The 67,705-nt window shown below is 30.0% G+C and overlaps 1 protein-coding gene across 1 annotated transcript; it reads right to left on the bottom strand.

Moving 5' to 3' along the window:
- Nucleotides 1-24,893: 24,893 nt before the first annotated feature.
- LOC107451779 (putative G protein-coupled receptor AH9.1) lies at nt 24,894-31,056 on the bottom strand. Its single transcript, XM_071186665.2, has 2 exons — nt 31,001-31,056; nt 24,894-26,990 (listed from the first exon to the last, which is right to left on the bottom strand). The coding sequence occupies exon 2, from the start codon at nt 26,978-26,980 to the stop codon at nt 25,883-25,885; it is 1,098 nt and encodes a 365-aa protein (XP_071042766.2). The 5' UTR covers nt 26,981-26,990; nt 31,001-31,056; the 3' UTR covers nt 24,894-25,882.
- Nucleotides 31,057-67,705: the final 36,649 nt, after the last annotated feature.

A 67,705-nucleotide genomic window follows, 5' to 3' on the forward strand; every position in this document is an offset into this window, starting at 1 on the left:
ACTAATAATTTTATGTTTAATAAATTTATAAAACATGTGCAAGGTTTTACTTTTAAAATTTATGTACTCACGGTAAAAAGGGTTATAATTTTATAAGTGTCTAGTTAATAAATATTTTTTATTTTTGATGCGAGCTTTAAAGTTATTTACTTAATTTATAACATTTCAGAATCCTTTGCAAAAAATTACTTTTTGTCGCATTTCAGACACTTTTTTGCAATAAACATTTTAAGAAAACTTAATATATTTTCCTAGTTTATCTGATGACTTGAGCGCATATTTTGACTTAAAATTTTATAAACTATCATTTTGACATTCTGTTTATTCAAGGAAAATCATGCCATAAGTTTACGGCATTATATTTGCACGAATAAACATTTATAGCAATCGTCATATGCACAAATTTCTCATCAAAACTCGAAATTGGACTTTACGAACAAACATTGTTAGACAGTTTCAATGTGCGATAAAGCAGATATTTGGAAGTTTTGTTGCATTTTCAGTTATGCATATACATGAAATATAAGCTTTATCTCATAAATCAAATTCAACTGAGAAAATGAGTTAAAATCCCGAAAATATTTCATATTGCATGACTCAAATTGGAAAACGTTTTCTCGTATATCATCTATTTTCAAATAATTTTAAATTTTGATTTAATTATAGATAAACATAGGATAAAATGTCACATATTTTATATTACATTTGAAAAACTCTAGGCATAAAAGGCAGTTTAAGGATTATGAAAAGTTCTAATATTTTGACTGGCAATGATATCAAAAATATTAATTTATTGTAGGAAAGTATTTGAAAATAAATACCGTTTCATAGGGAATGCGGAGATTTATTTCATATTCTCAGAGCACAGTTATTAAAAAGGCATCTAATAAAGAATCCTATCAAACACATTGAGAAAAAAAAAATTTTATATATATATATATATATATATATATATATATATATATATATATATATATATATATATATATATATATATATATATATATATATATATATATATATATATATATATATATATATATATATATATATATATATATATATATATATATATATATATATATATATATTTATATATATATATAACTTACATTGATTTAAAATTGATTAAGTTTAATATCAATTTATTCAAATAAATTAAAATTGATTTTAATAAAAGGAAATTATCTAAAAAAAGGAAAGTAATTAAATCAAAAAACAAAGATTCATTAATTATTGTTATTACTTTTAAACGAGAAAAAGACTGCATTTCTCTGACATCTATGAATTTATTGAATAATTTATGAATTTAAAACAAGTGACATGATGAAAAATCAAGAATCTGTAATTAATTTATAATAAAAAACTTTTGTAATGTAACTTTTTTGCATTGCAAAATTTTTTTCTATATATCTTACGTTTTATTCGTAATATATTAACATATAGTGGTGACTATTTGCCATCTTAAATTTTTCTGACTGCAAAAAACATACGACACACTGACATTAAGAATAAATTAATATTATCGATGATACTACTATCGGCAAGATGGAGTATCATGTACCGGTATTTAAATAAAAATCTAACATTGTCCTGTACGCTAAACGTGTATCGTGAAATTTTCTTTTATATAGCTTACGCTTGTAGCATATTATATTAACTTACAATGGGGGATATATTCACCAATTTGAATTTTTCAAACTACAGAAACTAACTTACACACACTTATATCAATAGTTAGATAATATTGTAAATTATCATAGTATCAAGAAGTCAAAGCATCAATTATCTGTATTTTGATAAGAATTTGAAATTCGTTTGCTTGTATCAATGATCATTATGTAAGAATCAAATATTCATAGAAGTAGGAATTTAAAACAGGGTAATTTAAATATTGATTATCCACCAATTATTCAATCGTAATTTAAATTAAAATCAAAAGGAGTATGATATTTCTATACAAAAACTGAATGCTTTTTTATTATTAAAATAAAAAATCTTGTCTCATTATATAGTTATCGAAGGACACCAAAAACTAAGCATTTCTGTTATTTCAGTTTAATTACTCGCTTATTGTTCAAAATTTCGTGAATGCAACATAGTCTTACGATTTCGAAATAATTTATAAAGAAATTAGTTAAAGTTAATGGGACTTAGAATCTTAACCTTTCTTATTATAATGCACCTTTGTTTTGATTTGAATTGCTTTTTTTCGACTAATCATTTGGGAATTTATTCTTTTAAATAGCTCGAGTATTCTATAATTCTAATTACTTTATTCGCGTAAAATGCATTGTTTTCCTTTAGATTAAACTAATTGATATGGCCTGTTCTAGTAAAACATAATTGCTGTACTGAATCCAAATCATTATGATAGTAAATTATACATTGTCTCCTGCTTCTAAATTTCTTTATTATATTTTTCCTTATAGCGTTAGATAAAAAGAATTGGCTGTAATTAAAGTAAATAATAAAACAATATTTTTCGTATTCTCATTAGTGTCACAGGGTACTTAAATTACATGCGCAATAAATATTTAATCCAATTTTGTTAAATTGCAAATAACAGTTTATGTTTATTTCATTTATTTATTTATATTCATTTTAATTTTATTTAGTTATTTATTTTAATTGATGCAAGACGTTGACTAAAAAGGCTCAATGTTTTCGGTTTTCATAGATACTGATCCTTTAAGAAATAAATCCAATTATTTGGTTCTGTTCAAAACCAAATAGTTGGAACGTACATACGTAAATTAGAATGCATATGAATAGCCTATTATTACACATTTATTTTGTTTTTTAACATAATGCAACGTAAGATTTACTCTTCAGTTTTGTATTTTCTTACTAAACGTGTGGTTAATAATAAGAACTATAATTTTTAAAACCAGAATTTCCAGTATACCATTACCATATGAAAGGAAAAAATTACCAAATAAATGTTTTAAATACTATGTATTTTTTATTTATTGCCAGAATTGTTTTTTTTATTTTTTATCAGAAACGTTATATTGTACGGTACTTTTACCATAAATGTTTTAACCATGTAACTGCGAACCCTCTAGTGTGGTTGTTAGAGAATTTTTTTCTCGAATCTTATATAGGCAACCTCAAGATTATTAGTCATAGGTCAAATTTAGCGGTCACCACCAGTGACTAAGTTTTGCAAATGGTGATTAAAAAATTTTATCCAATTAACCCTGATCCCCACATTTTTTTGTTGAAAATTCAACCCATTTATTTCTTGTTTGATTTTTACACTGTATTTTTGTAATTAAAAATAAAACACTAACGTTTGAAAAAATATATTATTTCGACCGAATTTTATATTTGCATTTAAATTTTTGAAGTAGGAGGAATAATTCCTAAAACTTATGCCCGTTAAGCTCACGCCACTATAAACCCCGCAAAGTCAGCTCGTAAATATTTCCCGTAAAATATACGACCACTGACCATAAGTTACCGCTATACTGGCAAATGACGGCCTTGTCGTTTATTAAAACGTTGACGTTGATATATTATGAAGGGTCTAAATCAATTTTTTTAAAACAATTTTCAATTTTACCATAACTATTTCTGTATTCATTTACTCTGGTAAAGGTCTAAACTTTAAGGAGATATTATTAAAAAATTGAATCGGTTATCATAGGTCTGTGAATTGATTTTGTTTCTACTATACTTGAGGTATCTTATTTAGAGAAATTTACAATTTTATCTAGTGTAGGAGATTGAAGTTAGTGATCTTGAAAGTTGTATAAAATGACAGTTTCGTGCTACATTAAGGTAAATTTTAAGGTCTCGCCAAATATACACCAGACATAAGTTCATATTTTAAGTATACATATTCGTATTTATTTACAGAAATATATACCTTTGTGATTCACTATCAGTACTAGCAAATTTAAAAAGCCGAAGTCTAAGAAAATAACCTTTTTCGGAAGATTTTGTAATGGCTGTTGATCACCAATAAGGTATAAATACTTTCAGTGGACCTTTCTATCAAAGTTCCACTGAAAATATTTATACCTTATTGGTTAGTGTGAAAATAGGCAGACTTAAATTAGCAATCGGCGTGCTATCACGACCCGTTAATCGACGTGTGACCTCTTAAGAACAATAATAGTATAATTCAATTTTGTAAAATTTGGGAAATGACGTCAGATTTAAATTATCCCTTTCACAAGTATCGAAATATCCTTTTGTCAGACAACACTTTAAAAAAACGCATAAAATAAATTTATTTTTAAGAAAAATATTCAAATCATCATTTTTTTTTACTATAGAAGAAAATTATTTCACAGTTATAACACTAAAAGAAAAAGACATTTTCCTTTTGTTTTTATTTTGTTTAGCATATTTTAATTAGCTTTTTAATTTTAGAAACCCATTTCATTCAAAGAAAAATAAAACTTTTTTTTTCTCATTTTTGTTCTTAAAAAAATTAATCAGGTTAAAACTTAACATTATTTACCGTAGATAATCAATAATCAGAACTAGTTTTTAATTAGTTTTTGCGTCAATGCTTCATATTAAAAATAATTTTCTTAAATTAAATTGAATTTTTTTAAAAAAAATTATAAAATTCGGTTTAAGAGAATGAAGAATATTCAAAACATATATTATCAGATATATTATTCAGAACACATAATATTTCCAAAATTAAACAGTTTTTCTTTTTTTAAGAAGTTATTTCAAACAAGTCTTAGGGGAAATTAATTGCACATAAGAATTCCAGATAAAATTACGGTAAAAAGTTTTGGTAACGCTGATGAAGATGCATGACTATCTAAATATTGTACAATTTACCGTGTTTATGGCCCAAACCCAAACCCCAAAAATAACCTGATGGTTTCTACTGAAGCGCTTTGGTAATGATTTTGGTGAAATTATCAATAAAATATAGTTTTATAAATATAATTTTGAGAACAAGAATTTACGGAAAACTATTACTTCATAACCGAAAAAACCATCAGATGAATGATTTCAATAACGTATATTTTGTATTTCTAACCAGAAATATGTTTTTTTACTAGAAATGTAGTTACCATACAGTACGGAAATTTTACCAGAATTTTTTTCTTAGTGCGCACCGAGTGTAGTATTCGTAAAATCCATTTATATCGTCAAATTTTATACACAATATTTGTTTTAATTTATTAAGTGTTCCAGAGATTTTACAGTAAATATTACATTAAAAATTTAGTATTTTTTGTAAAAATTTTAAAGTTATTTTTTTTACTAAATGTGGGGTAATAAAAACTATGGTTTTAAAAGCCAGAATTTTCCAAAAACCGTTACCATCCAAAGCGTTAAATTACCAGATGATTGTCTTCAATACCGTATATTTTGTATTTTTAACCCGAAATATGTTGTTGTTTTTTTTAACTAGAAAAGTCATTACCATACATTATGATAATTTTACCAGAATTTGTTTCCTAGTACACACTGAGTGTATCATCCATGATATCCATTTATATGGTAAAATTTTATACTTAATTTTGCAAAAATATTTATTTAATTAAGCGTTTCAGTGATTTTATAGTAATAATTACTGTAAAAATTGAGTATTTTTTATATCCCTAAAATCGTACTATAAAAATGAATTTTACCTCAAAAATTACCGGCACTCTGTTTGACAGTACTTTTTACGGTATTTTATCTGAAATATTTTACAGTGAACGCTATATATAATAATATATATATAGCTCTTTACTTCAAATTTAATTAAAATAAATGAAGTAATCGTTTGCGTGGTTCTTTAGGTTCTTTGAGAATACGCGTTAGGTTCTTTAAGGAACAAAGCTTTTACTCTAAAAGTTTTGCAGAGATAACTCTTTAATAAGAATTAAAATTAATATTACTATTTAAACAAAGATGTTTTCAAACAGAAAAAAAATAATAAGGCCTAAAATTTAGTGATGGAGTTTTTATTTTAAAGATTTATCTACCAGATATTCATGTATCTTTAATGTCCGATACATATGAGATAATATCAAATGTACTAAAAAAGTGGTAACTATTAATTAAACGAAGAAATCATACACAAATTTAAACCTTCCCTAAAAAAATTTCATTTTTTAGAAAGATTTTGATTCTTGGCCACCAAATTGGTCTCATTTAATGATTAGAGTGGTCGAAAATTTGTGTTATATAATTAATTACACTTATTATGAGTGTTAAATAAAGTGAGATGATTTCGGGGTTTAATCATTACAAAACGCCTTTAACATAAAATATATTTAATAACAAGCACGGATGATGGTAATGATACAGAGGCATGGAGGAAACTGATTACAATTAATGATATGATTTCACATTGCTGTGCAGAGCGCCATCTGTTTAGTTTCTGAATTTATTATTATTTACATTGAGATATTATTAACACTTCCCTCCGATGAACTCTTAGTTCATAACAAATTAATCATTTCAAAATATTAATAAAAAAAGTAATATAGTCTTTCCTTTTTACTATATGAGCCATTCTTAATTATATAAAGATTATAATTTAATAATATTAATCGAACTCATAAAATAATATGTTTCATCAGCATTAATCCAAATCTTTAACAAGTTATTGCTTTATAAACCAAATTATTGAAATTTAAATAAATATCAATTGATAAATTACATTACCATATCATGAATAATAAATCAAACAATTTTCACAACACAAATTCTTTCACAATGAGTTTCGTACTATCCTGAATTATTTTAAAGACAATAAATCTTGTTTGGCACACAATTATAAAATTTATTCGTTACTATTCGACCAATTTTATTCATATTTTGTATTTTGTCATTTAAAATCATATTCTTTAAAATGATGTAAAAAATTGTATACCCTACGACTCGAAATCTTTTCGACTAATATTAAATAAAATAATAAAAAATTATATTAAAAGTTATTTTTTACACCTAATTATCTTTAGATAAATGAATTTTATGATTGCTTGCAAAATTTTTCAACACGAAATTATCATTAATGCATGAATGGCGCAGCACAATCAAAGCTCCAATTTTTATTTTAATGGTTTCGAAAGTATGCTATAGTTTTGTGTTCACGGTTTTTTAACCATGCCAGTTCTATTCAGTTTCATGTTACTAACCTTTATGATTAATCAGATGACAGACTGCTGCCTATAATTTTACTATTATTTCAGAATAAAAATTATAACAGTGTACACTCATGAAAATACAATGTAAACATGAAGAAATATGTTACAAAAATACAGCGAAGCAAACAAACGTATGATCTTTAAAAATAAAGTAGTAGTTTCCGAAAAAAATTTTAAAACGGTTCTTAATAAAAAAAATTCTTATACATTCACAATATTTCTATACTATTTCTTTTTAAAATGTGTATAATATAATAAAAAATTAAAGCATGATTTCTTTACTTTTGCTTTGCTGTGGGATTTTGTATAATACTTTGATCTTACGCAGTCAACAAAAACACTTAAGTCTGGTGGCTTCAAAAACGCATAAATTGTCGTTTAAACTGTTTATAAACTTTATTAGTTATTTTTAGAAAAAATATCAGTATTATTTATCAATAAATTCCATTTTAAGTGAAGAGGTGTAGAAAAACTTTACTTCCAAACGCATATCTATTTCTTTTAACGTAGTATTCAAAATTGTTTTCATTTTTCAAAGGCTTTTATAAATTCTAAACAGTGGCGAAGGAAAATCTCAGGATTTTATGACTTTTTTTAAATGAAGAGTTTCCAAACTATCCAAAACTAATTCACTTTTATGACCTATTTTACGAGCATTTTTTAAAGAAAAAAGCGTATCTCTAGCTGATGTATAACGAGGCAATAAATGATGATCTAGGTTCAAATGACTACGTTGAACTTTAGCATACGCTCAATAATATAACTAATATAAAAATGTTTGCAAATTCAAAAAAAAATGTGTTAAGTTATGTATGTGAGCAAAAACTTGTTAATTAGGGTTAAGCTAGGAGAATTTGAGCAAAATTGAACAAAATAATTTTTAAAAAATGTAGTAATTAGATTTTTGCTATGCATGGCATGGATAATGTTGATTATGTTTTACGCATTTTCATTGTTATTTTGTCATTCTGCTTTAACTTAATACAACAGTTTTAATAAAATCAAGAAAGATTTTATTTATCATGATTTTGGGGATTTCTTCCGCTTTAATTTAATACAGCAGTTTTAATAAAATTAAGAAAAAAAAATTTTGTTCCGATTTTTTTATGATTTTGCTTTTTTAAGGGAATTTCACGAACATTTAGCATTAATAATAACCAAATAATTCTGACAGAAAAAAATTTGCATTTTTTGAAGAAAAAAATAATTTATTGAATGAAGAAGAGTATATTCCTTTGATCGTTTTCTTCGTAACTTATTTCACTTTATTTTATAACCATCGATGAACGACTGACCCAATTTTTGAATTTATGACTACTAATATTCAACTCCTTTGCCTTGCAACTTTGAAACCTATCCAGAAGACAAGAGTACTCCTGGATCAAGTATTGGGAGAAATGTGTCTTCGTGAAGAACTTTTTTTGATGGAACTAACCCGCGTTTACATTACGCTGAGTAGAAGACCACGAGAACTACCCATAGTTAGCCTAATGACAAAGAGACTCTAACCCATGATCCGTCTACCACTAAGGACATTGACGTCAGCAATGTGGTCGGTGTAAGCGGAATCGTATCCGGGCGGATTCGCATTCAGGCCATCGCCGGGATTCGAATCCGGTTCACGTCATTGGAACGCTCTATCATCTGAGCCATCGCTGCTCGAATCTTAGCAACATTTTAAAAAAGAAAGAAATACACGCTAATAAGTCAATTATGGTAAACCAAACCACCTATCACCACAATACAACATACCGCTCAACCTTTATCGCCTCAAACGTGAAAATGTTCAAATGGTTCAGCCTCAAATGGTACTCAAGTTTGAATATCTTTTTTAATGAATGAGTTAGATCATTTATATATTTTTATGAAACGCATAAAAAATTTTATGCATTTTAATTGTAAGTACATCGTTTTTAAAACGCGAGAAAAGAATGAATGCATTAATAAGGGTGTATTTTATTAAATATGTAACACTTTAAAAGATTTTCCATTTATAAAATAATAGATAACTAATACTTTCTTGTGAAACAGATGAAGAATGATGATTTTTTCCTCTGGTTTCTGATTAATAGATAAAAAAATTGCTTATTATTCTTACAGAAGTTCTTGACACCTGTGAAGATCTATTATAGATGGTTTTCCAATCGTTCAATCATATCAATAAGCTTGTCCCTCTGATTAAGTTTTTTTAGGTGTTAACAGAAATACCTTTTCTTGATAAAAATAAGCATTCAGTTTAATTTGATATATAACGGCTAATAAAAAGAAATATACTTTTGGAGTTCAGTAATACATGAATTCGTAATACAGAAAAATATTGAAAAATCAGAAATATATTTTCAATATTTTTCTATAAAACTTCTTTAATCAACGTTTTTCGCAAAATATCTTATTAAGACTTAGCAATAAATATTGGTCAGAACATGTTTTAGAATATATTTAAGCCTGTTCTTAAACATGTCGCTGTTTAATTTCAAAAGAAATAAAAAACAATTTCAAATTCAATTGAGCAAATTTTTTCAAGTTTGAATCTTTTGCAAAGGTCTTTCAATGATATGGTAAATTGCATTTTGAATCAAATTTAGGATAGTTACAAATAATTTGGATAAAAATAAGAACTAAATATTTTTTGCGATACATCACTGAGTAATATAATCACTAATTATTATTCTAATTAGGTTACAAAAATTTATCGAAAAATTTAAAATACTCCTTCCAGAATGAATCTGCTTCAGCACATACAGACAAAGACAAGCAAATGGTCCAAAGCACAGTTTTTCTGGTGCTCCTTCAGCAAAGAGTAGCCCGTTTTTTCACCAGGTTTTACCCGAGTAGATATTTTCTTGACGTTCATCTTGCACTGCGGTGTAATACCTATTCAAATTGGGTGCTGAAAAATTATAAAAATTGTTGAAATGATTGCTTCAATTCAAATTAATACTGAACCGAATATTCTGGTTCACTTTAAAAAGTGTAGTAAACTTGTAGCACCAATAATTGATAAAAACTTGCATCAATCTGAGTTGAGCTCCATAAATTTGGACAATAATTAGTATATTTAAACGATTTTACTGAATTATAAGAAATGTTAGTAGGGAGAATTTTAAACGCATAACAAATACTTTTAGACTAAAATTAAAAGTTTAAAGGCAAATAATTATGCAATTTTGAGAGAGTGACTCTACAGCACCGAAGATGACGGTTTGTTTGCAGGAGGTTTATTGACAAAATATGAGTTCTTCGTCTCGCACGTATTTGACCATCTAGTCGTAGCCTATTTAATACTTAACATACCGGTTGAAAAACCGGTTTTTGTATGTTGAATTGCATTGTATTATAAAAGTATCATAATGCAATGTTTTATGTTCAGTAGTCATATGTTTAGTGTTAATTCCAAGTAAGTTCCAATCCTCTTAACTGATTAATGAAAATCTTGATTGTGGTCAATTGTTTGACAAGAAATTTTAATCTTCTTGTTGGATTGATTTCACAAACTACTCATATACGATGCTATGAAATGCAGATATACTTTTAGTTGTATCAAGATATTTATGCTCTTGCAAGATTTATATAAATCTGTCAATTGCATGAAATAATTTTATAATATATAACTTCTTCTCACATCGGTTTTGCTTGAATTAATAATAATATCACGCTTAAGCTGTGTGTATGTTTGTTTAAAAAACTGTTTTTACTTTGAGGAATGTTGTATAAATGCTTCTTATTGCTTAATTCATGTTTTAGATTGTATCGTAAAAGTAACTTTAAATAATCTCTGTTTTTACCATTTGTGATTTTAATCGTTGCTTATGAAGAATTTAAATAATTAATTTTTAATAATTTATATTTTAATTTATAACTTCTAACACCAAAGTTATTTAGCTCAGTTTTTTCGCAAACAAAAGAAGAGAAAAAGGGAATTAATCGATTGCATGATTTGGAATAATTACCTAGTTCATGACTTGACTATTCGATTACCACAAAACGTTTATATATGTGCGAGTTATATATTAACATTCAGCTCTTTTTTATAATGAGTTTTTGCAATTTCGATATTTTGTACAAATATAGTTTTAAATTTTAATTTCTTCAACTATTACGTTATAATACAAAATATGCATGTTACTTAAGCACGCTTTACTCTAATTGTGACTACAGGATAAAAATAAATAATTAAGTTAACATTTACTTTTAATAACAATACATTCTTGAGATTAAGTGAAAATTTTAAATGAGTATAAGTCGAAGAAGAAAATATCCAAAACCAAATCCACATATAGCCTGTAAATTAATATCAAATAAAGCCTAGCATATAAAATAAAGCCTAGAAATAAATAAAAATAAAGCCTGTCTCGAAATTTTAAAAATGCTCAAAATTAATATAAAATATTGTCCCCGTGATAACTGCACATTTCTTTAAATATTTAAAATATATGTTTTCAAATTCCATTTTTTTTTTCGATTTTACCATTTTAAGTGATAATAGTAATAGCAAAATAAATAAGAAATTATTTTGTTACGCTAAAATAATGTTTGAAAAAAGCTAAATATATACTTTTTAGTGGGTTTTTTCTTTTGAATTTAAGTGGAACAGACTACGCTTTCTCACACTAAATCATTCCTTTAAAAACCAATCTTGAGATCAAAAGTCTGGAATACAATTGTGCAGATTTCTAAAGAAAGACTCCGTTGTCATAGCGACGGCAATTTCTCATATTTACACAAGCGGAAAAATCAACTCGAAACTCTAAGTTTCTCTTTCAGAAAAAGAAATAACTGATCATTTTAATTTAAAAGAAGATTTGTTTTGGCTCAAATTTCTAAACCTTTTAAATCCGAACTTTTCAATTTTTGTAACTATACAAAATAGTGCTTTCTTTTAAGCAATAAAATAATAAACTTATTCTGAAATTTATTATTTTTGCTACTTTTTTTTAAAAAATACTTATTTTATATTGAAAAGCATCTTTAAATGGCATAACAATAATGGAAAATTTAAATCTATATTTCATGCCATTAAAGTAGTAGACATGTTTTTTTTAATTAATTTTAAAAAAGAAATACTTATAAAGACTTTTATTGTATTCAACCCCGTCTTTAAAAATTGTATTATTTGAAGATTTGTGAATAATCTAGATTGAAATAATTTATCTATTTTTTTTCTTTCTAATTTGAAAGCATTTCGCACAATTTTTTGAATAATTCCTGATGAAATTTATTCAACATGCCTTTCTAAACATACCGCTTTTTCATTTAGTAAACAATGTAAATATTAATTTTTTCTAAAGTGATTCCTTTAAAAATAATTTGAAATAATCTAAGCATAATAATGCTCAGATTTTTTACAATATTTATTTTACAATCTTTATTATATTTACAATTTTATTAGATTTTTTAGAACAATCTTTTAATAAGATTGTGCTGAAATCTTAAATCGGTATTACCCAAATATGTGATCTACCTGTGTAATTAACGTTTATTTTTTATTTTTTATAGTTAACATCTTTTAGTTTTAAGGATAAGTACACCTGCCCATTACAACTTGAAAGGTTAAGTGCTACTTCTTGGTAAACAATTGCGTGGCACACCCTATACTGATCCTATTTAAGATCAACCGCTATGATCCGGCATACCAATAATCATCTAGAAGAAGGCGACCTCCCTTCAAGATGGTTATGGCATGTCCTAAACTGTTGTTTATAAAAGTAAGTGTTATTTCTCGGTATATGATACACTTTATCATAGTATACAATAGTAGCGCCACCTATTGATTTCTAAAGTAACTATGCCAAAGGATTGCATATTGGGCCAATATAAAAAAAAAAGTCTCTTAACGTACATCAAAGTTTTCACTGTGTGTTTTTTTATTTAGTTTTTTATTTATTTATTTATTTTTTTATACAGAATAGCAGTTTCAATTTTAACTGTAACTGAATATCCTCGACAAATATGCGTCTGTTTTGCTTTTTTCAATTGAAAGCAAATATTATCATGACAAAGTGTCTTTTGATCTGTATTTCGAATCTGATGGTGATGCATGTTTAAATGGAAAAAATTATTATCTTTCCTTCGAAATTTTGCTTTTTACAACTGAAACAATGGAAATGAACAGGGTTCGCTTGGCCGGTAGGGCGTTGGGCTTAGAGGTCATGAGTTCGATTCCCGCAGTCAAAACTCCCGTATGCGAAATGGTGACTGGTGCACTTTAAATTTCTCAGAATCAGAAAGTCCTCCAAGTTCGGGATCAGAATGCCTCTGGAAGTACTGCAGTGGAGATTGATCGTGCTCTGGTTCTGGTCAAAATTGCGATCTCCGGATATACAAACCGGTCCTCCCTGAAAAACGGACTGTGATAAGTGTGTGACAGAAGTCGAATTCTTCTTGGTCAGATTGCACCAATGGAAAGCAAAAAGTAACACACCCCTCAGTCTTAAAATATGCTTGGTAGTATTGACATGTAGCATATAGTTTTTCTACGGTAAGAACTCCCAACGCCACAAAGTCTGAGGCCCTCTGCTGCTATGGAATAGCGTATTTGAGAAAGGATAGCTTCTCTTCACTCTAGGGATAACACAATAGACCGAAGAAAAAGATTACCTTTCTCTCGCCAAACCGAGCCAAAACCTGCTCTAAACAGTGACAGCACACCCCTACTTGAAATACACTGGTTATCATAAATTAAGGAAAAATCACAAAAATAGCGATAACTCTTTCAAAAGTAAGCCAAACCGTGCAAAATTTGCATATGTTGTCCACTAAGAGTAGCTGAGTAAAATTGCAATATGCAAATTAGTGGCGCTGCACTCGGCTTACGTCATCTGCCTGGAGCATAAAAGTCCAAGTTTGAGAGAAAGCACACAAATTTTACTGTGATTGCGACATTGAAAATCTGAGATAGCCAATTCGTAATAATGACCTCTAGGCATCATTTGCCTGAAGAACTACGATGGAGAGCCATCGGGAGACTAGAGGCAGGGCAGAGTCAATCAGAAGTGGCCAGATGGCTAAATGTGAGTCCATCTGTGGTTCATAGACTTTGGAGGCAATTTCAAACCACAGATTCGGCATCTAGGAGGTTCAGTCAAGGACGGCCAACTGTTACGACCAGTGCCGATGACCGATATTTGACATTAAGTGCACGCAGGAATAGAACCGCTACTCCGACACATCTTAGATCCTCTCTTGCTGCAGCCACCGGAAGGTTGGTGTCAACGTCAACTGTGCGCAGAAGGCTCCACGAAGGTGGTCTGTATGCGAGACGACCAGCCATTTGCGTGCCGCTCACATCACGCCATAGGAGAGACCGTTTGCAGTGGGCCCGACAACATGTCCACTGGACGTCAGATCAATGGAGGCCTGTTCTCTTTACGGATGAGTCCAGGTTTAGTCTAGAAAGTGACAGTAGACGTTATTTGATATGGAGAGAACCTGGGACCCGTTATCATCCATCAAACATCCGTGAAAGAGATGCATACGGAAGAGGCAGTGTCTGTGTTTGGGGAGGCATATCCTTAGGAGGGCGCACATACCTCCATGTCTTTCCAAGGGGAACCGTGAATGCTCAGGTTTATCGAGACAACATCCTTGATGCTTATGTGCACCCATATGCCGGGGCAATTGGTGATTGCTTCCTGTTACAGGACGATAATGCAAGACCACACAGAGCTCGCATTGTTGATGATTATCTTCAACAGGAAACAATTACTCGCATGGAGTGGCCAGCTCGATCCCCGGACTTGAATCCTATCGAGCACGTTTGGGATGCTCTAGGGAGGCGTGTATCTGCCATCAATCCGCCCCCTCAGACCCTTGCCACGCTTGCAACTGCTTTACAAGAGCAATGGCTCTCACTTCCTATTGAACTGATAGACCGCATAATTGAAAGCATCACACATCGCTGTTTGTGCTGTATTGCTTCTAGAGGCAATCATATTCCATATTAAAGGTACTTTTTCTATTGCAAACCGATACTTCCAATTTGTTTATTTTATACATGTGCTAATTTCTATACTACTATTAATGTCTGATAATTTCTTTTTATGTTGTTTAATACCTTACTATGTGTTGTATATTGTGGGTAAGTTTCATAAAATTCCATGTGTAATTTCTTGAGTTATCGCGATTTTTGTGAATTTTCCTTAATTTATGATAACCAGTGTAGTTATACCTCGTTACCATAGTTACTGCCATGGGTCCAGGCAAATGACTTGGGGAGTTCTTTCTTCAAAAAAACTATAAAACAGCAACATCAGAAGGAAAATAATTTGTTTTCTACGAGTACGGTGTTTAACTGACTGAAAGCTCAATCTCGCGTCTCAACCGAAACTCTTTATATAATATACTTCCTTTATTTATTTGGGAATAGCTTAATGAGCTAATCATAGCTAAATCATCAAATTTCTACTTTTTTTAAAATCGTTTTCAAACCTTTTTTAATTTTTTAAGACTTCAAAATGTTTTAAAATGTTTTTTTATAAGTTCGTCAATACATTTTGTGCAACCAAAATAATTCTTTCTCGAGATCTATCGGGAAAATTTTTCGAAAGCATACTCAGAATGATCTAGTTGTAATTTTTTTTTCAAAATTGATTTTTTTTATTCATCTGTTATAATATTAAATATATCCACAGTTGAATTAAACACATTACATGTGCTTTAAGAGCATGTTTGATCTCCTTAATTTAAAATATATTATTAAAATTAAAAAAGTTCTAATTCTTATAACTTATTTTTTTCAAGATTTAAGGTAAATTATTTTTTTTACCCATCTGATATAAATTAAATATATATGCATTGAAACAAAGCCAATTACCATGCATGTTCTATAATAGCATGCATGAGATCCTTAATTTTAAAAAAATTTCTTTAAAATGAAAAATAAAAAGTTCTAATTTCATGACAATTTCTTAAAGATTTAAGGTGAATGACCAGCAAGAGATAATTTTTCAAAGAACTCATGCGATTCCTTCTTTAATGATTAAACTTTTCGGACAACTTTTCAAGACAGTTAATTAATGGCTGAAGTTGATTCCATTTGTAAGAAAACTTTTTGGGAATTAAACCGTAACAATGAGATTGATAGATTACTTTAGGAAGCTTTGCGGTAAATCTTTTTAATGCTTTTTCAAACACATTTTTCTTGTATTACACTTACAGCATCTATCTACATATATATATATCTATCTATATATATATATATATATATATATATATATATATATATATATATATATATATATATATATATATATATATATATATATATTACCAATGTAATGTGCAAATTATTTATATATTCTGCACATTATTCAAAATGCACTGGACAAAGTGCATTTTGATATATATATATATATATATATTTGCAATATATATATATATATATATATATATATATATATATATATATATATATATATATATATATATATATATATATATATATAAAAGTTCAAAATGAAGAATAAAACAAAGAGAATTTAAAGACATATGAAACAAAGGGGGAAATAATAAGTAATAATTAAAAAAATAACAAGCAACAGTTTAAAAAAAAATATATATTTATATATATATATATATATATATATATATATATACCGGAAACCGGCTGAAACCGGTTTGCATTTGCTTACGTTCATGTATCAATTGGGTAACACTGCAATGCAATACGTTGAAAATAACTACAGAAAGGAAGTATATAAAAAATGTCCTGAATAAAAATCCAATACATGCATGTTTAAATATAAAAGCATTGCATATAAACTCGTGCAAAACATGTAATTATTAAAAAACTAAGTGCGTCTAATAATTTGGTCAAATTATTGTAGTACACTAATATAACATCTGATCTAATAAATATTCTATATTTACGTAATATATAATCTAATTTATCCAGTTGTCAAATTTATATTACGTATCGTCTAATTTTACCAATTGATACCATAACGTAAACAAGTGCAAACCGGTTTCAGTCACGTAAAAACAATAAACATGCATGGTATCATCGGATAGTTGAGATTTTGCGTAGAACCTCACAGTGCGTCTAATAATTTGGCAAAGGACAGTAATTAAGAGTACAAACAAAGGAAAAGCATTGTTAGAAACGAATTCTAAATTAGGTCAGCATATAATAAACTCATTATCGAACATTTTGCTCAAAATCATGTTTTTACGCTAATCAGATAAGTTACATTAAAATATAAAGAGATAAAATGTATATCCGAAAGGGAGTTATAAAATTAAATTATTAAATTGAGAAATAATTAGTAGAAAGTTCATTCTCAAAACTTTAATTAGCATTCTCATAATTACAAGAAAAATAAAAGTCATAATTATAGAATTTGCTCAAAAATTCCTTTCGTATCGATAAACTAATTCTTTTCTGAATAAATATTCCCTTAAGAATATCGCATTAAAACTCTTAGTAAAGTATCACAACATAAAGTCATTAATAAAGGTTATTACTTTAAATATTCAAAACTGAAGTCCCAGCACTAAGATTATTAGAATAGTAATTTCGAATAGTTATACTGATATAAATATGGTCATCATTTTGCTTTTGTTTCTTTCAGTGGGATATTTTTAAAATTGAATTTATTAAAAATATTATTTAGAATGACTTTTTGACCTAAGGGAACATTTCCTAACTGATGATGACTATTTTAATTTAGATGTTAATTAACTTGAAACTGAAACAAAGAAATTATAATTTTAATTAACTCAATTTTAACAATTTGAGCTTTAAATTTTAACGGAAGAATTGAAGTACATAAAACTGTAATATCGGTATTTGAACAATATTATGGTGAAAATTCAGTGCAATCTTAAAGTGTTGTTGTTGAATTGAACTGTGTTTCGGTTTCAAGAAGTTTTACCATAGTTTAGTAAAGTATTGTTTTACATAATAATATGGTTCAGTTTGTTGCCATATTATTACAAGGTTACCACCTTAAAGATATTATTCAGGGAGACCAAATGTTCTTGGAGAATATTTTCCAATTGGTTATAACAATGGACAATTGCGGTCAATTTTGTTTTAAGTCTTAATGCATTCAGAATCCCTAAAAACTATCAGAAAATCTTTCATTACTTTTCTAAAAGCGCTAATTATTTAATTACTTTTTAGAAAAAACTGCTTTCTTTCACTTCTATCTGAAACAGGGAATCACGTGATTATTCACGAACTGACGTCACCCGTGCCAACCTGCCGTTCGCTTACGATTGCTGCGCTATGAAAGCCATTACTTTTTTGCTCTCGTTTAAATTTTTATAATTAAATCCAACTATTTCAGATGGCAATTAACTTCGTGAGAGCTAAGATATGTATAATAAATTGTACTCTAATGAAGCTTAATAAATATGTGGGCTTAATATAAAGTACCTTTATAATATTTTAAATTTCAATGGTACCCACTGAAGCATTATTAATTGTTGGCGAAATTTTCCAGTTCTGAATAGCAAAATTTTTTAATTCAGTAAAAACAGATGTTAGGATGGATTATAGATGTATGATATTAATTATTAAAATAATGCTTTATAAATAGAAAATAATTTTGTTCTTTCATTTTTTAACCATATTAATCTTAATTTTGAAGAGCATTACAAATTCATTTCAAAGATTTATCTTCATAAGTAAAAGAAAAATGTTAAGTAAAAGAAAAATGCCGAATAATTTTTAATAAAGAATAATTTTAAAGTTCAAAAATGTAGGAAAGCTTAAGTTATTAATATTTTTATGCGTTTATTCTAGCCTGATTTTAATGCAGGGAATTATAGGATGCAGGGAAGCATAGCATTAGTCTTTTTGGAAAAAATTACGATCAGAACATTTTTTTTAATTCATTCTTTCAAAATAATTTTTTTAGGTTAAAAGAAGAAGAAAAGAAATTAATATATCCAAGTTGATTTTATTCACGTTATTTTAATTAAGGTTAATCTATGTTATGAGAGTAGTGAAATCAAGAGCATGCATTTATTTAGTTTCACGCGATAAAAGCAGAATTTAAATTTTTAAAATACATATAAAAATAATTTTTCGGCATAACTAATTCTTATTTACTCGAAGAATAAAAATGACGATATTAACATTACTGTCGATTTAAATATTTAATAAATAAATAAAAAAATTGCATTGAAATTTCTTTTCATTTTGCATATTTTTTCCATTTTTTTCACAAAGATTTCAATTCTTTCACTTTATATTTCCAACATAAAACAAATACCGGTACGTAGCCATGCAGAACATAAGCAAACTACTTAAGCATCGAAGTTGCCAGGTAAACAAGGCGAAAATATACTACGGTAACTGTAAAATACATTAGCAAATAATAAATCTGAGTTAAGTAAAATATGTAAACGAGAGAGAAATATATTTCACCATATTCGATGTGTAATATGACGCTGTATTTAATTTCACTTCAATTAACATTTTAACTTATATGGGAAAGTGAAGCTCAACGTTAACACTCAATTTTCCTTACAAACGATCAGCATGGGCCGGGATAGCCTGGTTGGTAGGACACTTGGACCATGTCCAAGAGGTCGTGGATTCGATCCTCGCCGACCAAAAATTCCCCGTGTAGTAAATGGTGACTGATGCACGTTAAATCTCTCGAGTCTCAAAGTCCTCCATGTTTCCCTAACAAAACATACCTAAGTGGGTACTGATCAAGGAGTTTCGTTTTCTTCTGGATTGGTTCAAAATTACAAGGCTACAGAGTTGAACCTCAGTAGTCGTAGGCCCGAAATCGGGCCAGCTGTTCCACTACGGCTATAAAAAATAAAATAAAAATAATCAGCTTTGAACCGTGATTGCTCAAGCGATAAAGTGTTCGCCTTCCAATAAGATGAACCGGATTGAATCCCAGCAATAGCTGCTCGACGCGAATTCCGAATCCGGATTGTGCTGGCCATAGTGCTGACGTAAAATGACCCCAGTGGTAGACGGATCATGCGTTAGACTCCCCTGGCAGTCAGGCTAACCGTGGAAGGTTTTTCCTCTCTATGTAACGCAAATGCGGGTTTGTTTAATCAAAAAGTCACCCACGAAGGCACAGTTCTCTCAATACTTGATCCAGGATTACCTTGTCTTTTGGATTGGATTCAAAATTGCAAGGCTACGGGGTTCAACATTAGTAGTCGTAAACCGAAAAAATTGGGATTGGAAAAAACGTTTTTTTTTTTTTTCTTTTTCTTTTTTTTTTTTCTTTTTTTTTTTTTTTGAATAATTTACACTGATTTTGTGTGAAAGTTAGTGACGCCATCAAGAGAAAAATAAAATTGAGTTTTGCTGAGAGTTGTTTAACAACCAGTTGCGGGATTAAAAACAAATGTGAGAAGTTTAGTAAAATATCATCACCCAAAGGATTTCTTGCAGTTTCTTTAGCTCTGATTTAGTCGTACAGAAAATCATTCGAAAAGATAGATTTGTTAGGGTCTTGCTTTAAGCTAGAAGTTGTTAATAGCTTATTATAATTGTTAATAGATATCAAGAAGTTTGGTAAATTATCATTTTCTTGCAAAGATTTTCTTGACAAAGAATTTCTTGCAAGCTAGAAGCCGTTAATAGCTTCCTGATATTTAAATAAATGTCATTTTTTTATATTAGCCGGATCTTCAATTCAACACTCGGTACAGTTGAAACAGAGAGGAGTTGAAAAATTATTATAAATAACACTTTCAAGCTTCAACCTCCAATTAAACCTGTTTTGAAGTTTATTACATTTACATTCCTGCACTGTACTTTTTTTTTTAATCTCAATGCCGTTTTCATTTTCCTTCATTCAAATAATAATTTGAACCTTCCAGTGTGCCAACTTTTTAGCGTTTTTGATAAGGGTTCTAAAAATGCATATTAAGTGTGGTTTTTGCAGGACACCATGTATATCAATAAATAATGATGCAACATACACTATAATTATAAAAACACTATATATACTATACAATAAACATAGAAACAAACCCTTGTTATGTTTGCTTTCAATTTCATTAATGGCTCTCATTTATTTGATATTTATGGTAAACATTTTATAATTTCTTAATCTGTGAAATTCACTCAAAACAGGTTTTAAAAAACTGAAAATTCTTTTTAAAATTTCGAAAATTTATCTATATGTTTACCTAAACTAAAATATTGTTTTCTTCATTTCTCTTGCGTTAGAAAATACAGGAGTGGGAAATAAGAAGATGGATTATTTCTCAATATTTCTGACACTTCTTTTTAAGATTGTTCGTTTTGTATTATATCAGAACCCAAAAATCCAATGCAGCACTTGGCACCTTTTACCAATGATTTGTTTTGCAACACGGCCAAAATAACGCCTTACTCTGAGAAAGAGCCAAACTGCTTTAGCGTAAATAGAACTTTTCACATCAATTTCATAACACTCCTTCTAGCAATATTTATGAATTACTTTTGATAGTTGACAAACCTGAAATATTCACCTCTGGAGAAAATTTCCTTTCCACTCTAAAACTTTTAAGAACTTCAATCTTGAAATTGATTTCCGAAAGAATCTATAACAATTTCAAAGAAGATTATTTGAAAGTTCGTTAGTTGTTTGAAGTTCTAAAGCATTCATTTTCCAAGTTCTAAAGTAATATTATGCATTTTACACGCACAGAATAGTGAATTAAAGATATTGAAAGCTTAAACTATAGTGACATGCAAATTCAAAAATTATTTATCAAAAGTCATGTTAATTGAAATCTAAGGAATCGTACATTATCGAACGAATGCATACGTGCTTTTTTGAGAACATTATTTTTTGGAAAAAACTAGGATTTCTATTTTTGTAATAAAATGCTATTTTTTAATGTGCTATTATTCGGTGGTAATTCCGAAAATCAAGGAAACTATACAACATTATCAAAAGTTTCGTAAAATAGAAAGATTTGAGATTTCTTTTTTTAAAAAAAAAATTACGGAAAACAAAATCAGTATTAGTAACTTTAAAAAGTTTGATCAAAATTAGAAGATTTGGCCGCGGATTTATACAACCAGCATACTGCTGACCACTGTGCTGAAATGTCCCCAACTCATACTTACAGTGGTTAGAGTAATTTGAAGATTTTAAATTGTTACTAAAATTCATTACATGAAGAACTAGGGCAATATCGCGGACATTTCTTAAAAATAGTTACAATTGAATAATAGTTAAAATTCTTCTTCTTCTTAGACACAGCAGCCGGTTACTGACCAAGGCCAATTCAGTAAATTTATCCCATCCAGATTTATCTAGGTGTGATCAGTCCGGTTTTTTGCTTCCTGAGATTTCTGAACAGTTGTTTATTTACGGGGTAGCCTCACGCCCTACCCCCAACCTGGGGGCCAAGGTGTTCCTCATTGTCTGGTATTTCCTCTTTGTCTGGTATTTCCTCCTTGTCTGGTATTTCCCCTTTGACCTGTCCTGCTTGGGTATCCCTATCAGGAGCCGAAGCTCCGGCCGTAGTTTCACATGGGCAATATATTGTTAAAAACTAATTACGGTGTTTGGAGGAGGGGAGGAAGAATTAGAATATTTAATTACAGTTGTGTTAAGCACTTGGTTTAGTTACCATTAAAGTTTGGTCGCCAAAGGCATCTAGTTTTAAGCTTTGCTAAGCCCGACACATAATCTATTTTTCAACTCTTAGTTTAACGCTGCAGACACATGCAAAAATACATTTATAAACTTTCCCTTTTTTCAAGTAATATTTAATACATTTGTAAAATACGTACTATTGCAAAATACGTACTAGTATTGCAAAATACGTACTATTGCAAAATACGTACAGTAGTCTTTACTTACTAACTCTACATCTTAAATTCCTTTTTATCCCATATAGTCCACTGTAAATTGGTCGCAAAAAAGCAATTTTTTGCTACAATTCTGTTGCAAAATACGTACAGTAGTCTTTACTTACAAACTCTACATCTTAAATTCCTTTTTATCCCATATGGTCCACTGAAAATTGGTAGAATTCATGGGATAAAAAAATAATTCAAGTTCAAAACTATTTCTGACTTTTTAATCAGCGATGTTTTGTTTGAAACTCTACTTGTGAGTACTGTATTGAGTATGTTCAGGGATAATAACTTCTTCCTAAACGTCTACCTCTAAGTGTTTTTTGTTTTATTTTTTCCCTTTGCAAAATATAGAAGACACACTGATTAACTTTTGGGCTTATGATCAGATTTTCACATACTTTCAGTCAGCTCTTATTGTTTCATTTACTAATTAAGTGTGATAATTATTGCAGATTTTTTTTCGGTACGAAATCAGACGCATTTTTTTTCTTAATAAACGTAACTTTTCCTTCAACGGATTAGGATTTTTGACTCTTACGGTATAGCGGGAAGCCGAAATCTGGAAATTAGTGCCCCAATTGTTTACACCAAAAATCGGATAAAAGTTTGAGTTTCTTAATAATATTTTAACTTTTTATCTAGTGCATCATCGAAATAAATCATGTTTTTAAACTTTTGTTTTTCCAGAATTATTCAATCGTTTTCCTTCTAATTCCGCAATTTTTCATTAAAAATTATGAAGGTTAAATTGGTGTAAAATGTGCATAGCTTACACTTCAATCATCATAAATTAAATAATCACCAGTAAATTAAATAATGAAGAAAAAAATAGCTATAAAAAATAATTTTTGCATGAAATTATCTTTTGATAAAGAAGCTTTATATCTGTGTGCAACAAATAGTTTAATTGCTTTATTAGTTTTGTAAATATGGGTAAATAAATAAAATAAAAACTAGTATTAAGAGGTCCAAACTTTTTCAACCGCAATTCTGCCTGATCTAATGAGATCATTATTTCCAGATTATATTTACCCCCAAGAGTCAAGAATCAAAATGCAACGAAAAATCTATGTTTGCTCGGGAAAAGTTCGTTTTTGTGAATTTCCTAACTTACAATGTTGATTGTGTTTAGTAATTAGCATATTTGAACCATCAAGTTTGAGTACTAGTACTTTAAAATTTATCATCTCAATTTGAAGAGTTAATAAAGGCTTTCACTTTCTTATTTTAAACACTGTACATTTCCTGTTAAGCAAAATTGTAGAATACAGCTCAAAATTAATTGTTAAGACAAAGCTGCTGTTTTCAGTATATTATATTCATTGCTGCAAATTGCACAAATAATTATCAGTTTAGTTATTGCACATATAAAATCTGAGTAAAGCTTAAAACTAAGCTGTGCATAAGCAGCCTGGATAAGAGATATTAATATGAATACGTCATCTACCTCATTCAAAAATTAGTGAGTTTATATGTAATGTTATATGTAATTTAAATAAAATAATTTAGTTCAGTTTTATTGATCACGTTTCTGTATTTTCTGCTTCTAAACCACGCAGCTAATGATGCAAGAGTTATTTTTAATATGAAGCTCTTAAACGAATTAATCTAAATTGAATAAAAATGTTGTTTTTTTACTTACTTTTCCCTTTAATCTGCATTTTTGCTTTTAGATAATGTTGAATTCAAGTGCTCAGGATACACTTTATAAAAAGTTGTTTTTGATTTGACGTTTATATATAGTAGAATCATTTTTCTTTTTATACAAATAAAAGATTATAATCAGTTTCTACTCTAGGCTTTACTTTTGAGAAGATAATACTAAAGAAAGTTAATCTTCAATTTTACGTTTTAAGTGTGATTTAGACATTTTAAAATGTATTTATGTTCGTCAGTTTTAAGTAGTTGCTTATATTTTTATGTTTTTTGTTGCTTTCTGAAGTTTTATCTGTTACTCTATGAATTAGGCTAAAAAAGCTTAGGATACCAATTTACAGCATTAAAAGTGTTGATACTTTTTATTTTCATACACATTCCATCTGAGTTTTTTGTGTTGCCATCGGAAGGCTTTGTAATATGTACTATGCTGAAAATTAATCTGAGTCGCAAAAACAGTTTCAAAAAAGTCTTTTATAATTATAAGTTTAACAGCCATTTTATCTGTGTTATTTACGCTGCCCTCAGAAGAAGCTGCATTATAAGTTGAGCTGAAAATTACTTGGATAGCCTATTCTATTGCATTAAAAGTTTCAATAAGTTTAATTTTCACAAACACTCAGTCGGTCAATCTGTGCTCCTTCTGTTGCCTTCAGAACACGATGGGTCATCGGAAGAGCTTAAATAGCTTGGGTAGCTTATATTATTACATTAAACGTTTTCATAATTACAATTCCACAGAAATTCCACTTATATTACCATCAGAAGACGTTCCATAATTAGCTAATCTGAAAAAGAGTTTGGGTTGCCTATATTGTAGCATTGAGCGTTTTCATAGCTAAAATTTTAACAACCAATCCGCTTGTGCTTCTTGCGTCGCTGTTAAAAGACGTTGCACTATAAGCTGAGACTGAGAAAGAGTTCAGTTAGAATATGTTGTTGCATTGAATGCTTTCATAAGTATATATTTCACAGACACTCTGTCTTTGTTTCTTGCGTTGCCATAAGAAGACGTTGCACTATACGTTGAGACTGAGAAAGAGTTTAGATAGCTTAAGTTGTTGCATTAAATGTTTTCATAAGTATAATTTTTACAGACACTTTGTCTTTGCTTTTTGTGTTGCCACCAGAAGACGTTTGCACTATACGTTGAGACTGAGAAAGAGTTTAGATAGCTTAAGTTGTTGCATTAAATGTTTTCATTAGCATAATTTTCTCAGACACTCTTTGTTTCTTGTGTTGCCACCAGAAGACGTTGTACTATAAGCTGAGACTGAAAAATTCTGGTACTTTATTGTATACCAAATATCTAAGTTTTAAAAGCTTAGTTACCTCCGGACGTACCATCTGAATCCCGCCTGTTGCTCCCAGAAGTCGATGCATTATAAGCTGAGTTGAAAACAGAGGGCATCGTGTAGCAAGTCATGAGCGATATAAACGCTCTTCGGTATTTTGAACTGCACCAGCAATAAACGCAAAAGTTTAAGCAGTGGTTGAGAATCTCTAAAGTATCTGCAAAACAAGTAAACAACAAATATCCATAGTTCTTCTTGGCGTCATAATATCGCCAAATAAAACTGTAAATGGATGCCGGCGTTTTTCCGATATATATTAGCACCACAAGTCCCGCTAGCATGCAAACAAGTCTGCGCTCTTCTTTGCAGTTTTTTCGATCCATCTTACTTTTCCGATCGAGAGATTCTTTGGGTGAACTCATTAACTCCTTTCGCTTTTCCAATGTTTTCTTGAAACGTACTATAATTAGTGTATTAAGGACAGCCAATGTTGTTATCGGAATCAAGCGTACACCCATTTCTTTGATGACAACATACGCTTTATAGACTTCGTGAGATTTGTAAACCTTATCCTTGAATACAGTGTATTTTATTCCCTCCCCTGTTTGTTGAGATGTATCCACATCAACGTAATTTATGAAAAACACTGGAAAATACAGTGTTAATGCAGTAATATATGCAAATGCGATTGCATATTTGGCTTTCCTTTTGTTGTGGATGTCTTGATATTTGCCAGGCAAGCATACAGAAAAAAATCTATCCACTGTGAGAACTGTGACTAATAGAGTGCTGCTAGCCATAAAAGCATTCAGTAGAGTTATTTCAAAATGGGCATAATACACAGCAGCAGCATATGTATGCATACGAACTTTGAATTTTTTAAATATTAGAGAGATATAAAATATGCAGGATATTATATCTGATATCGCGAGAAATTTTAGATAGCTGTAGGTGACTCCTTTTAAAAGAGGCGTGCGTAGAATCATCAAGTTGATTATGTTGCCAAAAAGACCAAAACCAATTATGAGGGGGGCAATGACTCCATAGAATATGATGTGTAAGGTTTGAATCGTATCAGCTGGAATTAGTCCTTCTGTAAAAGTTTCAGTAGAATTATTGACTTCCATTTTCCTAAATCTGAAAATAAAATGGGGAAAGGTTTAGTTTAATTTATTCAACCAAAAAAAATAAACGTAAATCTGAAAAATAAGTTCCTTTTTGATTCGAAATTAAGTACAAACAATAAAAATATCTGAAGTGTCCCTCATCAATCTGAAAGACTTTTTTACAGACAGTTTTTAGAATCTAAAATAATATATAAATTTAGTTTTGTCTATTTTGAAGTAATTATTAAGTTATAAAATAGAAAAGACTACAATTTTTTCCTTGATTACAAAGAGAATTGTTGGATGTTAAGATAAATTACTTTAAGACTTTGCACTTCGATCAGATAATTTTTGCATTTTAAAGGCTAAATTTTAAATGCAAATTAAAAAAATTAGAATAAAAATTTCCTTTATTTCTTTCAATAATAAATTAAAAAATTCATGCATAATTATACCTTTCAGCATAATTTTTAGAGTTTAAAATAACTTATAAAATTTATTTTGTCTATTTTGAAGTAATTATGAAGTTATAAAATAGCTAAGACTACATTTTTCCATGATTACGAAGAGCATTGTTTGCTTGGAAAATAAATAACTTTAAGACTTTGCGCATCGATCAGATAGTTTTTGCATTTTAAAAATCTAAATTTCAAACGTAAATATAATATTAGAATGAAAATTCTATTGTTGTGTATAATGAATTCAAAAGTTAATACATATATTGTATTATACGAGTAATTTTTATTATAACAATTTATCAATTGAATCTGAACTCCGGTGAGAAATCGTTTCAAGTTAACTTTTTAGACGGGATTTTCCAACTTAATTATTTATCGACCATTTAACAAAGTTTGTGTAATTCCTTATAATTATTTTTTTCTCAGTAATTTATGTCTCTGAGACAAATTGGAAATAGAAAAATTGTTTATACTTCTATATTATGTCATAACCAGAATAAAAGAAAACTTGATTTAAAACTTCATTAGATTCAAAAATATACAAATTGGCAAAAACAGTCGTCATCTTCCTAAAGCTCAAAAATATTTGCCATTTTCAAGTCTGACGTAAATAAAAGGAAGCAAAAGTGATAAATCATAGTGGCCGAGAGAGGTACATCAGGGTAAAATACATTTCCATTCGCTCTTGAGAGTTGGTAAGTAACTAATGTCATTAACAAGGGAATCAGAATTCACATGTGTAAAACAAGATTCCTGGGCATCAAGATGAGTTGATGGAGTGGAAATACTCTTTGGCATTATCGAAATTGAATCTGAGTATTAGATGATAACAATGAGCAGCAATTGATGATTTCCCGCATTCTTGATAACTGACTTATCTATCGTGTTTTTGAGAGCTTGAAACAAATCGACTTTTATTTCCAATTTTATATATTTTTGAAGGGAATGAAGTTTTTAATCAAGTATGGTTTTATGTATTTAAGTAACGAATTAGTTAATAACACATTAAAAAATAGTTATGTAAGAACTCAATGTAAAAATCCGTTAATCAATGTAAGAACAGCTAAAAATAGGATAAGAAGTTAGTAAAACGTCAAGGATAAATAACTAATTAACGATAACAGTTAAAGTAAGTGTTAATAACAGATGAAATAAATATTTAACTTAGTAATAGGTAAAGCATTGTTATCAACAGCAGGTAAAAAACTAGTTAACAATGACGGCTTAAGCACTATAACTGGTAAAGATATAGCTAATCTTAATAGATTTTTCACCAGTTAATGTTACTAGATAACTACTACTAGTAACTGTTGACTAGTTGTTTCTTTTTCAAAATAATAATATAGGTGGAAAACAGAATTAGGGAATTTTTAAAAGTTGTAGAAAGAAATAGTTTTCAAAATTTTTCAGTATACGCGATTTCAAATTCCTAAATTAAATATATTTTTTACACTTTAAATTTGTCACAGAATGAAGTAATTAAGATAGTGTTATTTTTCTTCTAAAAGCTACTTTACGCAATTATTTTGTCTTTCAACTTATCGGTTCAAGTAATCTTTAATTAAACGAATTGTTGAACTATCGAACCGCTACACCATGGAATTACTGTAATTAATTATTAAAAAAAGGGAAAAAGTATATCTTTGTGCTCCATGTTGTCTTGCAAATATTTTCTTTTTCAGAAATCTTTGGAATTTATAAAAGAAAAGAAAAATTTTATACTCTTCAAATTAAATATTTATATTTCTAAGCATTTTTTCAATACGTTTTTATTTCGACTTATTAACAAAGGAAAAATTTTATTTATTTTTACTTTTCTTATCAACATATAAAAATAGCTCAACGTAAGAAAGAGTATATTTTAAAAAATTTAGCATTCAAAACATTTTCATAAACAATTTCTAAAAATTCCTTTTCTAATAGTTATTAGGAACACAGTTTTTTTTTATCTTACACATAATACCGTGATATTTATTTCGATTCATATTTATAGAGAGAAGTAGACAAAAATAATACAAACTTTATTTTTTCGATTTCTATACGTCACAGACCAGACCGGCACAAAATACTTTATAGCACATTATACTTTATTTAACCATTATTATCAGGTGGGAGTTTCAGTGACACAAAATCGAAGTGCTCCTGAATAAAAATTAGGGAAAATCATGCAAAATATTCCCTATTACCTTTTAAGTCACATGCAAAAAGAGAAACGTTAATAATTACATTTGGTAATAATACTGTTCTCACTGTTCGACTGAAGGGAAAATTAAAAATATTAATTCATGCATACTTAAGATTTAAATATAGAACCAAAACGTTGGGTGTGACTAATAAAGTGTGAGAAAGCGTTTAGTTTTAAATAATAAAATAAGAAGAAGATTTAGATAAAAACATAAAAAAGATTAGCTGAAGCGTTTTATGTTAAAAATATTGTCGTAATTAAAATTTAGTGAAAATATCATTTACTTCTGTCTGTATCTACAAGGCATGTTTAAAGTAGTTATTAAATTTAGTAACAAAGTTCAGTTATTTCATATCTGTAGAAAGTAGTTAAAGAATATCCTACGAAATTTACTTATTTCCATTCGTGTTAATCGAGAATAGCAAACAAATATAATACAAACTTTATTTCGATTTATATTTATAGAAAGTAGTTATTGATACATGTATTATTGATACATGTATTGTTGATACATAGTAATTTAGTATAAGCAATAAATATGTGATACATTTAGCATTTTCCACTATCGCTAAACCTTTTTATATGTCTTAATTTCATAAAATAATAAATTTCTTACAATGGTTTTTTTTTATCGAAAATTTATTTGTGAAATGTAAAATATATATACCGTTATTTTTTAAACTACAATTGAATTATTTTTTTAAACTGCAGTTAAAGAAATATTATGTTCAAAGTTTTAGATTTGTATTTAAACTACTAATAAATTATTAGAACTAAATGTTATTCTTTAATCCAATACTATTAGTGATCTAGTGAAACTATTAACTAAGCTTTTTTTTTTCGTTTTTCACATCTGTTATAAAATTAAATTCGAATTTAAATGCGAAAATAAATAAACTCTAAAAATGTATCTTCAATTATCCAATAAAATACCCGTGACAATGAGTAGCATTAATTACAATAGTTAAAAAAATCTTTAATTTTAATTAAACAATGATTTTTCTAAAAGGGGGTTTTCTCAAATAAAAAGAGATATTTAAGGAAGAAGAATATTCCTTTAGGCTAGATAAGAAATTACTGATCTTATATAGACCCCGTTTTCGTTGAACATAATCATTAAGCAATAGGTCATTCTTTTCCTCCATTTAATCAGTTTAATAAATGCTACAGTAAATTTTAAAAACCAATAACATGTATATAATTTCTTGCACATGTAGTATATAATTGCTTAACTTGTGTAGTAGCTCTAACAATGTCTTCTTTGAGTTACAATGGGATTACGGTATAAATATTTTTAGAAAATTTTGAGCAAATAATTAATAAAAGAAAGTATTAGTTTAAATAAATTAGAGCTATTGATAAATTCATTAATGGAATAAAAAAATTAAAATTACTCACCAAAATTTAAGCAGAATTAAAATTCTCCTTATGACAAAAGAAGTGAGTGAAATACTAAATGGTGACAAAAAACTACTCCAGCGAAAAAAATAGCAATTGCTTTTATTATTTGAATAGTAGTTTAATAAATTAAATGAAACAATGAATATTTTTACTTTAGTTTATAACATTTGATCTGTAGAAAATATAAGAACTATTATTTAGGTTCACGAAACTTTATGTGGATATTAATATTGCATCAATACATCTGCGCTAAAAACCCATCATGCTCATCACGCAATTCCGTACCATGTATCCAATATGCATTAATCAATCATTCTTGAATAGCGTATAAACATAATAAATAAATTGAATCACTTTCAAATTAATATGAATTCTTTTCACTGCTTAAGCAAACACATTGTGTAAATGGGGTAGTTTCCTTTTCTATCCAAAATGTTAAAACAATTCCTTTCGAAAATTGACAAAATATTTAATCAGTATTAATACTAGATTCCAACCTTCTCTTTTGTAATACGATTTGCAATTATAATGATTATATCATTATTGCAAACGATTTTGTATTGAAACAAAAAGTTTTAAAAACAAACTTTCCGTTTTAATATCAAATATTTTTCAATACTGTACCGACGATATTTTTTATTGTAACTTTTTCATCAAATTTAAAGTACGTACAAATAAATGAACTACCCTGAGTATCTTTTAATCTAATGATCTGATCTTCACATTCTAAGACTCAATCTTAATCAGTTGAGGGTGACCTCAAATATAATAATTAATAAGAACAGACAATATTTTAGGTCATGAAATCAGGCACAAAAACGTACGTTTTCTGAATCAGCCTACCTTTTTTCGAAGGTTTCTGATTTCTCACCCCAAAAATATGCAGTGCAAAAAAATAGCTTTTAGTAAATATTCATTTTTTTAATAATAGTCGAAAACGTTTTGAATATTCATTTATACGAATACTTGTATCATGTAAAAGAGTCTAATTTTACATGACAGTACACTAAATTTGAGCTAAATTGGTCGAATAGTACTGTGAAATTAAATTTTAAAGAAATCATATTTTTCAAATTTCGAATAACTCGTCTACTAATTTAGTTAAAAATTTGTATTTTGCCATATAGCATTACGCTCATTTAAATGATGTAAAAATTTTCAGACCTTTCAAAGCAAACATTTTTCGATTATTATTATATAAATTACTAACGAATGATGAATATTTACTACAAGTTTTTTTTAGGAGAATTTTTTATCGAGAAATGAATTTTATACATGTGTACAAAAAAATTTAAACTAATTTATCACTTAAAAAGATCTCGAGTCACTGCAAAATACGCAAAAAGCAAAATTAACATTAAGGGGTTCGAACTTTGTACAGCTGTCCTAGCCAACCTCTACATTTTGAAAAAGTAACGAGTAAAAAGTTCTTATTTTAAAAATTAACAAGTAAAAAGTACAAGTAAAAGTACAAGTACTAAACAAAAAAAGTAACGATTTAAGAGTACATTTCTGGGAAATCGAAAATTCAAAGTAACCTAAAATTTTATTGAATAATATTCTTATGTTCTTTAATGTTTTCGCAAAATTGTTGTTATTCACTTAATTATTTTTAATTTTGAAAGTTATGGACATTAACTAATTTTTAGATTCGGAAGAATATTATAATATAATTTCATAATATAATCGCATAATATAATTTTAAAATCAAATATAATTTTAATATCAAACTTTTTATGGATTTGTACGAAAAAGAAATTTTATCTATTGTTTTATTTAAATTACCATTGATTTAAAATTGTTTTACTCTATAGAAACGCGTTTTAAAAGCACAAACATAAACAAACCAAACACGGGGTTTCAGATAGCTTTGTGATCTTTGAGCTAGTAAAAAATAATTGAATGTGCAGTATAAGGTGAAACAGAACAGTCTACAGTTTTATTTGTAACAATGGCTAATGCTGAAATCACGGGAGAACATCATTTTCCGAACACTTCTGCCTAACGGAATAATTAAAATTTGTGAACGAATTTTTGTATCAGCGGCTAGTAATGCCTTCGAGTTTTCAAGAGTTAAAATAGTAATTTTAATAGTTTTCAATAGCACAAATAGTTCTGAAGTTCTTAGAGATTTGATTGGGCGTTGTTTAACAAGGTCGGGCATAAACATAATTTTAGTAAAAAATGTACTAGATAAGAATGTAATTAGTAAAAAATGTATTAAGACAAAAATTTATTACTAGTGAGCTCAAAAAGAAAATTGAAAAACGTAATAACAAAATCCAACATTTCTTATTTAAAATGTATTAAATAAATGCATAAAACTCAAAAATGAATGAAAATAACTTGCTAATTAATATTTTTATTCATTTTGAAAAATAATTGCATTTCGAAAGTGGTGTCACTGAGTCTGCTGCGAGAATTTCTCAGAACGTGCTTAGCCACGATGAATAAGCGCTCCACGGGAGCACAAGAAGGTACTGCAGTATTATATTTCATATATAATTTTTTTGCGATTGGATATCGATTCAAAATTGATATGCTTTCCGTTTCGACATTTAAGCTCATGTATGCCATAAATTCTTCTGTCGCTGGTGATAACATGATGTTTTCAGCTTTAGAAAATTTAAAATCTCTGGATACAATTCATTTGTTATTTAAACAAAACTGTTTTCTAAGAGGAAAAAAAGCATGTCCCCAATAGAAAAAAAAATAATAAATGATAACAAAAACAAAATTATAACAGTATTCATATGGGCATTTGTTCATTCCAACCCCCCAAAACTTAACAGTACTATTGAAGATTATTTCTTAGAATTTCATCAAACATTTTGGCTTGAAACTTCAAAATTTAACAAAGAAGGACGTTTTAGTGTTTGTAGAAGCATACCGCCGTAACTATCATTCACCTTCAGATTGTCACAAAGATAAGGTTTCAGGTGTCAAGATAAGATTCAGGTGTTAAAATAGCCTGTTCACGTATGTCAGAATAATTAAAGCCTTCACACATTTGAAGGTTGGTAGAATTATTTTTCTTAAAATCGTATACATTCATTATACTTGGTTTACAGAATTTCAAAGCTCACTTTTTACCATTCTGAAACTTTTTCTTGCGATGAAAACCACCGGTATTCGAAACCTTTGCTATTCATGTCATCCTTTATCACAGGCAATTTTCACAAGATGAATGATGACTGTTCTGGACACACAATTCTCTGGACACACAATTCTCTGGACACACTATTCTGGACATACAGAGTGGAGTGTTCTCCAACACTCCACTCAAAATGATAGTTGCATTCAAAAAAAGATCAAAAGAGCCGTCTTTTCCTATTCCGTAATGACAATTTTAAAAGGTCAAGGCATTTAAACACGAAGTTAGCAGTGAATGCATATATATTGCACATTAATTTTATAAATTAAAAAAACATAAGCATATTGTTTTAAATTTAATAATTTTTTTTTTTTTTTTTGGAAAGCTTACTGAGTTTTAGAAAAAAGCAACGATTTCATTCGACATTTTCGTTGCAAATACCTGTACTTTCTCCCTAAAAAAGTAACGAAAGAACAGGTAAAAGTACTAACTTTAAAAAGTAACGAAGTACAAGTAAAAGTACGTACTTTTTACTTGTACCGGTGGTACAAGTAACGAAAGTAAAAGTACTGCCATATATGATAATTTATATATTATAAGTTTGTAAAAAAAGGCTATTAACATTTAAAAGCAATGAAAAAAAATTCATTGATATATTTATATTTAAACTAACATAATTGATATTTGACATTTTATATTTTGATGTATGAGTAAAACCTCATATGAATAGGTAAAACACTTCTATATTATGTATGTTGTTATGTACTTCTGTTATGTATGCTGTTATGTACTGTTGTTATGTACTTATGTTATGTACTTCTATGTTATGTATGCTTGTATGTTGTTTTGCTCTACAAAAAAAAAATTACTTTATTCTCTATGACACATTTGAGTTGTCTATTGCTTTTTATTCTATTTACATGCCAATATGTTGATTTAAATATATCCAAGTACATGCCACACAATAACTAAATTAATCAATTTGATATTCTAAGATACTATCTGTATAATTAAAAAACCTCTAAATATGTCTATATTGAATGATATATATATATATATATATATATATATATATATATATATATATATATATATATATATATATATATATATATATATATATATATATATATATATATATATGTATATATATGTATATATATATATATATATATATATATATATATATATATATATATATATATATATATATATATATAGTCAAACCCCGCTATAGTGAACACGGTTTATACTGAACTCCCGGATATAGTGAACGAAATGTTCGGTCCCGTGCCTTGCTATACCCGTATAATGTTATTTTTTGTGGATATAGTGAACCAAAAAAGTGATGAAGTTGGATATAATGAACTTTCTTCTGTCTTCGACGGATTTTTTTCTTTATTTTCTTGCAATATTTTTTAAATTTCTACTTCAAAATAAATACATTTACCGATTTTTAAAACCATCTATAGTGGAGAAGGTAGCGACAAGCATTTTTTCTTGTTTGCTTCTTTTATCTTACATTCCCATCCCTAAACAAATCAAATAGATATTTCCAACCAAGGCAGATGATGCACCTGTAAGGTGTCAGTGGGATCAATATGTATTTACTGTCAGAGGGAATGAGTAATTATTCAGTATTGGTCAAAGAGTTGGATACTAATACTAATACGCATAACGGACATAGTGAACTCCCGGTTATAGTGAACCAAAATTTCGGTCCCTTGAAGGTTCACTATAGCGGGGTTTGACTGTATATATTTATATATATATATATATATATATATATATATATACGCACATACTATTGACCAATAAGTATTTGGACACCTAAGCAAATGACTACATCTGCTGTTCTAAGATACGCCACGCCCTCCGCTTGTATATATCGTGTAGGGGACAACATCGGCATTAGTCCCATGCAAGATGCCTACTGCACTATTTTGGATAACAATGTGCTTCCTACTTTGTGGCAGTTTTACAGGATGGACTCCTGTTGGTTCCGGGACGCAATGCCAGCTGTCATGTTGTGAGGGTCACCAAGGCTTGGTATGGTGCCAATGGGATTAATCGAATGAACTGTCCTACCCAGATCCCAGACCTGAACCCTATCGAGAACCTGTGGGAAGAATTGGACAGTCCAATTAAGGGGTATTCTACACGTCCAAAATCGGTGAAGGAACTTACATCTTCTCTCCAAGCCGAGTGGAAGAAAATACCACTAGCCGTCAGACAAGGACTTCTGGAAAGTATATATATATATATATATATATATATATATATATATATATATATATATATATATATATATATATATATATATATATATATATATATATATTTGTATGTGTTTGTTTGTTTTTTGTTAATAAACCTTTACTTTCTGTCTGAATCTCGATCCACGGACTACATTCAATATTACTTACACTTCAATAATGTATGAAAAAATGGGTCAAAATTCTAACTTAAAACTGTTATGCACTTATTATATCAGAATATCAATTTATTTTGTTTTGTCTTACAAAAAAATTCGCGTTATCCGATAAGAAACACTTGAGTTATCCATTTTTTTTTTATTTGATATAAATAGTACAAAATGAATTAATTGTAGCTAGTGATATCCTGTTTTTAAGCTAATATAATTGATATTCTTTAACTAGATATATAAGTAAAAACCTCGAATGAATCAACAAAATCCCTCTAAATTACATAGACTATTATAATTTGTTAAAGAATTTAACTTAAGTTATTGTGCCCCTGTTTAATCGCAATATCAATTCATTTCGATTTGTCCTACATGAAAGATTGCTTTATCCTATAAGAAACATTTGAATAATAGATTAGTAATTTTCGTTTGAATATTTTTGAGAGTGTAGTTTCAGGAAAAATGCTTCGTATAAGCGAGTTTATTGGCACCAAATAAATTAAGCCCATAAAACGTGATCGATTGACTCCCAATACAGAAACTTGCTGACAATAACATTTCAACATTAATACATCACTAATTACTGTTGACACAAATCCAAATCCAACAATGGACAGAGTTCGAAGTAGACAGAAATCCTAGTCGTTAAACATGGTTATCTGACAGTTGTTAGACAATTCAATTTATAAACTGATAGAAATCATTTACGAAGTGTATAAATACTGTCAAGTTTAGGCGTTAACAATGATGTAGCTTTACGAAAAGCGATGGTTAGCTAAGCTGATGCGATCAGTTCATTGTACATACAGTAATGTACCTTGTACCGTGTATTTAACATTTACAATATACTAATTTTAGACTTGCACGTGAAAAGTTTCATAGTCAGTAGTTTCAGTTTTCAGAAAAGTTAAAATAAAGGTTAAAAAAAATTAAATGTCTTAGGATTTAAACATTTTTTTTTCCAGAGCATACCTAGATTGACATTCGTCAATTCAAGCGTAATAGGGCAGATTTGTTGACCAGTCTTTACTTATTAGATGGACCAACGTTGCCCCCTCAGTAATGACTGATAGTACAGAAAATGAAAACACATTCATGCTTCGTCCGGGATTCGAACCCAGAAACTTTTTGATGCAAGTCTAGTTCCCTGACCCCTACACAGTTTAATCTGCTTTAAATGTTATTTATTTTTTAATCCTTCATCACTTCGGATCTTCTTACAGTGAAATAGGGGTAGAAACTAAATAAACCATACCTGAATATACAAATATCGAAAAAGTAAAAAATAACGAAATGATAATTGTATTTAAAAAACCTAAAAATAACTATTTAAAGCATAAAATATAAATCATAAGTAAATCAATATTAATTGACAAATATGAGAATAATCTGTATTTCAATTAAAAATAATGTGATTAATTTCAAGTCTTTAACTACAAATTTAATTTATTTTCATTCATTAAATGCAAATTTAATTAGGTTAAACTGATTAATTATAAGTTCTTTAAGTTTAAATTCATTTTAAATTCAACTTAATTTAAAACAAATATTTACGTCAAAAAAAATATAATCCTTTACGTGATAATGACAAAATCTAAAAAGCCAGGTATTTTTATGTCAATTAAAAATATGTTTTATGTGACTGAGATGCAAAAATAAATCCAATAATTAGATTTGAATTTTTAGGGAAAAAAATATTAACATAATTAAAAATCTATTTTTTAAATTTTTCTGTTATGTTTACTCAATATTTTATATGTCCTTGTTATTGCTATTTTGAATCTCATGTCACTGCAGAACCTTTGGCGCTAGAGTCCTAAAATTTGGACATCGACTACGAGGAGAAATTTTTGACCTTGACCTGAAAAATCGTTTAAAAATTCAAAGTATTCCGTTCGGGATAAATTTTCCAAAAATGATTTTTTTTTTACCATTTTTCAATAGTATAAATAAAATTGTATATGATTTTGTTTAAGATTTTATCACACATTCTTTAATGTTTAATTATTACCGACAAGTTCAGTCATCAACGTAAATGGCATGCGCATGAGTGCAACGCCACTGAATTAGCATATCTTAATAGTTAACTGATACCATGTGATTATTTCGTTAATAGTTGTACTTTTAAAATGTATATCTAAGCGATAATTGGTGCATTTTTTTCGAAGCTGCATTTTTTAAATATTAAAAACTACAGTTTTCCATGAACCAACACGGGAAAGTAATAGCTGAAATATTACGTGAACTTAAAACAATCGAATTTATAAAGTTATCGGCTAATTTTCCAGATATAATTTTCAAAATTTTATTAGAAAACAATGCGACACATTTTAAGATAAACCTTAATGAAATGAATATAATATCATGAATATCGGTAGAAGCAATATAGCAATACACGCAATATTATGTTTATTACTTTTGCATGCGCAATTGTATTGCTTCTTTAGCATCCAAATAGAGTCTCGGTGCTGCCATCTAGTGCGGCAGAAACTAGACGTCCAAATTAACAGGACCAACTGTATCTCACCCATTGTGGTGGTCCTGAAAGAGTGGATACCACCTCTGGAGAACGGACTAGGTCTGCTCATCGGCAAGACCGATTGTGCTGGTCATTGGAAATAAAAATAAAAACTTTTGCATGCGCAATGTAATTTTTTTAAATTTCTTAAATTACTATATTTTATTTTGGAAAGGCTATTTTTCCATGCACTAATTTAGAAAGGAAATTCCTCTTTTGATAATGACTAAATATATGGAAACATGCAGGCATTTTTATATCATAATTCCTTTATGTTTTTTGTTGATCTTGTGATCCTACAAATACTCATGAAATATTAGATATTGCATTTTAAAAGAATTCTACTTTTAAACCCCCTAGTGTTTCTTTGAATCATATCTAAAATTAACCGTAAGTGATTATTAACCTGTGTAATTTTTAAAATTGCTCTGTTATATCGTATATAGGAAAAAAATTCATGTTAATTCTCTTCCTATATTGAAAGAAATGATTTTATTGCAATGAGCGAAAAAGGATATTTTTTATATTTCAATTCTGAAACTGGAAACATAAATTTCAACTTTAGTGTTTGCAAACATTATAGTAATACTTATGAATAGTAACAGCTAAATATAAGTTCCAATAATTCAAGCAAAGTTTTATCCTAACGTATAGTTTATGGTTTAAGTGTTTACCATAAAAGAATTTATCGTATTACTGTAGACAATTTATGATGTTTGTTAGCGAGTACCGTAGAAAAAGGTATGAAAACTTTGAAGAAAATGCTTCAGTTTGGATGAAATGCTGAATATAAGGTGAAACTCTTTTTTATATTAGCATAATATTAAAAGATCGAAAAGAAAGTTATTTATGTCAGAAATTTTATCAGCATAAAGTTATTTAGCTTGATCTTAAAGTATAAAATAAAATACTACACTATCAGCTTTCATAAAAACTATAAATTGCAATGCTTCACAAAATTTGTATAGCATTACAGTAAAATATTTCATAGCCGAAATTGAACTTTTTATTACCCGTCAAGTAAATGGGTGTTTTCTGAGTTTCCTTTTATTAGATCAGCTATAACACGATAATCACAAACAAAAAGGGGAGTCGCGGTGGCTCAGGGGATAGAGAGCTCGCACTTCAATGAGGTGAACTTGGTCCCAGCAATGATTGGTTGATACGAATCCACATCCGTCTTGCATAGACCACGGTGCTGACTTGTAATATCCTCAGTGGTAGGCGGATCATGAGTTAGAGCCCCTTTGCAGTCAGATTAACCATGGGAGGTTCTCGTGGTCTTCCTCTTCATGTGACGCAAATACGGGTTAGTTCCATCAAAAAAGTCCCTCACGACGACAAATTTCTCCCAATACCTCGATCCAGGAGTTCCCTTATCTTTTGGATCGGGTTGAAAATTACAAGGGTAAGGAGTTACACATTATAAATCGTATATCTAAAAAATTGAGTCTGTTGTTGAGCGATTGCTGTAAAATAAAATAAAAAAACAAAGAGAAATAATTTTATTGTCAAATCTGAAAGGGTAAGAGCTGTAAAAGATCAAAACAGTGATTCCGAGGCCTAAACTTACAGAGGCAGGAAAGTCCAAAGCCAAAGAACATAGATGGGAATATTCTGGGTGTTGCAGACAAACGAATAAATTGAAAAATTTAAACGGGTAAACAAACGTAAAGCCCGTTTCTTACAAAGATCCTAACAAAATGAAGTGCAGCGTGAATGTTACAAGATGCGCCAAACCACAGACTTGAATGATCTTACCCAAGATCCAGAATGTCGCGATATTGAAAATTTTGGTTTCTTACTGCCATTGCAAATAGTCTAACGCTATTCCAATGCTTTTATAGTGACAGATTGTTGTTAGTGGTTGTGGTTTCGTTTTCCATGATAATAATGCAGGAATTGGGCCATTCTGTTGAAAATATGTCCGAAGCAATTTCTGTTGGTAAGTAAACATTAGAATTTTGTTGAACGCTTATTTACAACATGCGTAACCACGTTATTCTTCTAGCGGCTAACTATGGATTTCATTTTGCCAGTAGGGGAGAGTCGGGTAGCCCCGCCCAGCGGGAACCCCCGCCCACTGTCAATTTCATATGTATAGAATATTTTTTCAAGTCAATGGGCCATCGGACATTAATTGTTATATTAAAAAAATATTATTTTCAAAGTTTCAAGTATTTATGCAGCTGCTAACATGGTAAACAAGAGTTTTGAAAATATGCTGAATACAGTAGTCATGAAATTAAGAAAAACTGGTTGAACGTTTCGATTAAACTTCATTTTAATACTAAAAAAATGATTTTTTCTATACATACAGCATTAAAGTAAGTAGTCTTAAGTTTAATTTGCACAAAGATGGAAGTCTATATGTGAAAAATTGTTCGAGTAATTACAAATTTACAAAAAAATTGGATTTCGGGTAGCCCCGCTCACATGAATGTCGGGTATCAACGACCAATTTTATTTCGTCGATAAATGCACCGTTGCAAAGATTATTATTTTATTGCTTCAAATTTGAATGTTATATGCATTTTTAACAGCAAATATTGTTGTTATTAAATGATAGAATTCACTAAAAGTATATAAATATGTAATAAATAAAATAATTTTGTGATAAAAATGTTAAACGAGGTTTACCTATTGTCAATACATTGGTCATTTTCATTTACACCTGAAAAAACAGTTAAAAAACATAATTTTTGTAACTGGGCGGGGCTACCCGACACATTTTGAAAAGAGCTGAAAAACATGTTTTTTTTAATTTCTATTTTTTTAAGTTAAACTATTCTTTTTTTTGGTTTATTCTTTTTGCATTATTTAATTAGATGATAAAACAATAGAAACATACAAAAATATTGATTATACTCAATATTATACAGAAATATAAGCAATACTCCTTAAGTGAGCGGGGCTACCCGACTCTCCCCTATGTATCAAAAACAGTTATAAAGCATAAAAAATGAACGTTTTTGTTATTGCAGGTCAAATTGACAGCTTTTGGATGCTTTGGGAGTTTCCATAATAGTTTATTTCCCTGATCAAAGTAAGAATGAGATTTTTCTAAAGTATACTTAGAAAAAATTTAAAAATAGTCAAAAAATATAAGCTTCGAATCTCACATATATCATTAAAAATAACATAAGAAATGACAAAGCAACCAAAATGAACCCAACCTCGCTAATAGTTTCAAATTGATATTTCAGAGCATAGCTTATTTTTTATTCAACTAATACCTACAATAAAAATTATTTATGCATCATTTGATTCAATAATCATTTTTCGATTTTTTTTTAGTTCCTCCCAAACGAGTTTCTCCATTGAATTTTCTTTTTAGTAAATAGCTTCTTTTTTTTTTACTTCAGTTAGTCATCATTGATATCAATGGTTAATTAGACATCATTGGTTTGAATAATTGCATGATAATATTTTATGCTTCCCCTAAATATCTTTTTCCGATTTCTCAAATATTTTACTTACATAATTTTTTTTTTATTTCAATTAGTAGTTATTACCAAAATTAATTAAGCACCATTGGCATCAATAACAGAATGGGAATCTTGTACGTCTCTCTTAAGCGAATTACTACCATTTCTGCATTAATTTTTTTCAGTATATAGCTTATTTTTTTATTTTAATCAATACATGTTACCAAAATTAATCAAAAATAGTACGGAAAGTTTTTTAATATTATTTTCCTAAGCAAATCAGCACTATTTCTCCATTAACTTCGCTTATCTATACATAACTTGTGTTTTATTTTATTTATAGCTGATTTTACAGTTTATTTAGTTTTAAGTTAATTAAAAGCATAACTATAAATGAAATAAACACATGGTTTCAGATAACTTCAGGAATAATTATTTGATGACGTAGTCCATCCGTACAGCTCCGTTATCGTCAATCATTGAATTTATCTTATATAATAAACAAAAAGTAAATAAAAATTAAAGTTCGCGCCATAAACACGTTTTTCATCAATTAGAAATATAAACTGACTAATTCATTGATGTTATTTTTAAAATATTTGAAAAATAAAATCGTCCATAGTTTAATTTAAAGCAATGTTTAATGCTTTATAACTGAAGAGATTCTACCTCTCAAACGGCTCTCCCAAAAGATCTAATTTAAACTTTCGAATAAATTTTAGGATCGAGAGCTAAAATCGGTTCTTGCAACCGCTGTCCACACTTTAGGACGATGGAACAAACTGTTCTTGATTTCTTGATTTAAAAGAGAGAGGCACTGACGGACAGACAAATTCTTCATTTTAGGATTTTTAAATTAAACCGAGCATAAATTTTAGTAAAAAGAAAATTTTGAAATCATTTTAATATTTAAAAACACTTCAACACTTAAAGACAGTCTCTAAAGTGAGGTTTTACTATTTTATTACTTTCAAAACTTGGAAAAAATTTAACAATCTATGCAGTATTCTTCAACCAGTCACATAATTTTAAACTCGAAATTAGGTAAATAATGATATTTAAATTTATAATGAAATATTATTTCAAATAAATAATAAATAACTGTCACCTGGAATATATTTTTTTAACTAGCGAGTTCGGTTAAATGAAAATCTTTCGTTTGTCACACCTCTATAAGCTGTTTAATTTTCATTTCTTTATATTTTTGTTTTAATTTCAAGAAGAAAAATAAGTCATGCTCGTGGAAATAATGATTTTTTACTGTTGTCTAAAAGCTATTAAGTTTTTGAAAAATGAGCATTGGCACTCTATCTGTCTAGACACTCTATCAGACTCCCTTGTACAAATTTTATTTTTTAAAAAAAACTAGTTAACGTGCATTGTTTGATTAAAAACCTACTCAAAAAAAGAACAGTTTTGTTTATTCAAACTTATCCAAAATCATATGAAAGGCATTGTGTCCGAGCTAAGGCATTTTATTTTTCTATCAAAGGACTTGAATTAATGCTTAGAAAAGAAAAAGAAGGTTGAGGAAGTTTCAACTAAATTTCCAATTTCATTTGTGTTTACTTTTTAGAATTTTTGATTATGAAATTGATTAAGTCTGAATTTTTCTAATAAGGATTGATTGGAGAAAACTTGGTTGTTCTTTGTTAGATCTTAATATTAGTAGATTTTAGGATTTATGTTTCTTTTACTTGTTCATTTCATATGTTTACAGAATTTTTTTTCAAATGCTTAACAGAATATTTTAAAGGAATGTCTCAAGAGCAAAAAAAGGATTCCCTCAAAACTGATAAAATATTCTTACAGACAGTATACCACCTTAACCAAAAACATAAATTTTTTTTTTTTAACTATCACGATAAATTCAATGTAAGTCAAAATAAAATAAATTCTAGCGATTTGTAAACGTTGATAATTACAAAACTTGCATATTGCTCTGCAAAAGAAATTATTAACCTTTTGATGAAGATGGGATTTTTTACGACACTCTAATTACAAACATGTATTTCGGTATGCTTTAATTATAAAAAAACAGGCTTAAAGCTACTGAAAAATCTGTTGAACTATCAGAATCATATTTGTACTAAAATATAAAATCCAAAAAAAAATTTTGATTTTTTTCTCCATTAATATTCAAAACATTATCAACAATTGATTTTGTAAATTAAAACAATTGCAATGATAAATAACTGTTTTTCTTAGATTTAAATAAGTGCAAATAAGAAAAAAATTGAAAAAATTGTTTGGAAATGATCCGTCTTTTGTAGAATTTACCTTTAACGCAGAAAAAGAAAACAGATTTTCATCATGTATTTCATATTCTTAAATTATCAAAATGATCAATATAATATTTTTATTTGTTTTGACAAAAATTAATACAGAAAAACGGAAAATGTATGAAAATATAGTTAATAAAAATTCTGTGTCAAAGGGTTAATAAGTTTTAAAAAATAAGTATAACGCTAACATGGAGAACTTTCAAATATAAGAATGTATAATGTAAATATACTGCCTAAATGACTTGTCATTTTATTTAATATATATTGCTTTGCCGACTATCAAGCCCATGAAATTTAAGTTCTCTTCGAATTGTAATGTAGGAGATCTTTATTTCTAAGATATCAATCGCCTACTTCTCTTATTTTTCGTCACTAAAGTCCTCATTAAATTTCTGACATCACGTTTTGCGGTCTATGTCCCCATTGATGTTAGGCTTTTGTGCTAGATTCTTTTACTTTAGATAACTAAACAATAGACTACTCAATAGACTAAACAATAGACTACTGATCTATGACAGTTTGGTGAATTCGTAAGTTCACGTTGCGCAAACACTGCATTAGTCACAGTGCTTTCATAACTAGAAAACTTACTTATCCGGATGCGATAAGCACGACTGTTACTTACTATCGATATTTGCTGTATTCGTCGTCTGGCAATCGAATTTTTTGTTCCATAAAAAGAAACTGTTGCTGTTGCTGTTGTTAATTTACGTCGCCCTAGAGCTGCACAATGGGCTATTGGCGACGGTCTGGGAAACATCCCGGAGGATGATCCGAAGACATGCCATCACAATTTTGATCCTCTGCGGAGGGGATGGCACCCCCGCTTCGGTAGCCCAACGACCTGCGCGCGAAGTCGAGCACTTTACGGTAGCACAGTTTAACGAGGACCAATACCGCACACCCTCGGTCCCTACGCAGACTGATCCAAGTGGTCACCCACCCGCACACTGACCGTAGCCAGTGATGCTTGACTTCGGTGATCTGCTGGGAACCGTGTCTTATCGATCAGTCCACTGCGGGACCATAAAAAGAAACATTGAAGCTATTTAGAATACTGAGAAGCCCACACAAGACACGACTGCAAGGAAAGGCGGAATGACAAAATACATATGCATATAGTAACAGACTATTCATAGAAAGCACACTTTTAACATCGGCAAGAGTGAAAACGATAATTTATTGCATTTTTCTAATTTTTAACTGAAATATTATAATGCTTTCAAGTAGGGCCGTGATAGCCTGGTTGGTAGGGCACTGGATCTATGGGTAGGGCACTGGATCTATGTCCAAGAGGTCGTGGGTTTGATCCCAGCCTGCCGAAGACTCCCAGTGTAGTAAATGGTGACAGATGCTCGTTAAATCAGTCGGATCACAAAGTCCTGCATGCTTACACAACAAATCATAACTATGGGGATACTGATTCGGGAGTTTCTTTGTCTTCTGGATTGGATTCAAAATTACAAGGCTACGGAGTTGAACATTAGTAGTCGTAAACACGAAATTGGATAGGCTGTTTAACGACGGTTATAATATGAAATAAAATGCTTTCAAGTAGAGCTGTGGTGGCTCAGGGGATAGAGTGCTCATCTTATAATGAGGTGAACTGTATTCGAATCCCCGAGATGGCTTGTCGATATGAATTCCTCACCCAGCTTGCACTTACCACATTGCTGACGTAAAATATCCTCAGTGGCAGACGGATCATAAAATAGAATCTCCTAGCCGTCAGACAAACTGTGGGAGCTTTTGTAAATTGTCACATGAAAGTACATTTTTTGAATTGTTTCAAAATTTTATAAACATCACAATTCAACATTATTTTGACAATTATGAAATAAAATATTATAATATAATAAATGGAATTTTAATAACTGATAAATCACTGTTACAAATCATTTTTATTGCGTAGAATTGTCTTTGGATAAACAAATTTTATAATTATGTGCAGTTTTGATTTCGATTAGCTTAAAATGAGCTCGAGAAATGGTGAAATACGCAAGCAGTTAATATTAATTGAGGAGTTCTAACTTTCGATAGCTTTCCTCGGGCTTATTAGGACCATATTTCTTAGATTGTGGAAATCCTCCATATGGAATGCCAAAAATCAGAATCTGCCGTTAAAAAGTTAGTTATGTTTATTTATAGAAAATGCGTTTTTGTATCTGATTTTGTAACTTAAAATATCGTCTACACTAATTTATTAGCATATTTGAAGTCAGGCCCTCAAACCATTAAAATTGCTACCAGTTCGTCAAAATCCGATCATTAGATAAAAAGATGTTTAGATTTCTCCATTTTTAATTTGCACATTGTACACCACAGCAGTTAGATTTGTTTATTTGTAATGCGTGTTTCGTAATTTAAATAAAAATCAAATAATTCCTCTATTCATTTTCATGTACTATTTGTTTTTATTCCTCAGTCTAGTAATACGTTGATTTAATGATTTGCTTTTTTGCCGATTCGTTGATAATTTTTGTTCTATTAATTCAGCACTTTTGGCATAATTTCCGGTATGTACAATTCTTTTTGCCTAAACTATTTCCACTAACTCATGCCAATAACTAATATCACCGTAACCAAAGTTATACAGACAAAATATTGTATGTATATTAGTTCCTATGAAATAAAGCACCAACGGTTTAAAATAAATTCAGTTTGATTTGTGATCACCGTAGGGTACTTTAATTATCATATTTTTAAAAAGTTGGTAATGTTTATGCCCTTTTTAGACATGGTTTATAAAAAAAAAACACATCAATATTTTTTTTTCTTTTAAAATTTTTTCTTCAAAACTTAAACATTTTGCACAAAACAGGAATAGTGAGGGTAAAGATGGTTATTTTTTTCAATCCCTAATTACACTTTTTTAATGAACAAAAATAAAAAGAAATATACTTTTATGATGTTATTGAAACTAGAAGCGATTTAAGTGGAAGCTGTCAAAGTCAGCTTTTCGGAACTTTATATTTTGATGAAGAGAACTTTAAAAGTTACAGAAAATGTCATTCAAGAGCTTAACGTGTCACGTTTGGTCAATGGTTCTGGATTACTTCGAGAGAATGCTCTATTGTTGACTGACTAACTCTGGATAGGAAAAAAGAAATAAAAGGCAAATTGCTTGAACAACAAAGCGCTTCAGTCTTGTCACCAACTAAGGTTATTTAAATTGTCTTACTCTTTTATTTTCATTTTAATATATTAGAAGGACTAAAAAGAAATGAAGTATCTGCGCATTTCGATATTTTTTGTCATTTATAAGCTCAATGTGACCTTCAAAGTCGTCTAAAATACATATTAGTTTAGAGCTACTTGCTAGTTAAGAACTACTATTTCTTAGATAGCTACTCGTTAGAAATAATTAAATCTTCTACTTGTTTTTGTTCTTCTTGATTTTCCTCTTCTACTACTTTTTCTTCAACTTCTTTATGTTTATTTAATTTAATTTATTTATTTATTTTTCCTATTTCTTTTTCAACTCCTTTTTGTTCGTTTAGTTCTTCTTGTTTTGCTTCTTCTTTTACTTTTTTTAGTTCATTTTGTTTTTGTGCTTCTGTATGTTCTTCCTGTTGCTCATTTTTTCGTTTTCTTTTCTTTTTCTTCCTCTCCTTCACTTTTTTTTGTTGTTGTTGCTTTCTTCGTTATCTCCATGCTCTTGTGACTTTACTTTCGTTCATTTCATGCTGCTGTTCCTGTTTTTCTTCTAGCTGTAATTCCTCCTTTTACTCTTGTTCATCTTCTTTTTCTTTCTTATCGCCATACTGTCTGTTCAACTAAATATCAGAAGAGATGCATACCCATCATTGTAATCATTGTATAAATTTCGCCACGATAGTAACGCAAAAGATGCTAACAAAAACAATTGCAATATTTATCCAAGCTCATTAGCTTGTGCCAAAGGAGGTCTTCTAAGTTCAAATCTGGACATTTTCCACTTCCCAACACATATGGACCTGAAAAAAATTAATAAAATAGAGAAGAGGTATTTTCTCTTCCACCGCACTCGCACGATATTGCATCATCTGATCTCCATTTATTCCGGTTAGTGCAAAAATTTCCACGAAGCAAGAATTTCAAAGCCGTTGGATGATGTCCAAAATGCCTTCCCCAATATTTTCGTCAAAACACAACTGACTTTTAACAATACGGCATTAAGAATTTGATCCATAGATAGCAAAAGATTGTTGATAATGAGAGTGCTTTCATCATTATACTTTTAAATAAATTAACAGGTGAGTTAACGACAAACCAGTGAGTTAACCAGTGAGGTAAAACACGACAAACTTCTCCAGTCAATCTAACATTAAAAAAATATCCTTTTTAATAAAATAAATACTTGGAAATGAGGGCACCAGTATAATTTTATTTTTACATTTTTAATAAATTTAATGATTACTTAATAACTAAGAGTATATTAACCTTTCCACTGACATATTGTTGTGAAAAATACACTTAAAGATTAGTTTAGTTTTTATTGCTTTGATTTAAAAATTTTAACATATAAGTGAATTTTAGTAACCCAAAAGAGAAAATCTGAATACATAAAGTATTTATAAGCAAAATGGAATTCCATGCATAAAATATCAATATATTTCTTTAGTTTATAAGAAAAAATGAACTGGTTACATAAAATAAGCAATTTTTAGCTATTTTAATAATAACTGCAAATATGAAGCTTAACTGCCTAAAAATGGTCACATAGATATTTATTATATAATAGCCAAAAACTGCTGAAAGATTAATCATTGGCTTAATACAAGCAGTTAGCATTTATTAAAGAGAGCAGAAACTAATTTCCAAAACATTGCGAATATTTAAATTAGCTCATAATTATTAATAGCAAAAAATTTCAGAGAAGGTAATATTTTATATAAATAAATTTTAGTAATGTTTGGGATTTGCTTTCAGTTTTGCTGCTACCCTCTCTGAACACAAAATAATATAAAAAATGTTTAACATGTATTCTTGAACATCTACTTTTTTCACTTCTTAGAATACTAGGCATAAAAGTAACATACTTTTGAAGAAAATTTGAGTTTGCAAAATAAAACTTTACAAAACTTACTGAGCAAAAAAAATATTTAAAAAAATAGTTTTATATTTCCCCAAAAATAATTCTACCAAACATTTTTTAATTGCAAATTATACTACAAAAAACCCATATAGGGTCTATTTTATTTCATTTTATTACATAACCGGTGTTGAACTGCTGACCCAATTCTGTGTTTACGATAATCAATGTCCAATTCAATGTTCAATCAATGTCAACGATTAATGTATCAATGTTGAAGGTCGCACTAAAACTTTAAAATGAGCTATTTTATTTTATTTTATAACCATTGTTGTACAGCCAAACCAATTCCTTGGTATACGACTATCAATGTTCAACTCCATAGCCTTGCAATTTCGATCCCAAAAAAGAAGACAAGGGAGCTGCTGGTTCAAGAACTGGGATAAATTTGTCTCGTGGAGGATTTTTTGATTGAACTAACCCGCATTTGCGTTACGTGATGAGGAAAACCTCGAAAATTTCCCCCACAGTTACACCGACGACAAGGGGTTTCTAACCCATCATGCGAAGATATTTCACTTTAGCACTGTAGTCGTTACGTGCTTGGGACAGAACTCGTATACCAGCCATTGCTGAAATTTGAATCCTTACTGAGTCCTTAATTTGAATCCTTACTTACTGGAATTTGTCACCTTACTGAGTGGTGAGCTCATTTGGGTATGTACGGAAGCTCACTGGGAGACATCCCGTGAGCCTCCGTTGTTCAGAATCAGGGATCCCATTTTTATCTTAGTAGACCAAGACTTAGAGCAGTGTTGCCAAGGGCCTTTAACTTTTTAAAAGTTGTAACAAATTTCTCCAAGCATTAGTACTTTAATATATTGTGACCACTAGAATATGTTATTCTTTTTTTAAAAAATGGATATCCATGATACTTTTGTTCAACAAGGCCTCTTAGTTTTAAGAAGTTGTCCACGAGATACTTGCATTTTCCTAGCATTGTTATAGTTCGGCATAAAAATTCAATATAAAAAAAACTTAGGAACAAAATTTGCCATAGTTGAAATAATTAAAAGTTTATAGGTACGCTATAAAATACCAGAGCTTCGCGAAGTTGTGCTAAGCTGAGTTTTATTCAAAAATTTTACAACATCATTTTTATAATTTATTTTCATTTTTTAATATTTTTCAACAAAAATCTTATTTAGTCATTAACCATTTGTGCAGATGGGGCGTTGGTGTTTAATTTGTGGGGTTGATTTGGTATCTTTGTTAGAGTCCCCACTTAAACTCTAAAAAGAAATATAACTCTAGGAAAGCGTTCCACATAAAAATGTTTCCGAGAACGTGTTATAGGTTTCTTCATGAATAACACTAAGTTTAAGTAAATAACTATCTTTATTAACATTTAGGAAACTTGTAAATTTAACTAAAACATTCGAACATATATAAAACTTAACAACTTTAACATTGAAGCAGCATAGAAATAAACTGCGAAAAGGTAACCGGCGAGAACATGCCGGATTGCTAGCTAGAACCGACGGGGAGAGAGAGAGAGAGCAATCTGTGAGGATGCGGCCAAGTTATATCCAAAACATACTGTGCGCATTTTGCTGATTTCGCCCTTCACGCATATCTCCATTCAGGTATGAGGTTTACGTCAATTATCGGCTGCGAGCGACGTAGTCCAACGTCAGAGATTCGTAATTCGGACTTTGCATTTCAGACCGCAACGCCACAGGTACTCCCCCTCCAGTCTGAAAGACGAAAAAAAACAATTACAACAATGTAACAGTAACCATGTATGCAGTTATAACCATAAAATTGTGCATGCAACCATAACACGATATGCAAGCATTAAGGTAATAAAAAATGGACAGTGCGTTTTGAACGGAGTTCTCTGGCATTGTCAACTCCACTCAAAATGTAAGCTGGTTTTAGGCGGTTAATACCTATGTTGACCTCTTTATCTTTGATTTTGAGCTTATAAAATTTTTCATTACGCTGTAAAACTTCATAAGGTCCATCGTATGGTTGCTGTAAGGGCTTGCGCACGCAGTCTTGTCTAACAAAAACATGACTTGTCGATAATAAATCCTTATGCACAAAAATGTCTTTGTGACAGTGGCGAGATGTTGGAGCAGGACGCAATCTGTTCATATATTCCCGTAAAACCTTTAGGAAATCATGATACTGTGGTAAATCAGTTGTATGGCATCTAAAAAATTCTCCAGGCAGTCTTAAAGAACAGCCGTAAACTAACTCTGCTACTGAAACGCCGATATCAGGCTTCAAACTGGAACGAATGCCCAAAAGAATTACTGGTAGAACTTCACTCCAGCGGTCAGTAGAGTGACATTTGATAGCGTTCTTGAGTTGCCGGTGAAATCGCTCTACGATTCCGTTTGATGCGGGATTATATGCTGTGGTGCGTCTCTTTTCGCACCCAAGAAATCGAGCCAATTCTTGGAACTGATTGCCTTCGAACTGTGTGCCTTGATCGGACACTCTTACATCTGGTACTCCGAAGCGAGCTATCCACCCAGAAAAGAAACTCTCAGACACTGTATTTGCTGTCTGGTCTGGCATTGGAAATGCTTCTGGCCATCGACTATATCTGTCAACACATGTCAGACAATACCTGTATCCTTTAGATGGAGGTAATGGACCTACTATATCTATGTGGACATGACTGAAACGACATCGTGGAAGAGGATAAATACCAGGTTCAGACTTTGTGTGTCGTTGAACCTTAGACTTCTGACACTGCAAGCAGGATTTTGTCCACTCCGAGACGTCTTTTTTTAAGGAATGCCAGACAAATCTTTGTCGGATCAAGTCAACAGTTGACTGCACTCCTGGATGAGATAAGTTATGAAGATTTTCGAAAACTACTTTTCGAAATGCTTGAGGTACGTAAGGGCGTACCTTGCCAGTGGACGTGTCACACCATAGTTCTAAACCATCTGGCGTGAATACGAAAGGTTTGAGTTTCAAAACCTCTGATCGTCTAGCCTCATGCAACTCATCCCCAGAAGACTGTGCACGTGCCATTTCCTCATAATTAATATTATCAGATATATGAATTTCAGAAACTCTGGAAAGTGTGTCTGCCACTAAATTTTCGTTTCCCGAAATGAAACGTATATCTGTAGTAAATTGAGAAATGTATTCGAGGTGTCTTACTTGTCGAGGCGAGTTATTACCATTATTTTTACAAAACGCGTACGTCAATGGCTTGTGATCAGTATAAACGCAAAATTTTCGTCCTTCTAACATATGTTTAAAATGCCTTACAGAGCTATAAATTGCAAGTAACTCACGATCATATGTACTATAGTTACGTTCGGTAGTTGTAAGTTTGCGTGACAAAAACGCTAATGGTTGTACAATATCGTTATCAATCTGTTGCAAAACTGCTCCAATGCCAATATCTGAAGCGTCTACCATTAATGTAATGTCCGCATTGACTATCGGATGCGCTAATGTTACCGCATTCGCAACGGATTCTTTACAAGCGTCGAAAGCTTTAATGTTTGCCTCTGACCAAGTGATCGGAGTTTTATCCCTTTTCTTCTTAGTTTTACAAAGATCATGTAGGGGGGCCTGAATAGTAGCAGCGTTTTTTAAAAATCTATGATAGAAATTTAATATAGCTAAGAAACGGCGCAATTCCTCAACAGTCTTTGGCAAGGGAAAATTTTGAATAACAGTTACTTTATCAGGTAGAGGTGAAATACCTTGAGTATTAACAAGAAATCCCAAGAATTGTAACTCCTTTTGGCCGAACACGCATTTTTCGACGTTTAAAATAATACCGAACGAGTTCAACCGCTCGAAAATTTGTTCCAATTGCATCATATGCTCACTTTCAGTTGCGGAAGCGACTAACACGTCATCTAAATATGCGTAACAAAAATCTAATCCGCGTAGAATTTGATCAATAAACCTTTGAAAAGTTTGCGCTGCGTTTGATAATCCAAAACACATGCAATTGTATTCGTAAAGACCAAAAGGTGTTATTACCGCACTTTTAGATTTCGAATCCGCGTCCAATGGAATCTGGTGGTAAGCTTTTACCAGGTCAATTTTTGAGAATATAGTTTTACCAGCTAAGCCAGATGAAAAATCCTGAATATGCGGTATGGGATAACGATCCTCTAAAGTGACCGAATTTAACTTTCGATAGTCACCGCATACCCGCCATTCATCATTCTTTTTTTAACTAAATGAATGGGACTAGACCATGGGCTATTTGAAGGAGAAACTATACCCCGTTCTATAAGAATGTCAAACTCTTTTTTAGCTGCTTTAAGTTTGTCTGGGGCTAAACGACGAGCCTTTGCACAAACCGGTGGACCTTTTGTAATGATAGAATGAGTAACATTGTGCTTTTTAGGACTCTTTAGAAAAGATTGATTTGTAATACCGGGAAATTTTGACAAAAGTCTATGATACTCAGTATTTCCGCAAATCGTAGTTAAACCTAACGATTTTCCGCGAACCCGTGTACCCTTAGCTGAAAATCTCGAAGTACTATCAATCAATTTGCGATTTTTTATGTCAACCAATAAACCAAAAAATTCTAAAAAATCTGCACCCAAGATAGGTCGCACTACATCAGCAATAACAAACTTCCATTTGAATTGCCTTTTTAAACCAAAATCTAACGTTGATCTACGAAAACCGTATGTGTTTATTTTTGTTCCGTTCGCAGCGTAGATTGCTATCTCCGTAGTCGGTTGCTTATGAATGTGAGGGTCGCGTGGAAAAACTGAAATTGACGCGCCAGTATCAACTAGAAAATTAAAACCTAATTTTCGGTCAAATATGTGGAGGCGACTGAACTTTAACCCACTATCTGTCGTCACCGAAACAGCAGCGGAATTCAGTTTTCCGAGTATGAACATTTACCGACACATTTTTTAGCATTTTTACCAAATTTAAAATGGTACCAACAATATTGCTTTTCCGAAGTATTATTGACATTATTCGAATTCGAACGAGGCCTTGAACCAGACCGTTGACGAAATTTACTTCCATTGTAACTTTTTTGTCGAAAAGTCAATTTTTCAACTTTTTCGGAAAGTTCAGAAATTTGAGATTGTAACTCTTTTAAATCAACGGAAGAAATATTATGTTCTGTACTTGAAGTACCGAAACAAGAAACTTCGTTTATTTTATCCGCGATTTGAGCCAAATCATCAAATTTGTCTTTACTAATTGATAATATTTGCTGAATATTAATAGGGAGTCGCTGAATAAACAATGTTTTTAAAACATCGTCAGATATTTGACTACCAGCTAACGATCTCATTTCATGTAATAGTTGTGTTGGTTTTTTATCACCTAAATACAATTCCTGTAACAAAGTCCTCAATCGCGAACTTTCGGATTGTGTAAAACGTTTTACAATACGTTCCTTAAGAACCGTGTATGGATTATCTGTAGGTGGAACCTCAACGATATCTTTTACGTAGGAAAGAACTTCCATATCTAACGCTGCAACGACGCAGTGGAATTTTGTTAATTCTTTTTCAATTCCCGACATCACAAAATTTGATTCTACTTGAAGAAACCATAAATTTATTTCGGTTTCCCAAACGGGTGGAGCTCGAAATGCAACTCTGGCTATTTCGTTTTCAGCCATTATACTATCAAGTTAACAATTTAAATGCCTTTGAAAATGTATTAAAAACTAGTACATTATTCAAGAAAAAATATGAATAGTTTACGAAAGCATTAATTCATATTTACATTGTACTTTATGAGTTCAGAATCAAATTGTTTACAAGTCCATGAGAATTCAATTAAATTCAATACGTTAAAATTTAAATTTCACTAGTGTATAGAAACATTAAAACCTATAAAAATGGCACAATGCACAGCTCTGAAAAAGAGAAACATTAACCAAGAAGTAACTACTCACTGCGTACCAGGTAGGCCAGCCACGTTCAAGAAAAATAGTAATCCATAATTACACACATTCTTTGATTCAGAAGGATATCACTACATCACGTCCGGGTCACCACTTGTGGGACTTGATTTGGTATCTTTGTTAGAGTCCCCACTTAAACTCTAAAAAGAAATATAACTCTAGGAAAGCGTTCCACATAAAAATGTTTCCGAGAACGTGTTATAGGTTTCTTCATGAATAACACTAAGTTTAAGTAAATTACTATCTTTATTAACATTTAGGAAACTTGTAAATTTAACTAAAACATTCGAACATATATAAAACTTAACAACTTTAACATTGAAGCAGCATAGAAATAAACTGCGAAAAGGTAACCGGCGAGAACATGCCGGATTGCTAGCTAGAACCGACGGGGAGAGAGAGAGAGAGCAATCTGTGAGGATGCGGCCAAGTTATATCCAAAACATACTGTGCGCATTTTGCTGATTTCGCCCTTCACGCATATCTCCATTCAGGTATGAGGTTTACGTCAATTATCGGCTGCGAGCGACGTAGTCCAACGTCAGAGATTCGTAATTCGGACTTTGCATTTCAGACCGCAACGCCACAAATTTATATATTTTTTCTGACCCTCTAATAACAATAAATATATCTTGGTGTTTTTTAATTATTAAAAAACAGTCTAATAATTAATTAAAAAAAATATAAAATCATCGGTATTATATTTGCACTAAAATATAAAATTCAAAATATATTTTTTTTCCTTCCTATTCAAAATTTAATCAATAATTGATTTTGTAAACTAAAGAAATTTCAATCATAAATAACTGTTTCTCTTAGATTTAAATATCTGCAAATTTGGAAAAAAAATTTCTTATTTGGAAATGAACCGTGTTTGGAAAATTTTACTTTTAACGCAGAAAAAGACACCGGTATTTCATGCTGTGTTTCATAATTATAAATTTTTAAATTGCTAAACATAATATTTTTCACTTACCTTGGCCTAAATTAATATTTAATAATAAAAATATATAGAAAAAATTTGTTTAATGAAAGAGTTTAAGCCAAAAATGCAGCATTGAAAGTATTTAGACACATATTTCTTTTAAATCTAAAGACAAGACAACAAAAAAACAAGTCCAATATTAAGTTTCTTCTCAGCATGATAAATAGTAATTAACTAAAGATATAATTGGGTCATTAGAACAGTAATATCCTAATAAAGTGCAAATTAGAAACTTATTTCAGCGATAATTAAGACAGTCACGCACAATAACTCTTTTATATTTATGACCCTAATTATTGAAGATTTATGTATTATCGTTAATGTGATGATAACTTTAGAAATAGTATGAGGTATTTCATTAGTGTATCTCTAAAATCTTATATTCGCGAACTAACAAAGTAATTCTTTTAAAAAATAACAATTTAGTTTTTATGAGTGGATAATTTTTCATTTTTAGTTAAAAATGTTTAATTTAAGTCACTACCAGGTTAAATGCAACAGTTTGCGAAATTAAAGCATAGTATTTTAACAACTTTTGATCTGATGGTCGGATTTTCACTCACTTGGATGCATTGTTAATGGTTCTCAGCGTTCTAATCAATTTTTAAAAACGAGATGAGAATTTTGAAATTGTAGCTAAAAATGTAATTTTCAGTACACATTACTTTTTCTCTGATGAATGCAGATTTTAGAGCCTCAAAATATGTAGAGGGTGAAAGTAATCTGAAAAATATAGTCACTGTAGTTCATGTAGGAATGTGGTTAATATTTTTTGCCCCTTTAAGTTAATTTTGCTTTTCGTGCATTTTGCTTTATCTCTGGATCAATTTAAACGAATTAAAAAAAATTCTCTTAAAATATAATGAGCCAGTTTATGCTATGATGCTTCCACACAGAAATATTTTTCTGTGGTTAGTTAATATTTTTTATTATTTAATTCATCATTAGTTGAAAAAAAATTTGAATTGTAGTGGAAATAAATGCATCCTACATCAATTATTGTAAATAATTCATTACTTGCTAGAAATTAAATCAAAAACGTATGTTTAATGACAGTCAAAAGCTAAAAGATAAGTAACAACTGAAGCGAGTGGATGTACAAAAAACAAAAACCTGTTTGATTCTCGGTTGAAACTTGTAGGAAAGGGCCATATATTTTTAGGGTTGCATACTTAAGATATCTGACTAGTACAAAAACATGATATTGGGCAAAAGTTTCCAAAGTTGAGTTTATTATAAATTTCGAATCCCTGCAATCTCAGTTTTCTAAAAGTACTTTTATATTGTTTGCACTCTAATTATTTACTAAGTTATAGTTAAAAATTAGTCAAATAAATAAGTCCTTGTTCTTTGAAACTCCGTAGCAAGTAGTAGAATGAATCATCTGAGTTGCTTTTTACATCCGATTCATTTTATAACACCGTCTGGATAGTTTACTAAGCAACTTAATTTTGTTTAGATCTGCCACGTAAGCCGTGCATGATGCGTAAGAAAGAAAACCTGTTCTTAAACTAAGTTCGAATCTGATAGTAGATACATTCAAAATCTTTGAAATTAATAATTTTAAACAGTCTCAGGAGATAGATAAAGTTTCGATGGATACCACGATATTGAAGTTCATTAGATTTTGTCCCTCCTATTAGACTTAGATAGTTCGTTTCATTGCTTTTTATCGTTTCATTTCTTTTTGTCGTTTCATCTCTTTTTATCGTTTCATTGCTTTTTATTGTTTCATTGGTTTTTATCGTTCCATTCCTTTTATCGTTTCATTTCTGTTCATCATTTCATTTCATTTTATCTTTTCATTTCTTTTTATCATTTCTTTTTAGCGTTCTATATCTCATGTGTATAAAAATTGCATTTTGTAGCTAAAATTCTATTTAAAAAAAAAAACTGAAATACTTGAAGAGTCATTTTAAAGAGGGTTAAATTAGTTTAATGTACTTAATTGTTTCGATAATTCTTAAAATAATGGCTCGATTCGTATTCTGTATTTTTTTTGGGCATGCATCAAAAAGCTGTAATACCTACTTTAAAATTAATTCGCACAGAAATATAAGTAGCCTTTTATTAAGGAAATAAGAAGTTAAAATTCTATTTAAATATTATATTTTTATTTTGTTTTTCTAAACATCTCTGAACACTACTTAAAGAAATAGTGCTAAATTGACTCAAATAATCTCGCAAATGTTCATAATCTGCCCTCTTAAAAAAATAAGGTATTTATGGAAAGATTTTGCAATTATTTCGATCAATTCCTCTCTCTAGAAAGAGTTATAAGCATACTCTAAAAATATTTGTGCGATTTATATTTAAACTTAATTGTAGTCAGAGTTAGTGTATCAAAGTATCAGTGTGTGCGTATATCAGAGATTAATGTATCAAAGTCAAATGTTTTAGAGTTTAGACTTGCGTTATGCTCCAACCTTTAGAGAATCGCCCCATTACTTTCACACATGACTTGAAATAAACAAATGTTACATAAAACAATTAAGCAAACTTAGTAAGAAAATTATCCTAATAAAAATAATTATACTTTTTGCTCGTGATCCGACCGTAATATTCATATCAATTCTAATTAAAGCCAACAGATGGCGCCTATACTAGTATATAACCACTGTGTTTAATTTCCCTCTTAACCTTTCTCAAAAAATTTCATAAATAACAACAAATCTGTTTGCTGGTGTTCTTGAGTCTTTCCAGCTCGCTTACCTTGAATAAGCCTCCATTTTTTTTATTAAAGTTTCACCTTAAAAAACTATTCAAGCAACTTCCAAGCATTATTTTATAAATTACAATTAAAATGCATTAAAACATGCATCAATTTAGGCATTTTCCATTGATGTATATTTATTAATGCTGATGTATAAAAAAATAGAAATAACATGAGAGATTTAAAATCTTAAACTACGCACAATAACATACAAAAAAATAAAAAGTTAAAAATTTTATGGAGCAATTTGTCTAATCTTAAGAAAATATTTTTTTTTTCCAAAAGAATGCTCTTTATTCAGCCAATTAGTTTTTCTAATCTTCGTTTATTTAAAATATTTTCTTTTCTTTAATTTAAATATTAATGATAAAATGAATTAAATATAAAAAAGACGAAAATGATAAATATTTAACGAAATATATTTCCCTCATTAGTTTAATAAGCTGGATTGTATCTGAAATTAAAAAAAGTACCTTTCACAATAACACTTCTAGACTTTTATTATTCAAAGAATTATGTTTTTAAGTACGCGTTATTATATATTCGCGTCCAATATTATTCGCTTAAAGAAAGCAGACTTTTTTATTTGATTTCCGAAATAATCAAAAATCAAATTTATTTCCTACAATTAGTTTTAATGACACGAAAGCTCGTCAAGAGCTCTTTTGCTGAGAGCTTCTAATTTAATGACTAATATTTCACCATGCATCTAAATGGGCACTTAGTGTCCATACCATTTACATATTTCTCCTTATTTAATCCAATAAGCGCAGCTGCTAGAAATAACTTAGGATAAAACTAATTATACAAGCTTTGTTAAGCCTGACTATATTTTTAATCGGCTCTTTTATCAACGTTTCTTTGGGCCTGTATTTCATAATTAGTTACTGGTTATAGGCGCTCTCTTCAATATTTAAAAATTCGAATGCATTAATTTTTAAAATTGCAATGTTTAACTCCTTAATGTCAGGTTTAAAGTTGCGATATAATTTAATAATACGTTAGAAATGTTCACAGAGTGATATTAACAGTTAACACTTTTATAATTCGAAAATAAGCATGGAAAAAAATATATAGTGGTTGGTGTAAAAAATTAAAATAAAAAAATGACTAATTTTGATCTGATTATCAAAAACTTAAATATCTAGGCTAAGCTTAAATATCTAGAATAATTAGAGTAATTAAAAGTTATGAAGTAAGACACAAAAACGTACTTCCTCTAAAAAACGTACTTTTTTACAAAGCTTTTGAATTGTTGACTCTCGAAATAAGAGACGGATTTGCCTCAATCTGGTCTGATGGTGATCTGACTAGTCTGATCTACGATGGTCAGCTAGTTTCGGCAAGAAAGCAGTGAAAATTCTGTGCCACATGGCAATTATCAATTTCACTTTTCACATAGTTCACTTTGTAACTTGAATAAAAAAAATCGCGAGATTTAATTAAAAAAAGAATAATTACTAGCTGTACCCTGCGCACGTGGCAACGCCTTTTAGAATTAAAGAAAACGACTTATGACACTCTCGGAAACAACCCTGAGGATGATCCGCGGACATGCCATCACAATGTTGAACCTTTGCAGAGGGAATATCTCCCCCGCTTTGGTAACCCGTTGACCCGCTCGAGAGTTAAAGGACTTTACGGTAAAACAGTTTAATGAGAACTGATACCGCACACCCTCGGTCTCTCTCTCTCTCTCTGTCTCTCTCCCTCCCTCTCTCTTCCTCTCTCTCTCCATCTCTCTCCCCCTCAACCTCTCCCTCTCCCCCTCAACCTCTCCATCTCTCTCCTCTCTCCCCTCTCTCCTCTCTCCCCTCTCTCCCCTCTCTCTCCTCTCTCCCCTCTCTCTCCTCTCTCCCCTCTCTCTCCTCTCTCTCTCTCTCTCCCTCTCTCTCCCTCTCTCTCTCCCTCTCTCTCCCTCTCTAATGGCGCTGAAATATTTCTGAATCATTCATTTTAAAGTTTATAATTTTAAATGATAAAACATTATGCATAAACATACATAATGTTCTCTTAACAGAAATCTTGTCGAAAATGAAGTTAATAAATTATGCATATTGGGATCTACGCGAGTTAATATTAATGCGAGAAAGAAACAAAAATGCCATTAAAATCCTCCTAATCACTAGAGAGGAAGAAGACAAAATGAAAATATCAAAACCAACTTGAAACCAACAGCTGTTTCAATAATTCGTCTGTTCATCTAACTAGTTTTCATTTCTGCCACTCTCATTAACAGTTCTTTCGATTTCGATTAGGGATTTTATTTTTTCAAGGAATAAATATTATTTTGCAATTGTCTTTGTGTAATATTTTTTTTTATATCCTTCTTGGCAAAGGTCTTAAAAGTATATATTAAAGATGGTCGTAGTAAAAAAGAACATATGTAAAGAACGTAACATAGATCGCCTAGAGTATAAAAGAACGTTATGTGCACTTAACTTACATCAATTATCTCGAATATATTTTGTAGATGACATGTTTTCTTAATTGCAGATTTCTCTTTTTTTATCGATTGATAATTAAATCTGTTTTTTAACTTACCGTACGATTATAAATGTAATCGCGTTTTAGCGTATCAATCAAATATCGATTTTCTAAATTCGTTAACGAATTAGGTATAGATATTTCTAATTTCATAGTATACCTCAAATGGGTCACTCTATCCGTAATTTAAGTTACAAAACTTCTCACTGTTTTTTGTTTGTTTTTTTTTGAAAATTTTCAAAAATTTAAAGTTTTGAAACATTCCAATTCCTGCCGACCAGTGTAGGGGGCAGGGAACTGTCCTTGCATCAGAAAGATCCTGGGTTCGAATCCCGGGCAAGGCATGGAAGTTTCTTTCTCTCTTTGTGTGTTCTATGTCCTTTCTCCTTTGTGCGTTAATGTGACCAGCCCTATAAACGGGTTGTGGTTGTGTGAATGGCGTGGCAGAAGTCGAATTCCTGCCCTGGTCATAGATGGCGCCACTGAAAAACAGGAACAATTGCACCCCCAATTCCTAAACAGCCATACGACAAAAAAAATTCCATTTCCTCTGTCAGTTTCCTTGTCGTTTGACACAAAGTTTAAAGTAAAAGTTATGGTTTAATTGCAAATTATTGACTTCAACCGGACGTCCAGAACTAAGTGCATCTTTGAGGTAGAAATTTCAATTTTCAAATCTGTCACACCAATCAGGAGCGGTTATTTCAGCTAAAGTACTATGTCCATTCACAGTAGAAATATCACTAGCAGCAGCTGGATAATACTGATTAAAAGCAAAAAGAAAGCGGCATCGAAAATATTGTATTTAATAAATCCTAATAAATGATTTCCAATACGCTTCCATTTTAATAAAATATTTGCAGTGTATTTCAAATAAATGGACGGAGGAAAAAAAACTCGTCGCTAGCCGAGAAATATCATACTATTTCACAATGTCATGATACGAAATTCAAATATAATTTTGGTTAATCCAAAACTACAAAAACTTTGAATAATGTTTTATTCCCAGAGAAAATTTACAATTCTTAAAACTTCCACAAGAGAATAAGTTTATGCACATATATTTCTGATTCTATAGTAATAGATTTGTAAAGCAAATAACCGGAATTTTTTTATAAAAGCAACGGAAAACGTAGATTTAACCAAGTGAATAGCCTTTTGGAATGGGCAATAAATGTCTTTTTTCGAATGTTGATGTCAATTTACATAAATCTATCCTCCATTCATATTCCTTATTTCTTTTCGAAAAAGCATAAAATTCTACACTAAGATATCAGTATAAAAACGGAAAATATTTATATTGTTATCAATAAAAAGAATTCTGTAGGACCTTTTACTTTTTCTTTATTTTATGAATCGGCTTGAGAACCTTTAAGAAAATAGTGGTTTTCCAGTATTGAGCAAAACAGAGTGAGTCCGATTATTGATCAAATTATAAAAAGTTCAAGTCTTGATCGAATCATAGTGGGTTCGAGTACCGGTAGAAATGGTGGGTTCGATTATTGATCAAATCATAGAAAGTTCAAATCTTGATCAAGCCATAGTGGGATCGAGCACCGATAAATATGGTGGATTCGAGTATTGATCAAATCACAGAAAGTTCAAGTCTTGATCAAGTCATAGTGGCATCGAGTACCGATTAAAATGCTGGGTTCGAGTATTGATCAAATCATAGAAAGTTCAAGTCTTGATCAAGTCACAGTGGGATCGAGTACCGATAAAAATGGTGGGTTTGATTACTGATCAAATTATGAAAAGTTCAAGTCTTGATCAAATCATAGTGAGTTCGAGTACCAATAAAAATGGTGGGTTCGAGTATTGATCAAATCATAGAAAGTTCAAGTCTTGAGCAAGTCATAGTGGGATCGAGTACAAAAAAATGAAAGTCAGTTTGTAAACTTATAAAAAGATGGGTTGTTTAAGTATTGGTTAAAACAGAGTGAGTTTCAGAATGGATTAAAAGATAGTACTATAGATTCGAGTACCTATAAAAATTTATTATAAAATTTTTTTCACAACTATATAAGCATCAACTGAAAATCACGTATCAGTAGTCTCACGTAAAACTACAGAAAACTAAAAATATAAAGTTTCTGTAAAAATATGGTTGTAGTTTATTTACATTGCACTAAAGCTGCACAATGGACTATTTGTGATGATCTGGGAAATCCCTGAGGATGATTCAAAGACATGCCATCGCAATTTTGATTCTCTGCAGAAGGGATAGCACCCCTGCTTCGGTAGTCTGATGACCTGTGAGTAAAGTCAAGCATTTTACGGTCGAACAATTTAATGAGGACCACACCCTCGGTCCCTTCCCAGGCTGATCAAAGTGGTCACTCACCCATACATAGACCGAAGCAAATGATGCTTGACTTCGGTGATTTCCCGGAAGGGTGGCAATTATTACAATCAGCCTACATGAGTCGTGGTGGCTCAGGGGGCAGAGCGCTTACCTCTTAATAAGGTGACCTGGGATCAAATTCCTGCTATAGCTGATTGATACGAATTCCGCACATGGCTCGCACCTAAAATAGTGACGTAAAATATCCTCAGACGTAGACGGATCATTAGTTAGAGTCACCTTGTCATCTGTCTAACAGTGGGAGATTTTCGAGGTGAGGTTTTTCTCTCCATGTAATGCAAAAACGGGTGAGTTTCATCAAAAATCCTCCACTAAGGCTAGAGTTTCCTCGTCTTCTGGATTGATTGAGCTCAAAAGTAAACGGAGTTGAACATTGATGGTCGTAAACCTAAAATTAGGTCCCTGACATCGTCACATAGCAATAGGCGATCAAGAAGGTTTTTCTATCCCTTTCTTTGCCATCCCCTCCGCAGAGGATCAAAATTGTGATGGCATGCCTTCGGATCATCCTCCGGGATGTTTCCCAGACCGTCGCCAATAGCCCATTGCGCAGCTCTAGTGCGACGTAAATTAACAACAACAACTATCCCTTTCTTTCTTCCGAAGGAGCAATTGACCTTGTTTTCATAATTGACCTGGATACTTGCAATGTTATGAAGGTCCGCACGTGCTTTCTGTAACCTCTACCCTTACGAAAATTTAAGGTATATTTAAGGTTGATTTGAGGTATTTTTGAGGTATTAAGGTTGTTTTGAGGTATATTTGAGGCATATTTAAGGTTGCAGAGAAAACAGCAATAAAAATTATACCTTGTAAAGGTTGTAATTAAGGTGTACGAGGTTCATTTACATATACTTCAGCTTGTTTTGAGGTTGTTTAAAATTCACTTCAAATCATCCAGACTGATAAGGTGATTTTTGAGGTATGCCAGGTTTATTTTCTTACACTTGTAACAAAAGAGGTATTTTTGAGGTATAAAATTTTTTACCTTATTTCAACTAACGAGAGTGAGGTATTTATTGAGGTGTATGAAGTCATTTCATTTATACCTAAGCTTATTTTGAGGTTGTTTTAAATTCACTTCAAATCATCCAGACTGATAAGGTGATTTTTAAGGTATACGAGGTTGTTTTTTTTACACTTGTAACAAAAGAGGTATTTATGAGGTATAAAAAAATCAACCTTATTTCAACTAACGAGAGTGGGGTATTTGCGAGGCATAAAAAATATACCCTTTTTCTACTAACGATAGTGAGGTATTTATGAGGTATAAAAAAATATACTTTATTTCAACTAAAGAGAGTGAGGTATTTATTGAGGTGTATGAAGTCATTTTTTTTATACCTAAGCTTGTTTTAAGGTTATTTAAAGTACACTTCATATTAACTAGCTCACTTCCCAGAGTTCCATGCGAACCGGTAAATGGCGTGTGTGTTGACAATCGAATGTCTATTTGAAATTCGGTAAGTGTGCTTGACATTTATTAATTTAGTTTTATCACTTTTAATCAAATGTGTTTCAATTTTCAATCTCAAATTTCATTATTTTTGTTTTAACCACGCGTCCTGATCTTAAATAATTTAAGTTGGAGGATATTCTTAGAGACTATATCGTTGTAGGCTTAGCAATAAGAGAGAATAACCGAAATATTTTTCGTCGCTGTTTACGGTAACGTTACTGGTGAATCGTTACAGCAGGTTATGCACAGTATATTTTATTGTTTGTAATTTATTCAAATAGAACTATTCTCTTTATTTTGCTTAAATGTATATGTTTTAACGTAGCAGTATGCACGCTGATTAATTGAGAAAATGTTCATAATTTCTCTTATAAATAAGTCATTGAAAATTGAAAGATTTTTAAAATAGCAATTTTGCTTTGAAATTCTACTACAGCTGTATGCTTATAGTTTGGATATTTGTTGCAAAGTTTATATTGTTTATATATATACAAAGTTTATATATATATATATATATATATATATATATATATATATATATATATATATATATATATATATATATATATATATATATATATATATATATATATATATATATATATATATATATATATATATCTATATATATATACATACATTTATTTACAGAGCTTATCCACAGTTCCCTGATATTGCTGAGATGATCTAGGTTGTAAATAGCACATGCGCAGCGGCGCAGAAGAAGAGACTAGCAAGCTGCTCAGCCTTCCCCTAGGAAATAGTTTTGAATTTATACTTAAAAGAAAAAGTAATCTCTCCTGATACACTACAGAATTTATGTAATTGTTGATAACAATAGTTTGCTAGATATTTGATAATTGAAAACTAGTAACTGTACTAGCTAACTTCGTCATGTTTGATCACAAAACTGCTATTTTCACGACATGTTATTTTCTCGCATTTTACCCACGTTAATTATTTACTAAGCAGATTGTTATTACTTATTAGAATATTGAGCAGAATTAAATTAAATCCGATTTCAAGTTTATATGACAATTTGTTTCAAGGTTATGAGCATTTTCATGCAGCTGTTTATGGTTCACTACTTCAAAAATGTGCGAATTTCGGAAATCTTAAATTTTTTAGAAATAAGTCAGTATAGTATGCAATTTTGATCCTGGATTAAATAAAATCAATTGCAAATAAAAACATTTATGGTTGAAAGTAATATGCATTGCTTTGAATTTCATCCTATGGGATGGCTATTTATATTTAAACAAGTGTTTGTAACAACTAACTATTAGTTTTACTCTTCTCGGTATTATAAGTTATATAGGAGATATTATACTCAACTTATTTTAAAAGTATTATTTCAAATCATTCTCTCTTAGACATTTTCCTCACATAAAATTACTCACAACTTTAAAGTAAATGCTCCTTATCAGCTTGTAATTTGTTCTATTCGATTGAGTGTAAAAAGAGAATAAAAATTCGTACATATCTTTAAAATTTTAATTTATTAAACGATTGTTGATTCTTGATTACATAGATTAAAAAATATTAAAATAACAATTTTTAAGAAACTCTGATGTGATTGACAATAACGTAAGTCCTTTTCAGAAGCAACGTCAAAAATTTAAAAAAAAGCTATTAGTTTCATGAAGTCTGACTAAAAGTTTAAAAATATAGACTAGGTTTATTGAGTTTAAAGATTTTAAAAAAAAGAAAATCTAATTATTAAACTTACAAGTACCATAATGTTACAGATGTATAGAAGAATAAAAAGTTTTAAAAGTGCATAATAAGATTGGAGTTATACAGGGTGTTTATAAAGTTCCGGACCCATTTTGATGTTTAATAACTCATTAAATAATAAAGATAGATTAAAATTAATAACATAAATGGTTAGATAGACTCAAAAAGTTTCATGACCCTTGTCAATGAACTTCCACGTTTGCCCCCTTCGTCGCTCGGAGAATATCAAGTCGATAGTCAATTTCACGAGAGGT

Source organism: Parasteatoda tepidariorum, chromosome 9 (assembly GCF_982258835.1).
Source record: "Parasteatoda tepidariorum strain Cologne lab strain chromosome 9, Ptep-v5.0, whole genome shotgun sequence".
Classification (NCBI taxonomy): Eukaryota; Metazoa; Arthropoda; class Arachnida; order Araneae; family Theridiidae; genus Parasteatoda; species Parasteatoda tepidariorum.

What these genes read in the sequence shown, in the direction of transcription:
- LOC107451779 (XM_071186665.2), bottom strand. Translation starts at nt 26,980, where the DNA reads ATGGAAGTCAATAATTCTACTGAAACTTTTACAGAAGGACTAATTCCA.